The 72,089-nt window shown below is 40.8% G+C and overlaps 1 protein-coding gene across 1 annotated transcript; it reads left to right on the forward strand.

Annotated features, from left to right (window-relative positions):
* Positions 1-3,214: 3,214 nt before the first annotated feature.
* Positions 3,215-48,254, forward strand: LOC307143779 (alpha-tectorin-like; the record flags this gene model as incomplete). The annotated part of the gene is made up of 32 exons (XM_079845540.1): positions 3,215-3,233; positions 20,773-21,186; positions 25,991-26,380; positions 26,460-26,531; positions 26,780-27,172; positions 27,299-27,700; positions 29,055-29,435; positions 29,511-29,609; positions 30,790-30,932; positions 31,121-31,399; positions 31,521-31,616; positions 31,700-31,873; positions 32,006-32,245; positions 32,338-32,484; positions 32,577-33,156; positions 33,284-33,838; positions 37,815-37,828; positions 38,522-39,086; positions 39,196-39,794; positions 39,927-40,491; positions 40,668-40,873; positions 41,000-41,209; positions 42,404-42,592; positions 42,682-42,971; positions 44,109-44,380; positions 44,564-44,683; positions 44,790-44,974; positions 46,131-46,288; positions 46,687-46,932; positions 47,175-47,337; positions 47,580-47,682; positions 47,803-48,254. Coding segments are annotated over 32 exons (8,379 nt in total), but the record flags the coding sequence as incomplete, so codon positions are not given.
* Between the last annotated feature and the right edge of the window lie 23,835 nt (positions 48,255-72,089).

The following is a 72,089-nucleotide window of genomic DNA, read 5'->3' on the forward strand; positions in this document are numbered from 1 at the left end:
GAGATTGTGGCGCTGAGAGGAAGTCCAGGATGGACAAGATCGTGGCGCTGAGAGGAAGTCCAGGATGATCGGACGCTTGGCAGCACAGGGACGCTGAGGACAGCCCAGACCTCCAGTGGAGAGCGATGATGAAGGTGGTGATGAGTGGTGAGCAGATCCGACGTACAACACGAAGACCAGGGAACACAGAAGGCGGCAGGAGAAGAAGAGGAGGGCAGGCAGGAACACACGGGGAGACATCCAACAACGCTCTGACAAATGACATGGCAAACAGAGAGACAATAAATAGGGTGCGCTGATCAGTCGCAGCTGGAGCGCTGATCACAGCCGCAGGTGATCCCGATCACCAGCAGCACCCAATCACTCACACACACAAACATACACACACATACATACACACACCCACGCATACGAGAGAGAGATAGTGAATTCATGAACCGTGACAGTGGGACACCTGTCTATATTGGCTCACTCTGATTAGATGAAAGTACGTCTTGGTGAGCTACCACCAATCAGGCCACAAGCTACTGGTAGCTCGCGAGCGACGTGTTGGAGACCCCTGCTCTATTGGGTTAAGATCTGGTGACTCTGGGGGCCATTTTAGTGCAGTGCACTCATTGTCATGTTCAAGAAACCAATTTGAAATGATTCGAGCTTTGTGACATGGAGCATTATCCTGCTGGAAGTAGCCATCAGAGGATGGGTACATGGTGCTCATAAAGGGATGGACATGGTCAGAAACAATGCTCAGGTAGGCCGTAGCATTTAAACGATGCCCAATTGGCACTAAGGGGCCTAAAGTGTGCCAAGAAAACAGCCCCCACACCATTACACCACCACCACCAGCCTGCACAGTGGTAACAAGGCATAATGGATCCATGTTCTCATTCTGTTTACGCCAAATTCTGACTCTACCGTCTGAATGTTTCAACAGAAATCGGGACTCATCAGACCAGGCAACATTTTTCCAGTCTTCAGCTGTCCAATTTTGGTGAGCTTGTGCAAATTGTAGCCTCTTTTTCCTATTTGTAGTGGAGATGAGTGGTACCCGGTGGGGTCTTCTGCTGTTGTAGGCCTTCCGCCTCAAGGTTGTGCGTGTTGTGGCTTCACAAATGCTTTGCTGCATACCTCGGTTGTAACGAGTGGTTATTTCAGTCAAAGTTGCTCTTCTATCAGCTTGAATCAGTCGGCCCATTCTTCTCTGACCTCTAGCATCAACCAGGCATTTTCGCCCACAGGACTGCCACATCCTGGATGTTTTTCCTTTTTCACACCATTCTTTGTAAACCCTGGAATGGTCGTGCGTGGAAAGAGTGCCTGAGCAGATTGTGAAATACTCAGACCGGCCCGTCTGGCACCAACCATGCCACGCTCAAAATTACTTAAATCACCTTTCTTTCCCATTCTGACATTCAGTTTGGAGTTCAGGAGATTGTCTTGACCAGGACCACACCCCTAAATGCATTGAAGCAACTGCCATGTGATTGGTTGATTAGATAATTGCATTAATGAGAAATTCAACAGGTGTTCCTAATAATCCTTTAGGTGAGTGTATATACATTAACAGAGGAGACATTACTGTCAGGACACATTAAAGTGCGTCACAGGCTTTTTTGAATAATGATGAGCTTCTTGTACAATGTGCAGATGAGGAGTTTAGAACAACTCTAATGAGTGTAATTGTTGGTCTTCCGGTTTACCGGTGAATATAGTGTTCACCCCCTCAAAATCTTTAGAGTTGCACATCTTTTGAAAGGTGTTGTCAATGCAAACAATATATAAAACATATGACACATGCAACGTGTTCTACACTGTAAACCCTAATGCTCAAAATAATGAATTTGTTTGAGTAAACTTAAATTAAACAAATTAGTTCAATCAAATTAACTTTAATGAGTATTTAGAACTTTCTTTTTCTTTTGAGTTCAAAAAACTAACCCATTTTAAGTAATGTGAATTGTTTTGTGAACTTGTCTCTTTTAATTTAGACCAACTTAAATTTAACTGAAACTGGGCTGGAATTTATATTTCCCAGTATGCTTTGCCATGACACTCAAAAGGGAGGGTAAATGTAGAATGTATGAGTACAAAATAAAATCTGCCAGTTTTGCTTACTCAAACTTTTAATTTCTTAACTTTATTCGGTGTTTACACTGTAGGGAAGGGACAACATTTCTCTGTTTAGACTAATTTGATGTATTCTCTGCGGTCTTTGTAAATCAAGTCATTCTTCAAGTCTGTCATTGTTGGTACCCAAATATTAGACACACAATTCCTAATGCTGATCTGCAAACTGGCATGCCCTTTCCCAGACATTTTCAAAAGACATTACAGTTTACTTTAGGGTTTAGGTTTGAGGTGTTATAGTTGCTTTTTAAATGTATTTCTGCATTCCTGTTATGATCCTGCTAGTTTACACACACACACACACGGTCTTATTTGAACACTGCCTGCATTCCTCCAGATGTCTTTTAATATTTTATTAAAAATAAAATTTAAATATTTAATTCCCATCGTGATATTACTTTACATGAATCTTTACAGATTGACACTCACTGGGTTTTAAGGTACTATTTTTGTACATTTACTAAAGTACTGAACAAATCAAACTGAACCACCGTCATTCCATTCAAGCACAGAGTTAAAGAATGTCTTTCTGAATGCAGGTGCACACAAGGAAACGATCGATTTCAAATAAAGATTGTCTCATTGTCTCATTGTCACATAAAAAAATAAAAAATAAACTGGTTTAAGCTATTGTTGAGAAATTACTTGTATTTCCAGTAACGATCCACCCAGAGTTATTAATAAAGGCATTGATAAGATTGTGAGCGCTGCAGTTCAGCATCACTGTATTGAGAATCTGAGTTTGCTCTGCAGCAGCATCTGACCTCAGGTAAAGGCACTTCTGTTTTATCCCATTGGGCTCTAATGGCTGTTTCTTATATTATGTAACATGTTATTTATGTATCTTTGAATGTCATAGATGTTTATGTGCACAATAAAGACAGAATAAAATATATAATAAAAAAAATGCTTTGTAAGTGTGTGTTCTATATGTGTGTGTGCAGGTGCTGTTTCGTCACAATGAGGTTTCTGATCTCACTGTGTGTGTCACTGCTGCTCATTAATGGTGAGTGTTTTATAATCTGTCATGTAAAATGACCAAATATTTTCCCAATAATAAGTAATAATGCCTTAATTGTGTGAAATAATCAATGGACAAACAACAGGTACAATCATTCTTTCACTTGATCTAATCTTCAATTCATCCATTCATTTCTATTAAATTTGAAATACAAGTAGTAGAAATAATTTATATGGTGAAATAATCCTATTTTCCTATTGATATAAAACCTCATATTTTAGCACTTACACAGTGATATTCACAGCGGACTAAAAAAACATATTAACCAGTCTTGGCAGTTTCTTTTGAGACACCGGAGATTATTGCTAAATGAGGATAAGGTGAACTTTATTTATGTTTTAATTTAAAAGCACACTGCAGTTCTATTGTAACAAACAAAAGTTGAGACAAAAACCCAAGCCAGGCACAATATGTATGGAACTTTTAACATGTATGAATGGCAAATAAATAAATAAGGTATTTCTGACTTTATATCTCACAATTGTGACTTTGTTTGATGTTTTATCTCACCTAATGTGCAGGTACATATATTTGCATGTGTCATCTGTTTATGTAAGAGTTGTTTTTATGTAACAGTCTATTCATTTTTATTTACTTTTTTCAGTTCAAAGTACTACCATGGAAACTACGACCTCGGACATTATGACAGGTAATATAATGTGCTATATTAGTCTGGAATATTATGTATTTATGTAGGAGGCTTACAATTTCAATTAAAACCTATGATCAATAGGAAATTAAATATAAAATATAAAATGTCATGTGTTACGGTTGCCCTTTTTTTGCATTTGTAACATATTCCAATATTACATAAAAATAAAAAATAATAAAAAATAATAAAAATAATAATAATAATAATAATAATAATAATATATATATATATGATTTGCTCTTTTTAAGTGAATGTTCTAAAGGTACAGTAGTTTACAGCAAAGGCAAAAAAAAGAACGAAAAAAGCACGTAGTGAGACATGTAGTTTAAATATTACTTATTTAACTATACATGTGTGTGAGTATTTGTGTGTTCAAACTGTGCTCATATGTTTGTACATAAGTATGTTTACAGAGGAGACATTACTGTCAGGACACATTAAAGTGAGTCACAGGCTTTTTTGAATAATAATGAGCTTCTTGTGCAATGTGCAGGTGAGGAGTTTAGAACAACTCGAAGGAGTGTAATTGTTGCTCTTCCAGTTTACCGGTGAATATAGTGTTCACTTCCTCAAAATCTTTAGAGTTGCACGTCTTATGAAAGGTGTTGTCAATGCAAACAATATATAAAACGTATAGGCTTATGTGTATTTGACATATGCAGCATGTTCTCGCTTTAGGGAAGGACCAACATTTCTCTGTTTAGCCTAATTTTATGTATCCTCTGCTGTCTATTTAAATCAAGTTGCATGACTAGCATCTGCTGTAGTTTCTCTCTCTTGTTTTCCCTTCATATATTCAATATTTGGCTAATGCTAATCTATGAAGTAAGGAACAATCTGGGCTGTGTTTCCCAAAAGCACCGTTAGTGAATTATGGTGGCTAGTTCAGTTGTTGCAACAGTTCAACGATTCTGTGTTTCCTGAAATTCCTGAAACAGTTCCAACGGACATTTACAAACAGCATCACAAAGTTGCTCTCGACCTGTGATTCGAAGTGTAGTGTCTTCTTAGTATGACTTAAAGAGTCATGTGAGAATGTGAGTTGGTGGTCCAGTGGGTTAAACCATGGAACTGATAAGCAGAAGGTTGCTGGTTCAATCCCAGCGGTCACCACCAGTGTGTCCTTGAGCAAGGCACTTTACTCCATGTTGCTCCAGGGGGATTGTCTTTGTAATAAGGGCACTGTAAGTCGCTTTGGATAAAAGCCTCTGCCAAATGCATAAATATATATATAAAGAGATCAATACTGAGCAAAATAAGCGAGCTAACATACAGTACAATCTGTATCTTTCCTTATATGTACACAAATTTAATTTAACTACCTTTAGATTGTAAATAGAATAAAAGCACAATTTCTGAAGAGTCATCATGTGTGTAAGTGCTCTAGTAACACGGGGAACCCAGAGTATGATGTAAGAGAGAACCCACGATTGAGTCAACCATCTGGAAATAAAGCAAAACAAAAGGGAACAAAGTAGCTAAGTATTTCTCAGATACTGTGTTGATACTATTCACAAGTTATGTCATTGTCCTGGAAATACACCTCTGGCTGAGAATTACTGAATAAAGCAGGTATCCACCTTTTTCCTAAACCCAATTGACGCTTTGGACGAATTATGGGAGTAACTTCTTGAAGTACAAGACATTCTCAAGAACGACGAATCCACAAGTCACCATGGACACGGACGCAAAGAAAAAGCACACCATACTACTTCCTTCTTTTGTTTAATGGTGATTTGATAATGACATAACCTACTTTGTGCACATTGCCACTATTTGGTGGTTCAGTCAGGTCCACTTAAGTCAAAAACAACATAGACAAACTTTTAGTCAATTTTTTATTGCCATATTTTGCTAAATTTACATTTGGCGATATGGCTCTCTTGTAAATACCCCATCCTTTTCATGAGCTCCATGAAAAGCCAAGACAGGAAACAGTAGCTTCTGGGGGCAACCTCCCAATTTTTATAACTGGGAGGGCAGCGTAAATCCCCCATTTAGAACAAAGCATGCATCAATGACAACAGAATGACATTAAGTTAAACACAGTTTAAGGAGGAGCTGGGTTGCAAAGCAGCGTGCAGTGGAAGCAGCAAGCAGGCAGACTGAACTGAAGCTACACTTTATTTTTAATGAAGTTCCAGCTCACGTGGGTAAGACATTGCGTGTTTGTTCACTTCATTTCACCGTGGAATCGTTTGTAAACAAGACATAGGTAGAGACTGGATTTTCAGACCTATTGAGATTAAAACACAATGCTGTGCCTTCTATATTGGATCCGACAGGAACGGTGCAACACACTTCTGTGAGTAAAACATGTTTTTTTTTTCATGTGATAGTATTGCATTGTTACAGATCGTTTGATATCTGTTGATTATGTGCTGCGATTCGACTCGGATATGTATGGGCCAGGGCTATTTATTTCTTGAGGTGCGTTGATCAGTCTCTCCCATTGAAATTTGAAGGAAAAATACAATCGAGTTTTGATGTGTGTGTGTGTGTGTGTGTGTGTGTGTTTACAGTATCTGACTACAGTGAAGCTTGGCTTGAGTATGTCTGTGTGCGTGGGCATGGTTGCGATCGGGCGGGTAATACAAAAATAAAACTCCAATGAATTGCGGGTGGATGAGAGATCAATCATTGTTGTTGTTTTAATAAAGACATTTTGCGAGCCCTGTTGGCGTTTTCCCACACGCTTTCCCTACTCGCATGGGGAGCCGACGCTCATTATAAAATGCAACGCTTATCCAATCATGGCTGTGGGTGTTTACGTCTAAGTCTTCAGTGCAACACACCCATAAAAACCGGTCGTTTCTGGAGAGAGACTAAAACTAAGGTAGAAAATAGCCTATTACTTATTCATTACGATGTTTTTGAATGTAAAAACCACGCAAACGTCATAAGTTTACCTCAGACAACAGTATAAAAATAAAAAAAAAAACAGTTCATGACCCCTTTAAGACAATGTTTCCAATATCAACTTTAGCTTAAAGAATCAATAGCTCCTATAGCTTTAAAAACAAGTGCATTTCCAATACAAACTATAGCTTTAAGAACAAGAACAATATATATAAGCCTAGCATTTTACTGAAAATGACTAGAAGCTTAAGCAGATAGCATTGTCAATTATATTGCCAATGACCTGATAGCTTAAAGGGTTAGTTCACCCAAAAATGAAAATTCTGTCATTAATTACTTACCCTCATGTCGTTCGACACCCGTAAGACCTCCGTTCATCTTCGGAACAGAAATTAAGATATTTTAGTTGAAATCTGATGGCTCTGAAAGGCCTCCATTGGCACAATGGCACTTTACACTCTCAAGACCCTTAAAAGGTACTAAAGACGTTGTTACAAAGTCCATCTCACTACAGTGGTTCTAAAATAACTTTATGAATCGGCGAGAATAGTTTTTGTGTGCAAAAAAACCCTAAATAACGACTTACATAGTGATGACGATTTCAAAACAAGGCATCATGAAGCTTCGAAGCGTTATGAATCAGCGAGTCGAATCAGCAGTTTGGATCACCAAATTTCAGCAGTTTGGCGGTTTGACACGCAATCTGAATCATGATCACATACGTGCTCTTTTTGGTGTATAAAAACGATATTTTACTCTAAATTTATTTTTTTAAATACTAACATATTCATCATACTTTACTGTACATACTAATATTTTTTTTAGCTCAATTGACCTTATGTAAAAGTTTTTCACAGATATGCCTGGGGCATTTGGCACATGGCTATCGCTATCAGCCATCTTGGATTAATGATGTCATCAAGCAATGAATATTTGGGATACAAGACAGTAGCCACTGTTAAAATATTGCTTTCAATCTACTGACACTGCCCTCAAGTGGTTTGGAGAGAATTACCAAGCTAAATTAACCCTAAATGGAGTTAAATTAACTGTCCCCAAATGTGGACACCATGCATGAAAGGGTCTCGTGTATAGTTACTTCATGATGAATTGATACAGCAGACCGCACAAAATACATAGTGATGGCATAGGAAAACCACTCATCCTGATTGCAAAGCAGCAAGCAGGCAGACTGAACTGAAGCTATATGCTTAAGTAAGGCGCCCTGTTTGAGAGTTGCCAATTGAGTGCATAGGAATCGGATCAGCTTATATAGGCGGGGTTGGAATTTTCCAATCAGCTGATAGCAGAGTTTGACTACATGGACTGCCTGAACTAACGCAGAATGCTTGATGCTATTTTCTACCCTGGTTTTGAGCCTCAAACGCTCGGTTATTATGGGTGTGCCGCGTTGAAGACTTGGAAGTAAACGGCCACTGCTATGTTTGGATAACAGTTTTGCATTTTATTATGAGCTTCGGCTCCAACAGTACATGTGGGAATTGTTTTGAAAACGACAACCAGTATGATTCGCCCACAGGGCTCGCAAAATGTCTTTCAAACAAACACACTTATTTACCTCTCATCCACCCGCATCCATCCATCCATCCATCCATCTTCTTCCGCTTTATCCAGGGCCGGGTCGCGGGGGCAGCAGTCTAAGCAGAGATGCCCAGACTTCCCTCTCCCTAGACACTTCCTCTAGCTCTTCCGGGGATTCACCGAGGCGTTCCCAGGCCAGCCGGAAGACATAGTCCCTCCAGCGTGTCCAAGGTCTTCCCCGGGGCCTCCTCCCGGTTGGACATGCCCGAAACACCTTCCCGGGAAGGCGTTCAGGAGGCATCCGGAACAGATGCCCAAGCCACCTCAGCTGACCCCTCTCGATGTGGAGGAGCAGCGGCTCTACTCCGAGTTCCTCCCGAGTGACTGAGCTCCTCACCCTATCTCTAAGGGAGCGCCCAGCCACCCTGCGGAGAAAACTCATTTCGGCCGCCTGCATCCGTGATCTTGTCCTTTCGGTCATGACCCAAAGCTCATGACCATAGGTGAGAGTAGGAACGGATATTGACCGGTAAATCGAGAGCTTCGCCTTACGGCTTAGCTCTTTCTTCACCACAACAGACCGGTACATTGACCGCATTACTGCAGAAGCTGCACCGATCTGTCTGTCAATCTCCCGTTCCATCCTCCCCTCACTCGTGAACAAGACCCCTAGATACTTGAACTCCTCCACTTGAGGCAGGAACTCTCCACCAACCTGAAGAGGGCAAACCACCCTTTTCCGACTGAGCACCATGGCCTCGGATTTGGAGGTGCTGATCCTCATCCCAGCCGCTTCACACTCGGCTGCAAACCGTCCCAGTGCATGCTGAAGGTCCTGGTTAGAAGGGGCCAACACGACAACGTCATCCGCAAAGAGCAGAGAAGAAACCGTGTGGTCCCCAAACCTGACACCCTCCGGCCCCTGGCTGCGCCTAGAAATTCTGTCCATAAAAATTATGAACAGAACCGGCGACAAAGGGAAGCCCTGCCGGAGTCCAACATGCACCGGGAACAAGTCTGACTTACTGCCGGCAATGCGGACCAAACTCCTGCTTTGGTCGTACAGGGACCGGACAGCCCTTAGCAAAGGACCCCGGACCCCATACTCCCCGAGCACCCTCCACAGGATGCCGCGAGGGACACAGTCGAATGCCTTCTCCAAATCCACAAAACACATGTGGACGGGTTGGGCAAACTCCCATGAACCCTCCAGCACCCTGTAGAGGGTATAGAGCTGGTCCAGTGTTCCACGACCGGGACGAAAACCAGACTGTTCCTCCTGAATCCGAGGTTCTACTATCGGCCGTATTCTCCTCTCCAGTACCCTGGCATAGACTTTCCCGGGGAGGCTGAGAAGTGTGATCCCCCTGTAGTTGGAACACACCCTCCGGTCCCCCTTCTTAAAAAGAGGGACCACCACCCCGGTTTGCCATCCCAGAGGCACTGTCCCCGACCGCCACGCGATGCTGCAGAGGCGTGTCAGCCAAGACAGCCCCACAACATCCAGAGACTTGAGGTACTCAGGGCAGATCTCATCCACCCCCGGTGCCTTGCCACCGAGGAGTTTCTTGACCACCTCGGTGACTTCAGCTTGGGTGATGGACGAGTCCTCCTCTGAGCCCCCAGCCTCTGCTTCCTCAATGGAAGGCGTGATGGCGGGATTGAGGAGATCCTCGAAGTATTCCTTCCACCGTCCGACGACATCCCCAGTTGAGGTCAACAGCCGCCCATCGCCACTGTAAACAGCGTTGGTAGGGCACTGCTTCCCCCTCCTGAGGCGCCGGACGGTTTGCCAGAATCTCTTCGAGGCCAGCCGTTAGTCCTTTTCCATGGCCTCACCGAACTCCTCCCAGGCCCGAGTTTTTGCCTCCACAACCACCCGGGCTACAGTCCGCTTAGCCTGCCGGTACATGTCAGCTGCCTCAGGAGTCCCACAAGCCAACCAGGCCCGATAAGACTCCTTCTTCAGCTTGACGGCATCCCTTACTTCCGGTGTCCACCACCGGGTTCGGGGGTTGCCGCCTCGACATGCACCGGAGACCTTACGGCCACAGCTCCGAGCGGCCGCAGCGACAATGGAGGTGGAGAACATGGTCCATTCGGACTCAATATATCCAGCCTCCCTCGGGATCCGGTCGAATTTCTGCCGGAGGTAGGAGTTGAAGATCTCTCTGACAGGAGACTCGGCCAAACGTTCCCAGCAGACCCTCACAGTACGTTTGGGTCTGCCGGGTCTGTCCAGCTTCCTCCCCCGCCATCGGATCCAACTCACCACCAGGTGGTGATCAGTTGACAGCTCCGCCCCTCTCTTCACCCGAGTGTCCAAGACATACGGCCGCAGGTCAGATGAAACGACCACAAAGTCGATCATTGACCTACGACCTAGAGTGTCCTGGTGCCATGTGCACTGATGGACACTCTTATGCCTGAACATGGTGTTCGTTATGGACAAACCGTAACTAGCACAGAAGTCCAATAACTGAACACCACTCGGGTTCAGATCAGGGGGGCCGTTCCTCCCAATCACGCCCCTCCAGGTGTCACTGTCATTGCCCACGTGGGCGTTGAAGTCCCCCAGTAGAACGACGGAGTCCCCAGTCGGAGCACTTTCCAGCACCCCTCCCAGGGACACCAAGAAGGCCGGGTACTCTGCACTGCCGTTCGGCCCGTAGGCACAAACAACAGTGAGAGACCTATCCCTGAGCCGAAGCCGCAGGGAAACGACCCTCTCGTTCACCGGGGTGAACTCCAACACATGGCGGCAGAGCTGGGGGGCTATAAGCAAGCCCACACCAGCCTGCCGCCTCTCACCATGGGCAACTCCGGAGTGGTGAAGAGTCCATCCTCTCTCGAGGAGTGTAGTTCCAGAGCCCAAGCCGTGCGTAGAGGTGATTCCGACTATCTCTAGTCGGAACCTCTCAACCTCACGCACAATCTCAAGCTCCTTCCCCGCCAGTGAGGTGACATTCCATGTCCCAAGAGCCAGTTTCCGAGTCCAGGGATCGGGTTGTCTAGGCTCCTGCCTTCGACTGCTGCGCGATCTTCTCTGCACCGGCCCCTTACGGTCCCTCCTGTGGGTGGTGGGCCCACGGGAAGGTGTCCCCACGTCGCTCCTTTGGGCTGAGCCCGGCCGGACCCCGTGGGGGAAGGCCCGGCCACCAGGCGCTCGCATACGAGCCCCAACCCCAGGCCTGGCTCCAGGGTGGGGCCCCGGCTGCGCTATACCGGGCGACGTCACGGTTTTTTGAATTAATTGCAATTAATTGTCCACCCGCAATTAATTGGAATGTTATTTTTTATTACTTGGCCCGCCCGATCGTTGGGTATAACCGCAAAACGTTTCATATGTACTTTAGTATAGCTAAATGCATTTGTAATACACTATACATTGGTATACTTAAAGTTTGTTAAATTGGAACAACTAATTTTGTACTAAATTAATTTTAGTTGTTCAAAAGCAGTGCTAAAGTTCAACTAAATTTGTATTAAATATACTTGTTTGTGCTAAAGTGGAACTATTTAAAGTACACTGAAGTGCAATTTAAGTATACTCTTGTATTTATGTTTTAAAATGCAGAATTCACTCAGCATAAACTTCAAATGTAGTTTGGTGACATTACAATTGCAATTAAATTACACTGTTAGCATGTTGAACATACATTAATATTATACTGACAACAAACTTTTAGTGATTTTATAACACACTGCAATGGCATTCAAAGTAAACTTGAAGTGTGCTAAATGCATTATTATAGTGTGCTTCAAATAGGCTACAATAAAGTAATCTTTATAAATAACAGCACAGCTTAAGAATATGCCTTTTGCTGATGTTTTATAGACACCCCCAGTATACCAGTACCTTGCTTATCTGGTTAACATCAGTGAGACAATGGCAACAGATACAGTAGATTATGATCTGCAATCATATCTTTAACAATAAGCGCTTTTGGGGGAAGGGATTGAATATTCAGCAGTCCAAGCTTTATCATTTGTTCATCTGTATTATATCTGTTTTTTATTTGTTGAACATCAATTAAATTTTTACCTTTAAATGGGTTCAAGAGCTGTTTGTATTTAATGAATCGGGGAACAGACACAGTCTCTATGTGGTAATATCTAGGTGAGAGTCTCTAAGTTTTGGGATTTATCTGACTCCAGTGACGTGAGATGGCTAGCAGATGGTCGGTTAAGGCAGTCTGTCTACTTCCTGACCTGTGCCAAATTACTAGAGAGAAGAGCGGCGCTATCACAGGAGGGATGAATACCATCTCTTTTTAACAAGTCAGGTCTGCCCGAAAAGGTTTTCCAATTGTCAACGAATCCTATGTGGTTCTGCGGACACCACTTAGACAACCAGCCATTAAGTGATGATAATCTGCTAAGTATCTCATCACTCCGCTTCACAAGGAGAGGACCACAGCAAATTACAGCATCGGACATCATACTTGCAAGTTCACACACCTCTTTAATGTTAATTTTGGTGATCTCCAACTGGCGAAGTCAAACATCATTAGTGAATAACAATCTTAGAGAATTTACAATTAGCATTAGCCAGCACTTTTAAATTTGCTTTGATGTCAGGCGCTCTGGCTCCCGATAAACATGTTACTATGGTGGCTGGTGTCTCTCTTCCCTCTGGAGTCTGAGCTCTTTTGGGGCCCTTTAGAAGTTTTGACATGCTCTTACATTTGTGTTTTTTTCAGTTGCTTATAAACACATTAATGGCAAAAGTGTAATTACACTGTATTCAGCACAAACTGGGCTACCAGAATATGTGAGCAACATGTATATACATGCTTGTATTTTTGAGAGAAAAATGTTTATGCACGGATTTTGAAAAAAAAAAAAAAAAAAAAAAGGTTTTAAAATTAAGGCCTCCAAACACACAATAGATATCTGTTCCCAAGACTTCTGACTCCTGTCTGTATTTGTATAGAGTTTTTTCTTTAAACTGATGTGAGAATCATTGAGCCTGCTCATTCACATAAAACAATACACTGATTTAAAATTTGAAAGACAGTTTCTCTTCACAAAGCCAATATGCAAGGAGGCGTGATATCTAATGAATACTGATGAGATAGCACCTGAGATAACAAAAGACTCGCATTAATGAGCCGCATAATGAATGAGCTTCAGGTAGGCCTATGTGACAGAGAGCAACAGAGCAAAGGAAATATAAATTTTTTGTAGTTTATTTTATTTGGAATGTAATCAACAAAGGCCTATTATATTTTAAATGATCAGAAGATTTGACTACACTGCAAAAAATGCTCTTCCTATTTGGTATTTTTTCTTGTTTCCAGTCCAAATATTTAAAATTCTTAAATCAAGATTAATTTACTAGATAAGTACAAATTTCTGGGGGAAAATCAAAATGAAGTGAGTTTTTGACATTGCGGTGAAAATTTGGTAAAACAGATTTCAGGTTGGAGTGGTTGAAATCTCCAGCAACCACTCCTTCAGGATGTGCTGTTTGTTGATAGCTTCGTGAAGTTCCTTCATAGCTAGCTTAGCATTAGCATCCGGCGGAATTTACACGGCAGTCACAACAATGGCTGAGAATTCTCTCTGTAAATAAAAGGGTCTACACTTAATCATCAAATACTCTAAATGAACAGAGCAATGACTTTCAGTAACAGAAGAGTCCGTGCACCATGAGTTGTTAACATAAATGCACAGACCTCCACCTCTGCGCTTACCAGAGTCCTCTGCCGTTCTGTCCACCTGAAAAACACTGCGACCCCCGAGCTCAACGGTGCTGCTGGGAATGTTGTTGTTGAGCCATGTTTCGGTAAAAATCATGACATTACAATCCTTAATCCGTTTGTGTGATGATATCCGGAGCAGCAGCTCATCCATTTTATTTGCAAGAGACCGTACATTAGCAAGGAAGATGCTAGGAATCGATGGTTGATGCGGGTTTAGCCTTAGCTTAGCCCTGATGCCACCTTGCTTCCCCCTCCTTTGTTTACGGTCTCGCCGCCGGCGCTGTGGTCTCGCTGTCGGCCGAGCTGGATCAGCGGTCAGCGGTGTTCGGGCGATTTCCAGAGGGAGTTCAAAGTCCGTTGAAAGCCCTTAACTGTGAGTGTAGCCGATATCTAGTAATGCTTGTCGGCTGTATGAGATGTGTGCAAGCCTGTTCTGAGTGAATAAACTTTTCTGTTGATGGAGAAATTGCTACTAAATTGCTACTAAATAGAAAAATCTGGAGAGACGCTGGGCCTCGCGTTGTGCACGCGCCGCCATCTTGATTAGCCATGGCCTCACTAGGCCTCCCTTGAGGGCGAGTTCCTCAGTTAGGATGCTCGTGTAGCTAGCATAGCTTGCTATCAGGTAGTAGGCCTCTCCAGGCCTCCCTAAAGGCTGACTATCAGGTAGTAAGCCTCACTAGGCCTCCCTGAGGGTGAGTTCCCGAGTCAAGATGCTCGGTAGCTAGCATAGCTTGCTATCAGGTAGTAGGCCTCTCCAGGCCTCCCTAAAGGCTGACTATCAGGTAGTAAGCCTCACTAGGCCTCCCTGAGGGTGAGTTCCCGAGTCAAGATGCTCGGTAGCTAGCATAGCTTGCTATCAGGTAGTAGGCCTCTCCAGGCCTCCCTAAAGGCTGACTATCAGGTAGTAGGCCTCACTAGGCCTCCCTGAGGGTGAGTTCCTGAGTCAAGATACTCGGTAGATAGCATAGCTTGCTATCAGGTAGTAGGCCTCTCCAGGCCTCCCTAAAAGCTTGCTATCAGGTAGTAGGCCTCACAAGGCCTCCCTGAGGGTGAGTTCCCGAGTCAGGATGCTCGGGTAGCTAGCATAGCTCGCTATCAGGTAGTAGGCCTCTCCAGGCCTCCCTAAAGGCTTGCTATCAGGTAGTAGGCCTCACAAGGCCTCCTGAGGGTGAGTTCCCGAGTCAGGATGCTCGGGTAGCTAGCATAGCTCGCTATCAGGCAGTATGCCTCTCCAGGCCTCCCTAAAGGCTTGCTATTAGGTAGTAGGCCTTCACTAGGCCTCCCTGAGAAAACGAGTTTCCGTTTTCCAGCTACTTTGACAGTTGGCTTCGGCTGCTATCAGGTAGTAGGCCTCACCAGGCCTCCCTTTAGGCGAGTTTCTGAGTTTGGATTCTCGGGCATTTGGCATATACTGCGATCATATAATGAGCCTCACTAGGCCTCCCTAAGGGGTTTGGTTCTCAGTTCGGGAACTGTTAACTGGCATGACGCTGACAGCTAGTGGGGACCTGCTATCAGTGATCTGGCCCTTAGCCGGCAGCATCTGAGTACGGTCTTACCCTAGCACGACAGATGTTTCCTTTTAAAGCTCCCCTCTCTTTGAGGGTCATCTGTGAGCCCGAAGCTGCCTGGGCCTGATCAGATGGTCGTAGGCCCCTAGGGTGGCCTCCCAATTAGATCAGCTTATAGGCCAGTTTGGCCTCCTGTTTCTATTTGATAATAGCTCAGTAGATCCTAGGATCGAGCAGATTAACTCCCCTTGCTGGCAAGGGTGGAAAGCGCTAAGGGTGAGTACCGCTCTCCAGGATGCCTGTCTCTGAGATCCGGTCTGAGGAGGACACTGCCAGTTCGCAGTACCTTGGGTTGGATGCCTCTCCAGGAGGCGAGTGTCCAGAGGCTCTGTTCTCGAACAGAAAAGGATGGCCCGGCCGAAGTGCCCTTCAGAAACGGCATCAAGCTAGGCCTCCTTGGTGGCGTTAGTGGCTGGCTGGGGCGACCTAGGGCCCCCTAGCCACATTCCCTTAAAGGAGCCCTCTTCTTTTGAATGGGTTGGATGCAGGCCTTGGATGCGGCCTGGGTAGGACCGTCCCAAAAGGGAACGTCTCCGGTTACGTATGTAACCTAGGTTCCCTGAGTACAGGGAACAAGATGCTGCGTCGCTTTGCCATGCCTCAGAGCTTGCCTGCCAAACAGTCCCTTCAGACGAAGAAGCGGTGTCATGTTTGCAAGGCGCCCTTATATACTTCCTGGTCGCATCTTGATGACATCATAGGCTGTCGCCGGTCAATAGGATTGCCATGATTCGATAGTAGTTCAGACACCTGTCACGCTGGAGGTGTTCCCCGTAGCGTCAGCTGACACAGCGTCTTGTTCCCTGTTCTCAGGGAATCTAGGTTACATACGTCACCGGAGACGTTATCTTGGGCACTTCAAAATACCGTGAATAATTATTTCTTATGAATTATTCAGATTTTTAGAATGCATATTAAGAATAATTTACCCATCAACCGTTTAAAATGAACAATATGTCAAAGAGGAACGCGCACGGATGTAAACAAACCCGTGCATGAGCCGAGCACATGGCGGAATGAGTGAAGGAGACGCACTGAAGTGCACTTCACTCTCTGTCAGCAGAGGGCGCTGATGGGACAGCAGAAATGCAGCCCTTTCCCCGGCTCATCACACAACCCAATACTTAATACTTAAAGACTTAAGGCTATTCATTTTCAAACTTAAACATTTTATATTTTAATCTGAACTAAATGACATGCCCCAGATATTGTTTGAATATGTTCTGATTGTTGTTCAGTCACACACTTGCTCTATTATTTAACATTAGTTCATTCATTAACAAACTGACAATGAAAAATACTTTAAGCATTTATTAATCTTAGTTAAATGTACTTTTCAGCAAAATAATAACAAATTATTAAAATCAAAAGTTGTAACTATTATTTAATGGACCTGAGCTAACATAAACAGCTGCTTTTTTTTAACCAACATTATCAAAGAATAATAACTGTTAAAATGTAGCTATTCGCTCTTTGTTAATGTAATTGCATTAACTAGTGAGACCTTATTGTAAAGTGTTATCTGTTGTTCTTTATAATTCTTTAGCACAATCTGTTTTAAATATTTGTTTACTTTATAAATTTTTGTGTATTGCTTTATTGTATTTAAATGTTTGGTTCTTTTTGTTATAAGAAAGTTTTTAAACCTCTTATAGTATGACAACCCTTTTTTGCAACGCATTTCAATACCGTGATAATACCGTATACCGTGATAAAAGCTTCAGGAATTAACTGCAACATGAAAATTTGATACTGGCACATGTCTACATCCAAAGCAGTGTCTAAAGCCCTTGCATTCTTACTATCCTCAATAAAAGTTTGGATGCGTGTCTCTAATTCTGAAATCTTCTCTGTCTGCCTGACTATCTCCCTGCATTTATCACATGTGAAGCCCTCTTTGCCAACAAAGAAGTTAATGCTAAACATGTAAAAGGCAGTGCAAGTGACAATAGGAGATGACATGACTTACCGTGTTTGTTGACTACTCAAACTTACCTGAATTGTTTGATGGGCTCGTAAAAGATGTGCGAGAGAAAACAGGAGACCCAGATGCACGGATCGCAAGCTAACAGGTTAGCGAAATGCTAACATGTTGTGATCATTTTGATTAAAAGCTAGCGTTGTAAGATTTTAACGTGATAGGCAATATTAGACAAAATATGGTGATGAGTTATATCTAGCTGTATAATCAACAAGGAATTATGTAAACATAGAGATTAAAAAGCAAGCTACATGGAGCTTACAGACACTCAGGCACAGGCAGGCAGGAGCAATCGATCAGCAATCGATTAGGCTGAAGCAATCGATCCAAACACCTAGCAATCCTAAGGGAAACTGACACACCTGCAGTAGACTAAGGAAAACGGAAAAAAAAAAAACCTACAAAACTACAACCTGCTTACAGGAACAGGACACAGAAGGAACACAGAAACTTGGTGCAGATAATCTTGAACATAAAAGTCCCACAGGGCCCAATGCCCAAAAGCAGGTCTGACAGAAGCCTAGGGCAATTGCATCTACTATCCATCTGGATAGCCTTAGCCTCATGACCGGATTCCCTTTGGTGTGGCCACCAAAGCACACAAAAAGCTGCTCTGTAGTGAAAATATTTTCACAGTATTGAAAATACTGGACTTTCACTTTCACTATAATGTCTAATGCCTAGTTCAGACTGCACGATTTTCAAACTCGTAGGATCACTGCTCTTTTCACACTGCATGACTATCTGGGCCAGCATTCAGTCACTGCTGTGTTCACACTGCACGATGGATCGGTGGCAGGGGGTTTCACACTGCATGACTGTACAAAAGGAATATTAGCCAACAGCTCTGTCCCGTCTGCAAATTACATTTCACAACAAAGCACATACGAGAAGTGAGAAGGAAACAACGCAAGATCACACGTGCGTCAGACTGGAGTTCTCGCGCGAGACTGGAATTGTCATTAAAAATATAGACTGCAGTGCAGAAACTTGCGGTCCAAATTGTCTGTGCGCTGATTTGCAGCAAAAGGGAGAAAAATAAAAAAGATTATGGTGGATGAAATGGTTGGGGAGACACAGGGAGCAAGGATTGTGTTCTCTAAAGAGAGTTTGAGGTAAATAAATAATATTGCAATGTGCTACTGTTGTGGCTGATCAAGCAAATGTTTGTGCTTTGTTTCTGTTTGATATAACTGTACATATATCTATTAAAAAATTAATATTATGGTCTATAACTCTATAACCTCCCGCTGTCCTGGATCTTGCTCTCTCATTGGCTGTCGATCATCGCCGTTGTATTTTTCAGTCAGAACACATTTCACACAGCAGGAGTTTGAATCGCCTACAGGTCCAGATATTTAGCGTGCCAAATATCTCACGGGCGTTGGCGACTCATCTGCGATTCTCTCTGATTGCGTCTTTGATCATTCACACTGCGTGATTGTCCCTCACGTGCACAAGCACCGATTTGCCTATGATTTCAGGCATTTGTCTGCGATTTCGCAAAACCTGTCGGCGAGTCAAAATCGGGGCCAAAATCGGGCAGTGTGAACTAGGCTTAAGTCAATACTCGTTCAAAACAATCACTTTAGCAAAGCTTGAACTATTATCTGTTTATTTCGATGAATAAAATAATACATTTTTTATCAATAAATATGCTGTCATTAAAATATGTTAATATAAAAATATATCTGAAAATATAGAAACAAAATCATTTTAAAAAGTTAAGATTCTGAAAGCATTGCAGGAGATCCCATAATAATTCAATATAGATTTACAGTAGTAACAATAAATTATATTTTATTATATGATATGATTAATATCACATTTTTAAATATGATGGTTTCATTATAAATATGGTGATTATCTCTAAGGTGTACACTCAACTTAATATATGATACTCTGAATCTAACCATGTCATGTCAACAAATGGAAAAGTCAGCGGCTGTTTATCATCATGTTAAATATGGTGCCTTTTGCCCCTACAGCAGGGGTGCCTTTTACCCCAAATACCATACTTGTACATATTCTTCCGTTATTGAAAAATTGTTGCTTTAATTACCTTGAACAAAACTGACAAACATTAAACATTAAGTACTTGGTTTCAAAATATATATTCAAGATTTTTTTTTAGCGATTCTTATTTGCTACCTAAATCTACAAAATCTACAGTTTTTAGAAACATCAAATATTAGATCAAATGAGTGCAGAATCAACTTTGCGCTGCTGCCTGTAATCGCGTCAAAGATCAGACAAATTTACACGTGCATCTTGAAAAGCAGATATTTTGGAAAATGCTGAGGCAAGTTTTTGTGCCATCTAGTGGTTTAGAGGAAAATGAAAATCAAAGGAGCCTTTTACCCCGTGGAACCTTTAGCCCTAAAGAATCTAAAGCAAAACAACAGAAAACAAAATTGTCACAATTTCTTTGGATACTGTGTTGATACTAGTTGCAAGTTGTGTTGTTTGTTATGGAAACACCCCTGGTTGAGAACTACAGAAGAACACAAGTTTATATGCAGGAAGATAATGAGATGGTTATAATGAACAGGTGAAATGGGCGGAGTAACAGGTGTGATGATCCATGATTGACAGCAGTTCAGTGACATTTGACTTCACTTGCTGGTCAGAGCAGGAACAGCAGGACCTGGAAAAACAACAAGAGAGAAAGAGAGACTGAAAGAGAGATGATAGTATATGTAAAAAGGATATTATAATAGGAAATGTTATATATTACAAATATATTGGAAATGAAGAAAAAGTTTATTTTTGGACTTATCAAGGGAATGCACTAAAGAAGGTACAGAAGTTTATGGTCTAGATGGGAAAAAACATGAAATATATGATTTTACAAACCCTTATTTGTATGTTATATTTGTACTGTTATTTATTATTTTTGTTAATAAATTAAGTTTTATTATGAATTGTTCATACAGCACAACATCACACTATTTTATTATCTGAGAATGATCTTTGTTCCCTTTTTTGTTTTGTTTCAATGGGAAAATTCTAATTTATCATCAGTTCCAAAACAAAGAATAGCATTGTAATTTATTTTTGGTGAAAACAAATATAAATGCAGTTCCTATAAATCACTCAATTGAGATCTAGATGGTAACTCTTTTTAAATTAGTGAGAGAGGGGAATAAAGGATACACTTGTTGTAGGTTTAGTCAGTTTATGTAATCCATCCTCCTTTAACAATCCCAATATCTTCTCTTTCATACAGACACAGAAGTAAGATGTTTACCTGTACCTTGGTTTTACCACCTCAGTGAATGAGAATCTCTTTTTCTTTATTTTCTCAGCACCTACAACTTCCATCTCTGATCCATGCTATGATTACAACACTCTTGATGAATCCTGGAGAGACGTACGGCAAAGCCAATACAATGGATATGATGACACCCTTGTTGAATGGAGGGGCTGGTATCGGCTGTATTTGAATGGAGAAAGTGCCCAGATGTCTGAGTGGTGTGTGAGTAATGCTGGATGTGGTGGTCAAACTGGACTTTATCTTAACGGTTCTCATCCAACACTTGAGGATGGAGTGGTGACCCGTGAAGTCATGGGAACTAATTCATGGTATTGGTTGGATTATTCAAATCAGTGTGGCGCCTACAATTCCACGTCCATCCAAGTCAAAGCCTGTCCAGGAGATTATTACGTCTATGAATTTGTCAAACCCAACACATCAGCCCCCGGGCCCATGTACTGTGCAGGTACAATATTAACTCTTATCTTTAGGATTTTTGTCATGATTTTTTATTTTTATTTATTTCAATATCAAGAGCAAATGCTCTATCTACTTGATAATTTAACATAAATATTTTATTTTATTAAAATTAACATGTTTTAACTAGTTCAAATCAGTGTGCAGTCGATTATCCATTCTGTATAGACCCTTTTTCAGTTAGTAAACATTGTGACCTTTTTTGTGGGCGGAGCTTAGCTGGAGGCGGAACGATTCCCCTGATCACTTCACTAATGCTAGCCAGCAAGTTTTTTTTAAGGTGAGCTTGTTTATAAACAATGACTGGAGTAATTGTATCTGAATATGTAAGGTCACTCTCTGTCCGAGACCGTGACTGTTATTTTTAAAAGTTAACCTTAACGGACGGAACCAGATTGACCGACCCGTACACGCTCACTCAATGGATGGACGATCCGAAGTTCTGCCTACCCAGTGCCTGGCACACACACTCAGTCTGCTCGTTTTATTGCGTTTAACCACAGCTGTCTACGTTTTTTTGTCTGGCAGTAGTAGCAGGTATGCGGTAAAATTTCAATTTGGAGCCTGTACAGCTGTAATCCGTCGATTCTGGCACCCAAAAACACAACAAGATGACATTTTGAAATCCAACTCTGTGCTGGTTTGTATTGGCCTCCTCCAATTTTTCCTTTGTTTTGCCTCCAGCTAACACCGTGACGTAAAGTGACATTGATGCAAAAAGGGTCTATAGGCCACTGTATTGTCTCCCCATCACAGGTCAATAGAGTGCTAATCACTTAGATTTTGTGTTAATTGTTGTACAATTCCTCAAATCTCACTTAACGCTATTTGTTCAATAATTAAAAAGCACACTGTATGTGAAAACAGCGTAATATTACTCCACCGTTCTCTTGTGCCAAACTGCAGTCAAGGTTTTGCTCAGAATAAAACTTATTTGCATAGATCTTGGCATATGTAGCCCATATGTAGGAAATTAGTATATTTATAATATGCAGTTTGAGTATATGGAATGAAGCTCAGAATATGTGGAATCAAAATATTATTAACACCTAGGAAAATGCATGTACAGGGCTAAATACTTGTAGCCGTGTTCATATCAATCTATTAACAAGAACTGCAAGCAGTTTTATGGCTTCTTGTAATTTTTATACTGCTGTAACGTCACAAAGCATCCTAAACAACCCCACAACCTATAACATAGATTCATTATTCTCACCAGCAGGTCAAAGAAGTCAGGCGTTGCTTCAAGGTCTTCCGTGGTGTCTGTAGCCTTCTCAATCTCGAGTCCGGTTGCACTGGGCGGGTTGCTAATATATATATAAAAGAAGTTTCAGAATTTCAATTTCAGACAGCCTTTTACACAACAAGAAAGAATTTCAGACTAAAAATAACATAACAGCGTGTAGTCTTCACCCGAAGCGTGGCCCCGAAGAACAATGCACACAGCCTTTTATATTTGGATAATTCTTGGGGCGGCCCTTAAGGAGTCTTGACAGTTATTTTATATAGCAATCCCTTATATGGTAAGCTAAATAGCCTTGGACTTGAGCGCAAGTCTTTATATTTGTCCAAGGTTGTGACAAGTTTTACATCTGACACACATACATTGCAGACTAAGGTTTTCTAAGGGTGAGTGGGCCTCTGCTATAAAACCCACAACCTCTTTTCTTAACCCATTTGTGCCCACATTTTTCGGAATGGTTTCATGCATATAGTCATGTTAATAGTGTCCTATGTGAACATGTTCTGCATTTATTTTCCCCCGGTGTTAGGTTTTTTTTTTCTTGAAAATCTTATTTGAATGGGCAAATATGTTGTAAGCACCTCTTCAATGTCAAATTTGACTAGGAGGAGAACATTTGGCATCTTACTCAAAATAACTGTTTGCAACAGATAAATCTTTATTCAGATCCATTTTTATTCATAAACAAATGTATTATGTATAAAAGTCGAAGAACATTCGATGCAAAATCAAAATATGTTGTGATAATAAATGTATTATTTTGTTGAATATGAAAATACAACAAACAACAAATACATTTGTCTTAAAGTGATGGAACATAGTGCAGAAAAAAGTGCAGCCATTAAGTTGCACTAACAGAGCATTGTGTATTAAAAAGTTGTGTATTAAAAAGTTAAAAATTACTATAATGATGAAAAATTACAAAAATAAAAAAATAAATAGTCCCATAGTATGCAATGGCTGACTGCAGTAGGTGATTTCATATAATAATGTAAATGTATACTCATTACTTCTTTGAATTTCCACATTATAATGGAATCGTAAGCTACTAGTCATAAAAAGAATGAGGGTCCTTGACCGATTAGAATGAAATGCATCCATTCCAAACTGGATGAAGGGTCCTCAATATTTTGGCCCTTACAAGACAAAATATCATAAAATATGATCATTTCCCCTATCGAATTAAGGTCTACTGTACAGAAGAGATGTCAGTTAAAGGGTTAATGTTTTAGGTGGGATATTATGAAAGCAAAAAGCACTAAACAAGACCAAACATCTTAATTTATTAACCTGATAACACAGTATACCCCATTTCCCCATTATTTGTACTTACAAGTCATTTGCCCACCGGCAACTATAGTTGGACTTGGACTTTTGACTAAGTGTATATTGATCTCTTGTAAGAATTATTTTGTTTGGATGATTCTAGAGACCGTCACGATTATATATATATATATATATATATATATATATATATATATATATATATATATATATATATATATATATATATATATATATATATATATATATATATATATATACTTACAAAATGAAAATGACAACTATACACTGCAGCAACTATAGCTGCCGGTGGGCTTAAATATAGTTGACAGTTAGGTTGAACCCCTTTTTCTTATCTTCTTAAAACCTTTAAACAAGACAAGCCCCTCTTTTAATATAACATGTTAGTAAAATAAATAAACTTGTTAACAAAGTCTTGTTGAATACAATAAGTAATAAAAAAATGCAATATGGTGGACAGGCACATGTTTGGAAAATGACAAATGAGATATTGTTGGAATAGGCATAAACAACAGAACACAATGATATTAAAAATAATCTAATTTTTGAACTTTGTTTTCAAAAGTTATGTGTTTTTGCAAAAAAAAAAAAAAAAAACGTATATGTCTGGAACACTAGGTGGCACTGTTTTGAAACTTCTCAGGCACCTTCAGGACATGCTGACCCTCAGATCATGTGTCCGATGAAGCATACCAATTTTTGTTTTGATTGATCAAAGTTAGCCCGAGATACAGCCTTGGAACCAATTTTGGGTCGACCTCGTTAAGTTTGCGACATCATAACTTTCACCAATAAGACAAAAAATTCTGGAGTAGTGAAAAAAACTGAATACTGTATTATATACTGTGTGAATACTGTAAACCAACAGATACAATAGGGGCTACAGCCACTTTTGGGCTTGGCCCGTAATGAAGAAATTAATTCACTATTTCATCTCAGAGAACTGAATGTGGTGAACCTCACAGTTTCTGCTTATCATATATGATGGGATGTAAACTCCAAACTGTCTGTGTTGTTTGGAGTATGACCAGATGTTGCTAAAAAAGTTTTCTAGTTCAACAAAGCAGTGGAAAATTTCAGAGAAGTCATGGAATTCAGAAGGCTATTGCTCTGTTAATAAAGATATAACTATCTATACATAATTTATTACGTACTGTCAAATTTGCACTTTCATGTCATATATTCAAGTCTCATTCCATATACTCAAACTTCATATTACAAATACAATAATTTATAAACACAATAATATCAAAATCATATATATATATATATATATATATATATATATATATATATATATATATATATATATATATATATATATATATATATATATATATATATATATATATATATATGAATGATGTGTGTTACATGTTAGTGGACTGTGAGCGCACAGTGGCGGAGATTTCGTTACGCAGCAGAAGCGTCAGACTTATATTTTAAAATGTGCATTCAGCATCACCACTCCCTATTCACAGAGTACGCACGATCGTAAAATTAGTATTGAAAGTAAACGGGAGCGCGCATTCAAATGCGATTTCAATACGTTACCACTGTTTGAAAGCGGCTACCTGAGGCAGGCGAATATCTCCCAATATAATCTCATTGGAACCATCTCTTAGCTCTGTATCATCCTTGAAGAAAAAGGTGGTCTCTATTTGCACTTTGAATATTGAGTACTTGGATTTTGGTATTATGGTTATTGTTTGCACTTAATATCTATGATACATTTGTGGGAAGGACTTCAGTTAGGAGGTCAAAAGAAGCTCATGTGCAGTTCTGAGGTCTGAAGAGACAATCATACAGGACAGAAGCCAGTCAGTTTAGTTTTTGGCAAAACCTTTACAGTGCTTGTTGTCTTTTACTGCATATGATAATTCATACTAAGAAAGTAGAACTGAAATGACATTCTTTACAAAAACACTTCAAATTCACCTGGAAACAATTTTTCTAGTCATGTATTTCATCATTGAGGATTTCTTAAAAATACTATGTAAAAATCTTGTCTCGTCTCGTTCTCGTGAACCCAATCTCGTTTCTCATCTCGAGAGGTAAGTGTCTCGTCACACCCCTATATATACTGTATGTATATATATATATATATATATATATATATATATATATATATATATATATATATATATATATATATATATATATATATATATATATATATATATATATATATATATATATATATAAACATAATTTTTTTATAATACTTTTGCAAACTCCTTGACAGTTGTTTTCCAAAGCATCAGCAGTGATCCCTGCTACAACTATGAGTCTCTGGATCGTCCCTGGAGAGCCAACAATGAAAGTGGAGATAACATTTGTGATGAACGTTTCTCCTGGAGTGGCTGGTACCGGCTCTTCTACTATGGAATGGACATCCGGATGCCAGAGACTTGTGTTAGTTCATTCACCTGTAACACATACTATAGTCTGTGGCTCAGTGATCCTCACCCTCAGATAGAGGATGGAGTGGTGATCAGGGAGGTCTGTGGAAGGACTAGTTGGGGAGGCTGCTGTAATTACAAGACAAGACCTATCAGAGTGAAAGCATGCCCAGGCAATTACTATGTCTATGAACTTGTGAATCCACAATTTGGGTGTACTGGATACTGTACAGGTACTGTGGTTTTCTCATTTAAGTATTTCAAACCTTTTAAAATGATTTCTGTCATGACAAACATTTCCTTCTTTTTTAGATGTCAGCACTATTTCACAGGCAGTTTCCACTGTGAGTCCAGATATATTCACTGGATCCACCATCACCTTGAGTAAGTTGTAAATAATATATATATATATGTGTGTTAAAAAATTTTCTATTTTTATTAAAGATTTGTATTACGGTTTAAATTGCAATTTTTATGCATAAACATTTTCACTATTACACAGTCACATTGTATATGAATGGTTTAAGAATCTTTGATTATTACTGATTTTCATTGTTTCAGATTTGCACTTGTGAAGTTCTTCATTGAAATAGAACTGTTTTTGTTTTAATCTCATCATCTCTCACTAACAGATGATGACCCGTGCAATAACTACAACATACTCGACAACCACTGGAGAAGCACACTCAATTACTTTTCTGTGTATGGATACATATCAGATCACGATGACACTCATGTAGAATGGGATGGCTGGTATCGACTCTTCATTAATGAAATGAGTGCTCAGATGCCTGAGTGGTGTATGTTTTTCATGTCATGTGGAGGTTATAGTGCTCTGTGGCTTGGTGGCTCTCATCCTCGGCTAGAAGATGGAGTTGTTACTCGTGAAATTTACGGCTCCCTTAATGATCAGTGCAGTCACTACAGATCCGACCCAATCCAAGTCAAAGCTTGTCCTGGAAATTATTATGTCTACAAATTTACAAGACCGACTCTTTCAATCCCAGCTCCTGTATATTGTGCAGGTACAGTCATTCATCTTTATTTTTGACATGCTTGTCATAAATGGTATTGATTTATATTCGTGTTGTTAATTTTAATATATTTAGTCTGCAATTTATAATGCTTTATTTCTATTTTTTCCTTAATAGTATCTTTCACCACCCCAAGTGTTGACCCCTGCTACAGCTATACCAGTCTGGATGAGCCTTGGCGATCCACCAACCACTCTTACTATAGTAACAATTACTATTATGGCACGTGTGATTATAATGTGGAGTGGAATGGCTGGTACAGGCTGTTCTATAATGGTGAAAATGCTCAGATGTCAGAATCATGTGTAAATAGAGGCATGTGTGGCACTCACCATCCACTGTCGCTTAATGGCCCTCACCCACAGCTGGACGATGGAGTGGTCACCAGTCAGGTCTGTATCTCCTTAGGTGGTGACTGCTGTTATTACAAATCCCACCCTATAAGAGTCAAAGCCTGTCCAGGAAATTACTATGTTTATGAGTTTGTCAAGCCACCAGTTTGCGGAGCTTACTGTGCAGGTGAACATTTATTCATATGATCTTTTGCCATTTACTTTTCATTTAGTTTGAAGATGATTGCTGCTGATATAAAATGTTCCCAATGCCAGATGCCTCAAACCAGTCCATCTCATCAGCGTCTACAACAACAGAGACTCATCCAATCTCATCCATTGAATCCATTACTCCACCAATCACAAGCACTGGTAAATTATTGTCTGCTTCCTTCATAAACTCTCATGAGCATCTTTTTGTTCACAAGTTCACAAATGATCATCCAATTCAAACTCTCTATATTAAAATGTTAACATAGAATGCATTTTTAGACAAAGTGAAGAACTGTAACTTTCAAAAGTGAAAACTAAAACAGTGTTTCTAAAACTCATTCATTAACATTTTGCAGCAGCTCATAATGTAAAAACTTCACTTAATGTTGTATTACACTCATGTTCTCCTCCAACTTTAAAATCGTCCGACATCATTGTTTTACCTTTATTTTTGTAAAGGGCTTTTGATTTAGTCTTTGCACATTTTTTTTAATACTGGGTCAGTACTTACCACCTACATCATGCGTGACCTTTCCGACGTGATGATGTCATGCGCCGTGAAGAATCACAACACAGAAGTCGAGCATATGTACATATGTATATATATATATATATGTTTTTTTTTTTTAAATGGCCAATGATTTGTCTAGATAAGACGCTTTTCCTCGGCTGGGATCGTGCAGAGCCTCTGAAGCCCTTCCATATTGTCCTTTATCCTAGTTTTAAACTGTGATATTGTCGGTAGATACTAAAATTTTTAGCTGTTTCTGCAATTTATACCAGAAAAAAGGAGCAAAAAATTTAAAGGCACTTTCACCGAAAACAATTCGCATTTGTATCATACATGATGTGCCCATATGATCTAAGATTACATTTCCTGGTAGTGACTTTTGAAGTCAGAAGAGAACATAAGTGTGGCTAGGTGGACGAGCGAGAGACGCGGGAGGAGCAAGCGAGACCGGTGTGTGATTGAGAATGAGGCATGAGAATGAGAATGAGGTCACCTATGAGGCACACCGGTCTCGAGTCCTCTCATGAGGAAGCTCGGAGGCATACAAGGACAAGCGACACCAGTGAAGGACAAGAGAGGACCAGGCCAGGACTTTACGTTGTGTTTTGTTTGATGTTTAATTGTGTGTGTGCGTGGCAGTCGTCCACGAGGGGCTGCCTGCATTTACTTTAATTTTGTTTATTCATTTATTAAAGTTGTTAAATGTTCGCCGGCCTCCTTCTTCCCATAATAAAGAACAGTATTACACTATCTATCTGTCTGTCTATCATTCATTCATTCATTCATTCATTCAGTTCTAATTTTTCCATGACAACAGCTCCCCCTGTGGACCCCTGCTACAACTACAATGTCCTGAATGATTCATGGAGAGCCACCAACAATCAACATTCCTCTCAAATAATGTGTGACGCTTGGGTCAGCTGGAACGGCTGGTACCGTCTCTTCATTCAGGGTCAGAGCGTTCAGATGCCAGACACATGTGTTGATCAGTATAGTTGTGGCACTGATGCCCCACTGTGGCTGAACGGAGGACATCCAACAGTTGAGGATGGAGTGGTCACTCGAGACGTCTGCGGTCACTGGTTTAATAACTGCTGCTTTTTCCGATCCAATCCCATTAAAGTCAAAGCCTGTCCAGGAGATTATTATGTCTATGAGTTTGTGAGACCAACTACCTGCAGTTTGGTATACTGTGCAGGTAAATATACTTACATGTGCACATTGTTTATGTAAGAGATAATTGTTTTTATGTAATATTTATAATTTATTTCAGATTCAAGCAGCATGAACACTAGCACTACTACTGTCACACCAGAGACAACCATAACTGAAACTACAACAACAGAAACTACAACCATGTATACTACGACTGGTAAAATACAGTATTGATTAAAGTATTGACTTCAGTGCTGGGAAGATGAATGTGTATTTAAACTGGGTCATTTATGTTTTGTTATTTTTTATTTTTGAATTTGGTGCCTTCTAGACTGAGAAAAGATAATGTATTTGTGTCTCATGTGGATGAAAGACAACAACTCCCAGAATGAACTTGCTTCACTGCCCTACGAGGCCACTCCCTACACTGCCCGCGCTGTCGTTTTGATCTTCATAATAATACAATCATTTTGTTCAGTTAGAGAATAAACACTAAAATTAAAAACTGAACGTATCTTTTCAATAAAACGTGAGTGAGCCGAACGAAAGTCATGGGACAAACGCTGCAGGAGTCAGATTTCATTCATCACAACAGCAAAGAGCTGAGCATAGCTGAGGTAAGCGCGGCAGTCATTCTCAGCGCGTGTTCAGTCTGGCGAGTTATCAGATCGCATATGGAGGTTTAACTTTCAAAAGAATTAATCTAAAAGTTTTCAGATCGCATATGGAAGCTAAACTTTCATAGGAATGCATTGAAAAGTTGAAACACTCATTGCTCCGCACCGCTCCGTTATTAATGCCCGATCCGAGTGGCCATGCGCATTTACATTCTGTGAGTGAGATCTCTCCCCTGTGGGCGGGTTGATTACATGCGGAACTAACTCCTTCTACTGGCTGCAGTTTTTAGCCTCTGGCCAAAAAATCCTCAGATGACGCAAAATGACGATATTTGCATTATCGGAGAATTTTTTCCAGAAATAAAATGCATAACTATCTCGTCTCAGGGGCATATGAGGGGGGAAAGTACCATAATTTTAATATGCTACCGGGTTTCTTCTGATACAAAGCTTAATGCTAAATCACTGAAGTAGCCCTTTAATGTATAATGAGCAAATCACATCCATGTCATGTGTTTGTGATGCATGTAAATAATTTAAAATAAGTTGTAAAGGCATATAGGCTATTATATTAAGAGTTATATTAAGTTGATTCAGCCATAGGCACAAGGTCAAAGGTGATCACAGCCATGCTGATATATGGCCACAGTGCTGTATCATATGCATTTCATTATGCAGAGAATACAAATATTATGATGGGGACACTAAGGTAAATTAAATTGTCTATGACATTATTAATACAATTTCAATACTGTTTTTTTTTTTTTTTTTTTTTCTCAGACATTGGCATAAATATTACAAGGCGATTTTATCCATTTGGAACTGGAGACTCAGTGAATGGACGCAGTGATGATGGGAGTTCATCTGTTATATACCTCCAGCAGCCATTCATATTTTTTGGGCAAACATACAACCAAATTTATGTAAGTGAATCTGATATGAGAGGATCTTAGATTAGGAGTGTCTAAATCCTTTGTCTATAAACATTGTACTCTTGGAGAAAAAGTTCATGGGAAAGTGACAGTTCACTGCAGTTTAAATTGCTGTTATAAACAGTATCTCATATTTTATAAGAATCCTGCACATGATAATCAAATGTCTTTTATTTCAGGTTAACAACAATGGACACTTGACTTTTGATGGGGCATGGCACAGCTACAGTCCAAACCAGTTCCCAGCTTATGGAGGGAAAGACCTCATTGCTCCTTTCTGGACAGATATTGACAACAGCTGGAATGGTGTTATCTCATATCAACAGTACACCTCTGGTAATGTCCTTACACAGGCGACCCAAGACATAAACCAATACTTCCCTGACTCGAGTTTCTCTGCTTCATGGGTCTTTGTTGCAACATGGGATAGAGTTGCATACTTTTCCAATTCAGGAACAGTAAGTAGCACAGTTTGGTACCATGGAGACTTCCATGTGCCCATTTGAAAAATAGAAACGAGTTTACTACATTTTCTTGCTTCGCTTTACAAAGAAATTTTTTTTTTAAATCTTTTTTCAGGAAACATCTTTCCAAGTGGTTTTGATTTCAAATGGCCATCTCTCGTTTGTTGTAATGAACTATGGTGCAATCGCTTCAACGCAACGATATGTACAGGTATGCACAAGATGACATTGTTATGATGTATTGAATTGTTTATGACTAACTAACAGACATTTGGATGTCTTCCTTATCATTAGGCTGGTTATGACACCATTGACTCAAGTCACCATTTCTCAATTACTGGATCACTCCAGAATGGCATCACAAGCTTACCAAACAGCAGTAATGTCAATGTGCCAGGCAGATGGGCCTTCAGAACAGATCATGGAACACGGGGTTGTCAATTGAATGGTAACACTGTTTTCCTGACTGTATGCAGTATTTGCTATTTGCTGGAAGACTATGAATGACCTATTCAAATGTGATTATACCATGTAGAAATTACACAAATGATTTTTTATATGTATATTCATAAACTCTTTGTTATAGGTTTTCCAGTGCAGCTGGGAGATTCCTTCTGGAATGATGACACCTGTCAGCAGAGATGCACCTGTACCAGAAGAGGCATCCAGTGCAGCTTTGAGCCCTGCACTTATTCCCAAGCTTGTCGTCCAGCAGCTTTCCAATACTCTTGTCAGAACATTCAGAGACAAACATGCACCATCTCCGGTGATCCTCACTACTACACCTTTGACAATCAGATATTTCACTTTCAAGGAACCTGCACGTATGTTCTGTCTGAGGTTAGTAATGATAGTAATGTTGCTAACTTTCTATTTATTGTAGAAGAGATTGTACAGTCTTTTACTGATTCTGAATTTGTATCATTGTTTAGGCTTGTGGAAATGGTTTACCATACTATCGCATTGAGGGCAAAAATGAGCATCGGGGGAGTACACATGTGTCATGGACTCGGATGGTCAGAGTATTTGTCTATAATGAAGAAATTGAATTGGTCAAAGATCACAATTATGAGGCAAAGGTAATTATCACTGTATTGCTGTGATGTTGATTTCAGTTCAGCCATCCATCCATATTACATCCATCCATATTATATTTTTTTACATTGCCAAGGTTAACGGGACCTTTATAGCAACACCATTCACCCTCAACAATGGATCCATCCAAGTCTATCAGTCAGGTTTTTCCTTGGCCATCAGCACAGATTTTGGTCTCCTAGTGACCTATGATGCATACAGCTATGTCACCATCTCTGTACCTTATGACTACCAGAATGCCACATGTGGTCTGTGTGGGAACTATAACCTACACCCAGAAGATGACTTCCGTTCAGTCTCCGGGGAGATCTTGAGCTCGGATGTTGACTTTGCCAACTCTTGGAAGGTAGAGGGGGACACAGATCCTGAATGCCATGATGTCAGATGCACAGGTCTCGCTTGTGCAGTTTGTACCAGCAGTGAAATGAGCCTTTACAGTGACACAAACCACTGTGGAATCCTAGGAGATGTTTCAGGGCCTTTTGCATCTTGCCACTCTGTTTTTTCACCACAGACCTACATAGAAAACTGTGTCTATGATCTTTGCTTAGGAGGAGGGTACCAGCCTATTCTGTGCCAGGCTCTCAGTGTGTATTCTGCTCAATGCCAACAACAGGGTGTACAACTAAGACAGTGGAGACAACCAGAATTTTGTGGTAAGTGCCTTGTTATTTTTTTTTTATTACAAGTAAGTTTGGCATTTCAGTATATAACTGAAATATTTGTGCAAGGTGAGAGATGCAGAGTTTGATGCATTTTCTAATTTCTGCCCTCCATTTCCAGAAATCATATGCCCTGAGAGTCACAGTCATTTTGAGTCTCATGGTACAAGCTGTCCTGCAACTTGCAGCAACCCATCTGCCCCAATAAATTGTCCATTGCCCAATCAGGAGAGCTGTATGTGTAATGATGGGTACGTCCTCAGTGCTGGACAATGTGTGCCTCAAGTGAACTGTGGCTGCACATTTGAGGGCTTCTATTACTCTGAGGGACAATCAGTTGTTTTGGATGAGGACTGTGGGAGACAATGTGTTTGCAGTAGCAGGTCAATGATCTGTTATCATCACCAGTGTGGTCCAGCAGAGGTGTGTGGACTCCATAATGGTGTGAGGGGCTGCAGACCCATCAGTTATGCTACATGTTCAGTTGAAGGCCTGGGTTTCTACCATACATTTGATGGACAAATTTTCAGATACCCAGGAGCTTGTGGACTTACCCTTGCAAGAGTAATGGGGCAATCCCAACTGCCATACTTTGTTTTGACAGTGGAGAAAGTACCCAGAGGCCTTCAAGACTTTTCCAGGTTCCTAAATTTTGAGGCAGGAGGAACTCATAAGGGTTTGTGAACTGTTCTTAGTCTGGCCCGTCACCAAGGACCTGTTTGCCTTGGGAGACCCTACCAGGGGCATATAGCCCCAGACAACATAGCTCCCAGGATCATTCGGGTACTCAAACCTCTCCACCACGATAAGGTGACAGTTCAAGGAGAGGCAAACCCTTATGACCACAATTACACCAAGGACAGTGACGTCGCCCGGCATGGCGCAGCCGGGGCCCCACCCTGGAGCCAGGCCCGGGGTTGGGGCTCGTATGCGAGCGCCTGGTGGCCGGGCCTCCCCCCATGGGGTCCGGCCGGGCTCAGCCCGAATGAGTCACGTGGGGCCGCCCTCCTGTGGGCTCACCACCTGCAGGAGGGAGCGTAAGGGGCCGGTGCTTTGTGAATCGGGCAGCAGTCGAGGGCGAGGCCCCCGACGACCCGATCTCTGGACACGGAATCTGGCTTTAGGGACGTGGAATGTCACCTCGTTGGCGGGGAAGGAGCCTGAGCTTGTGCGGGAGGTCGAGAGGTACCGACTAGAGATAGTCGGGCTCACCTCCACGCACAGCTTGGGCTCTGGAACCACACTTCTCGAGAGAGGCTGGACTCTCTACCACTCTGGAGTTGCCCATGGTGAGAGGCGGAGGGCTGGAGTGGGTTTGCTTATAGCCCCCCAGCTCAGCCGCCATGTGTTGGAGTTCACCCCGGTGAACGAGAGGGTCGCTTCCCTGCGCCTTCAAGTCGGGGATAGGTCTCTCACTGTCGTTTGTGCCTACGGCCCAAATGGCAGTGCGGAGTACCCGGCCCTCTTGGAGTCTCTGGGAGGGGTGCTGGAAAGTGCTCCGACTGGAGACTCCGTCGTTCTACTGGGGGACTTCAACGCCCACGTGGGCAGTGACAGTGACACCTGGAGGGGCGTGATTGGGAGGAACGGCCCCCCTGATCTGAACCCGAGCGGTGTTCTGTTATTGGATTTCTGTGCTAGCCACGGTTTGTCCATAACGAACACCATGTTCAAGCATAAGGGTGTCCATCAGTGCACGTGGCACCAGGACACCCTAGGCCGGAGGTCGATGATCGACTTTGTGGTCGTGTCATCAGACCTTCGGCCATATGTCTTGGACACTCGGGTGAAGAGAGGGGCGGAGCTGTCAACTGATCACCACCTGGTGGTGAGTTGGATCCGATGGCGGCGGAGGAGGCTGGACAGACCCGGCAGACCCAAACGTACTGTGAGGGTCTGTTGGGAACGTTTGGCCGAGCCCCCTGTCAGAGAGATCTTCAACTCCCACCTCCGGCAGAACTTCGACCGGATCCCGAGGGAGTCTGGAGATATTGAGTCCGAGTGGACCATGTTCTCCACCTCCATTGTCGCTGCGGCCGCTCAGAGCTGTGGCCGTAAGGTCTCCGGTGCCTGTCGAGGCGGCAATCCCCGAACCCGGTGGTGGACACCGGAAGTAAGGGATGCCGTCAAGCTGAAGAAGGAGTCCTATCGGGCCTGGATGGCTTGTGGGACTCCGGAGGCAGCTGACCGGTACCGGCAGGCCAAGCGGACTGCAGCCCGGGTAGTCGTGGAGGCAAAAAATCGGGCCTGGGAGGAGTTTGGTGAGGCCATGGAGAAAGACTATCGGTCGGCCTCGAAGAGATTCTGGCAAACCGTTCGACGCCTCAGGAGGGGGAAGCAGTGCCCTACCAACACTGTTTACAGTGGAGATGGGCACCTGTTGACCTCAACTGGGGATATCGTCGGGCGGTGGAAGGAATACTTCGAGGATCTCCTCAATCCCACCGACATGTCTTCCGTTGAGGAAGCAGTGGCTGGGGACTCAGAGGTGGACTCGTCCATCACCCGGGCTGAAGTCATCGAGGTGGTTAAAAAGCTCCTCGGTGGCAAGGCACCGGGGTTGGATGAGATCCGCCCTGAGTACCTCAAGTCTCTGGATGTTGTGGGGCTGTCTTGGCTGACACGCCTCTGCAGCATCGCATGGCGGTCGGGGACAGTACCTCTGGACTGGCAGACCGGGGTGGTGGTCCCTCTTTTCAAGAAGGGGGACCGGAGAGTGTGTTCCAACTATAGGGGGATCACACTTCTCAGCCTCCCCGGGAAAGTCTATGCCAGGGTACTGGAGAGGAGAATTCGGCCGATAGTGGAACCTCTGATTCAGGAGGAACAGTGTGGTTTTCGTCCCGGTCGTGGAACACTGGACCAGCTCTATACCCTTTCCAGGGTGCTGGGGGGTTCATGGGAGTTTGCCCAACCAGTCCACATGTGTTTTGTGGATTTGGAGAAGGCATTCGACTGTGTTCCTCGTGGCATCCTGTGGAGGGTGCTCTGGGAGTATGGGGTCGGCGGCCCCCTGCTTAGGGCTGTTCAGTCCCTGTACAACCAGAGCAGGAGCTTGGTCCGCATTGCCGGCAGTAAGTCAGACTTGTTCCCGGTGCATGTTGGACTCCGGCAGGGCTGCCCTTTGTCACCGGTTCTGTTCATAATTTTTATGGACAGAATTTCTAGGCGCAGCCTTGGGCCGGAGAGTGTCCGGTTTGGGAACCACACGATTTCGTCACTGCTTTTTGCAGATGATGTTGTCGTGTTGGCTTCCTCTAACCAGGACCTTCAGCATGCACTGGGACGGTTTGCGGCCGAGTGTGAAGCGGCTGGGATGAGAATCAGCACCTCCAAATCCGAGGCCATGGTTCTCAGTCGGAAAAGGGTGGCTTGCCAGCTTCAGGTGGGTGGAGAGTTCCTGCCTCAAGTGGAGGAGTTTAAGTATCTTGGGGTCTTGTTCACGAGTGAGGGGAGGATGGAACGGGAGATTGACAGACGGATCGGTGCAGCTTCTGCAGTAATGCGGTCGATGTACCGGTCTGTCGTGGTGAAGAAGGAGCTGAGCTGCAAGGCAAAGCTCTCGATTTACCGGTCAATCTACGTTCCTACCCTCACCTATGGTCATGAGCTGTGGGTCATGACCGAAAGGACAAGATCCCGGATACAGGCGGCCGAAATGAGCTTTCTCCGCAGGGTGGCTGGGCGCTCCCTTAGAGATAGGGTGAGGAGCTCAGTCACTCGGGAGGAACTCGGAGTAGAGCCGCTGCTCCTACACATCGAGAGGGACCAGCTGAGGTGGCTCGGGCATCTATTTCGGATGCCTCCTGGACGCCTTCCCAGGGAGGTGTTCCAGGCACGTCCCACCGGGAGGAGGCCCCGGGGAAGACCTAGGACACGCTGGAGGGACTATGTCTCCCGGCTGGCCTGGGAACGCCTCGGGGTTCCCCCGGAAGAGCTAGAGGAAGTGGCTAGGGAGAGGGAAGTCTGGGCGTCTCTGCTTAGACTGTTGCCCCCGCGACCCGGCCCCGGATAAGCGGAAGATGATGGATGGATGGATGGAGGAACTCATGTTTCCATTGAATTGGGAGAAGGTAGCAATGTACAGGTTAGCTAAATCATCTTAGCTTTTCATTTATTTGTAGCAGTTTAACTATATAATTTCAAACTCATATGCTATAAAAGTATTATTGTTGTATTAAAAACAATTTAACTATATTATTTCAAACTCATATGCTATATTAATTGGTAACACTACAATAAGTTTAAATTTTTAACATTAGTTAATTAAATAGTTAACATGAACTAACAATGAAAAATACTTCGAAATCATTTATGAATGTAGTTAGTTTAAGGATTAGTTCACTTCAAAATGAACATTTCCTGATAATTTACTCAACTGCATCTCATCAAAGATGTTCATGTCTTTTTTTCTTCCTTCAGTCGAAAAAAAAAAGTTTTTTGAGGAAAACATTCAAAAGTTTTGCTCCAATGCTTTGAAGGCCTTCAGAGGGCTCTGCACGATCCCAGCCGAGAAATAGGGTCTTATCTAATGAAACCATTGGTCATTTATATATATATATATATATATATATATATATATACACTTTTTAACCACAAATGCTGGACTTGTTCTGCATTTGCACAACGTATGACATCATCACATCGGAAAGGTCAGGCATGTCACGTATGTGGAAGTAAAATAAGGTAAATAAAGGTAAAACAACAATGTCTGACAATTTTAAAGTTGGAGGAGAACATGAGATTTTTTCGGCACTGGGTCGGTACTTCCACCTACGTCACTGACGTGACCTTTCCAACGTGATGACGTCATATTTCGTGAAGAAGCACAACCTGAAGTCAATCGATCGACCGATCGCTTCGCTATATAAGACACTATTTCTCGGCTGGGCTCATGAAGAGCCGCTGAATCCCTTCCTTTGAATCTGTATTGATTTGGACCTTCAACCGTTGGTTGCCTTTAAGTCCATTACGTGGAGAAAATTCCTGGAATGTTTTCCTCAAAAAACTTAATTTCTTTTCAGCTGAAGAAAGAAAGACATGGACATCTTGGATAAGATGGGGGTGAGTAAATTATCAGGAAATTTTCATTTTGAAGTAAACCAATCCTTTCATTTCAGCATTTACTAATATTGTTCAAATCTAAAGTTTTATCTGCTAATATTATTTAATGAACCTGAGCTAACAAACTAAAAACTAACAGTTGTATTTTATTAACTAAGCTTAATAAAGATGAATAAAAACTGTAACAAATATATTGCTCATAGTAGTTAATGTTATTTAATGTATTAACAAACATTAAATAATGGAACTTTATTTTCAAGTGTTACCAATCAATTAACTTTTATATTCTCCTCAGGTGGATGGACAGATGGTTGGCCTACCCATCAGTGTTGGTTCCAGTCAGATCCGCATCTATCACAGTAGTGTGAGGGGTTTTGTTTTAGAGACAAACTTTGGAGTGATTGTTAGAGCTGACTGGCCACACATTGTCCGAATCACAGCTCCAACCACATACAATGGTACTCTTGGAGGTCTGTGTGGGAACTTGAATGGAGACATTAATGATGAATTCTACAGCCCAGATGGTGTCCTGCTGGATGACTCCCAGCTATTTGCAGATAGCTGGCGTGACGGATCTCTGTCAGCCCACTGTGAGGACCCAGCTGACATTTGGGAACCAGGACTTTATCAGAACAGGAGCGAGTTCAGAGAGATCTGCAGCATCATGGCAGTTAATGATGGACCATTTGCTGAGTGCAGCAGAACACTAGACCCTTGGCAGCGGATTGAAGATTGCATTCAGATGCTAGAGCAGACAGAGGGTGCAAGGGAGGCTCTATGTGAAGCCCTGCGAGGGAACACACTGCACTGCCAACAGAATGGCATTGCAGTTGGAGAGTGGAGGAATATTACCCATTGTGGTTAGTATCTTGTGATGTGATAAGATTTTTAGAAATAAAAGTATATAGCTTCTTCAAAATGCTGATAATTCATTATCTTTTCCATCCCATTTTGTCTTAATTATCCCAGATCCCAACTGTCCAGCAAATACCCATTTTGAGCTGTGTGGCACATCCTGTCCTGCATCCTGCCCTAGTCTCTCATTCCCCTTCCAGTGCGCTCTGCCATGCCAGGGGGGATGCCAGTGCAATGATGGACTAGTGCTGGATGGAGATCACTGTGTTCCCCCCACTGGCTGCGGCTGCCACTATCATGGCCGTTATCGGCAGCCTGGAGAGCAGTTCTGGCATGGTGAAGAGTGCCAGTTCCTGTGTGTCTGTAATGGAATCACTGGTAACGTCCGTTGCACGCCATTATCTTGCAGTGAACAAGAAATCTGCCGTGTGGTGGAGGGGGAGTATGGCTGCCATCCTCGTCCACATGGTAACTGTTATGCTTCTGGAGATCCCCACTATATCTCCTTTGATAGAACCTACTTTGACTTTCAAGGCACATGCCGATATGTGCTGGCCACAGTATGTAATGATACTCGTGGACTTCCACACTTCAATGTGGAAGCAAGAAATGAAGCATGGAATGGATGGCCTGTGTCAATAACTGTTGAAGTATTTGTCAATGTCTCTGGGCACCTTGTGCACATGTCACAGGGCATGAACAGTTACTCTGCTGTTAAGGTATGCAAGTCCTAATCACTTTAATTTGCCATTGGCATTGAGTATGTATGATATAAAAACATTGTTGTAATTAATAATAAGAATGTTTTTATAAACTCCTATAAGCTCCTCTTTTTCTTCAATTAGGTTGATGACGAGACCAGAAACCTCCCTGTCTATCTTGACTCTGGTCGGGTTTCTGTCTACTCCACAGGACAGTTTGTCTATGTCTCGACTGACTTTGGTTTCAGTGTCAGTTATGGTGGCTCCTGGCAGGTAAACATTGTTGTGCCAGCCAACTACAGTGGAGTTACGTGTGGCATCTGTGGCAACTTTAACGGCCATACAGAGGATGACTTCCTCACTCCTTCAGGTGCTCTGGCTCCTTCAATAGATCAGTTTGGTGCAGAATGGATGGTTGAGGAGGACTTGCCATGCAGTAATGACCATGGGGATGGTTCTGGCCATTGCCAAGATGAGAGCACAACTCTGATCTCACAAGCCTTGTGTGGGATCATCAGAGATAATCAGGGTCCCTTTAGCTTCTGCCATGGTTCTGTAGATCCACAGGCCTATTTTGATAACTGTGTGTTTGATGTGTGCATTTCTGGGAACCATAATGATGTCTTGTGTCGCTCTGTCCAATCCTATGTGAGTGCTTGTCAATCTGTCAATGCCATGGTCTACCCCTGGAGAGAACGTGCATCCTGTGGTAAGTGACTCGGGTTGTGGCTGAGATATTAAAAAGACCAGTGCAATTACTACATTTTGATTTATTTTCCTTATTCAAGGTGTTTTCATTTAATCTCAAATATTTAATATTGTACATATTATTAATACAATTTATGTTTCATATACACTAAATGCATTTTGTTGTTGCATTTCCAGTAATGAACTGCTCATCAAACATCCCAAACAGTCATTATGAGGTGTGTGGCACAGCCTGTGGTCACACGTGCGCCAGCAGCATCGATGCTAGTTGTGAACACACATGCTCAGAAGGTTGTTTCTGTGATGCGGGATTTGTGAGGAGTGGAGGACTCTGTGTACATGTGGAACAATGTGGCTGCTTGTATGATGGATTCTACTATCATGTGAGGATTAAAACATTAACTTCTAAAAACTACATGGTGATACCATGATTTTTTTAATGTAAAAATAATCACTGATGTTATGTTATGGAAATGTAAAGTTTGTTGTGATTTTTTTTTTTTTTGTAGATTGGTGAACAGTTCTGGGATTCAACATGTTCCCAACGCTGTCAGTGTTTTGCTCCGAATGATCTGCGCTGCACTGCATCGTCCTGCCCAGCAGCCATGGAGTGTGCGGTCAGAAATGGACGTCGTGACTGCTACAGTCCAATGTCCACGTGCACAGTCTGGGGCGACCCCCACTACATCACCTTTGATGGGGCTGTGGCACACTTTCAGGTATGAACTGGTAAATGTTATGTGTAGATAAACATGCACAAATCAGAATTAATCATTTTAATAATCCAGAGGAATATACAGGAGAAAACCAACAAGGCAAGTATGCAAAAATATTAATAAGAATGAACAAATAACTGAGAGGAACTAAGGGCTAATGCTGGCCCCAGACTTTTTAAGCCCGATTTTGGGCCCAATTTGCATCCCCCAATGTTTGTTGCATCCAAATTTTTGTTCAAAAAATTGTGTGGTGTCATTATGATTATTTTACTGATCGAGTCAGAACCTCCCCAATCCCAAATTGTAAAAGTAAAAAAATGTTTGACATTTACAACTCTTGATCAGGCGCCCTCCGACAATGGCCAATGGGAGTGAGCAGACTTTACCAACCAGATGTGGCGTGCTTTTATAGCTGAAACATGTCAGCCACAAACTCGTCACGAAAACTCGCACAGCAAAGTATAAACTGCTTTTAAAACGTCTTCTCAGCCAAGATTTAACTCATATTCTTTTTCTCCTTTTTTTAACCGACTTCCGTTTTCAATTTACGAAGAAAGTATAGCGCCTCTCGCAGTTTAAAACACTTACACTACATCCAACGACATCCAACGTCATCGCCACACAAGTTACGCTTTTCCGTGAGTTGTATATGGAAGGCGGTTCACCTGAAGCTTGATATTTTACTTTATAACTTGTTAAATATGGATATTTTTCTTACACAAACCCATCGATTCACTTCAGAAGGCCTTTATTAACCCCCAGACCCATGTAATACTTTTATAATGGATGAACACACTTTTTTGGGCTTCAGATTTTGGGCTGCCATTTACTGCCGTTATAATTCTTGGAAGAGCCAGGACATATTTTAATATGATTCTGATTGTATTCATCTGAAAAAAAAGAGTCGTAATACAGTCATATACATCTAGGATGGCTTGAGGGTGAGTAAATCGTGCAGTAATTTAAATTTTTGGGTGAACTATCCCTTTAACTGTTTTGTGTCCCATTAATGGGGAACAACTGAGTTAACAGTCAAGTTTTTTTCAAAGGAGCATTATTGGAGTTTGACTGCAAACGTATTTCATAAATATAGGAAGATTATTTGATTTATAAATGTATGCAATGTATTGGAAGATATTTTTGTTAAGGAAGTCAAAGTAATAATGAAGACTATGTGTACTGTGTCAATCCTACCAGGGAACGTGTTCGTATGAGATTGCCCAGACCTGCGGTAATGTTACAAACGGTGATCTGGAGTTCCGTGTGGTGGCCACCAACAGGCACCGGGGGAACATGGTGGTGTCATTTGTGTCTGCAGTCGATGTTTGGTTGTCTCAGCATGGACAACTTACAAACATCACTATTGGACAGAACAGGAAAGTTAAAGTAAGTTACACTTTAAATAACGTCAGTAAAAATAATCTTCTATTACTTTCTTTCTTTTCTTATGTTGAAATTTTCTAATTCCCCTCCAGATTAATGGAAATTCTATCGACACACCAGCTTATCAAATCAATGATCTTGTAGAGGTACATGAGGAGCAGGGATTTGTAATTCTGAATGCATTCAATGAATTAATTGTCCATTTTGATGGACATAGCAGCCTTCTAGTCAGAGTGAGCGAGAGATTCTATGGATCTCTGTGTGGAATGTGTGGAAATTTCAATGGTAATCCTGCGGATGACAAAGCTCTACCCAGTGGAGAACTCTCATCTGATGACATTTCCTTTGGCCGCAGCTGGAAATCAGACACAAGCATTCCAGGGTAAGAACCACAAGACTTTAGGACAGTCATTTTTACCTGTTGAATTGTGATCAAACAATGTGTCTCGGGTTTGTTTTGATAGAGGGAAAAAGGTTATTTGTGGAGTTCTTGCAGCTCAAACAGTAGGGCATGACACTATCAAAGGCAAGGCCATTGGTTTGATAGCGTTGCACACACTATTGTGCTCTCAGGCTACATTAATCCGAATACAGAGTTTTCATTTCAAAACGCTAGCGTTTTCCAAAAGTTTCTCATCCCCACTGAAACATCACAAAACGCCAAATTCACCTTACTGCACATACTTAAAACATCATAAAGGCTCACTGAGATGGTACAGACATCATAAAGTTGTCACGGAATTCTTCTGGCAGGATCATTTTATTTAGCAAAATATCTCCCCATTCACTGATCGCACTCATTCACCATTATGTTTGGTCTAAAATGCAAATGCGCTAATGTTTTGACACAGGACAGCAAATGCAAGTGCATTTTCTGTCATCCTTGCAGGACTGTGATAGAAGTGTAAAAACAAGTAACATTTTATCAACTGTGTGAAAGTAAATAGCACACAACTGGCACAATAGCAGTATAAACATACATTTATTTTGGTTTAATATGCGTCACATGACTAAACATGCGTCATCGTGTTCAAATGCCTCTGCCTTCACAGTCCACACTACACCAAGGAAACTGCTTTTTCAAATTTATCCAGTTTGGAGAGTGTTTTCAAAAATGCCATCTCAGTGTGGATGGAAAGCCAAAATGGAGAGAAAAAGATGCGGTTTCAATGAAAACGTATTAGTGTGGACAAGGCCTCAGTGCTGCTTAGGGTTGCATTAATTAAGGACTTTTAAAGGATATGTATTTGCTGTATCAGCTGTGCTGAATGACTCTGTTGATGACTCTGCTCTAGCTTAATGGGAGCAACCAAAAGGAAGAGAGAGATTGTCTTTCAAATGTTAATATCTTGCTAATGTTCAATTTGTTTAATGTTCAACTTATTTACTTTTGTTTACTTTAGTATTTAGTATCGCCACTAAATGTCCAATGTTAAACAAAGTGTAGAAGCACTGCTTTAACCAAATGATGAAATAGTATAAGCATATAACTGACCTGAAGTTTCCTTGTATTCTTCAGCTGTGGTGCCAGAGACCTGACCGGTAATGCTGATGAGTGTCCATCGAGGCAGAGGTATTCTGATCTCTGTAGTATTATCACCAACACCACTGGCCCCTTCCAGAACTGCCATCTTCATGTTGACCCTGCACCTTACTACTACTCTTGTGTGTATGATCTGTGTCTCTACACACGTGCAAATGGCATGCTATGTTCAGCTGTTGAGGCCTATGAGACAGCTTGTGCCATCTTGGAGATACAGATCCCTGAATGGCGCTCAGGTCTGCAGTGTGGTAAGTCAAAATCATATTTTTAGCATAGAATATTTTATGATTTTGTCACTAGTGTTACCAAAATGTAGGTGGCTGAACTAACCTGAAAACTAACCTTTAGAGAAAGAGGCAATTAGGCAGCAATATCTATATTAAACCATGGGTAAACATGTCTTTGTGTTGTATCTGTGTTTTTCCTCTTAGATGCGAGAGATCGTTGTTCTGAGCTCGGCTGCTCTGAGGATGAATGGTGTGGGAAGAAAAATGGTGTTTATGGCTGTTTATGTAACGATGACCAACCCAGACCACAACCTGACTCTTTTGGTTGGTATTATTCAACCAACAAATATGAAATATCTTTTTTTTTTGGGGTTATTAATTGCTTTTTTATAATAATTCTGACAATCTTTTTTCTCTTTTTCCCTCTCAGATTTCTCAGAAACCTGTGAAAGCAGCTCTGGCTCCATGTCTGTGTCTCGCTGTCAGCTCTTTGAGGCTGGTTTTCCAGCTGATGTCTTACACCTCAATGATCCCAGCTGCAACGGAACGGTCCGGAATGGCAGAGTGGAATTCCATTATGATAATGTTGGACACATCTGTGGTACAAATCTTGCGGTAGGTTTACCTATGTATAATCAAATACATCATCCAAATATTTGTAGTTTCTGATCGAACCAACACAGTTTGATCTGACCACTTGGGGAATCTCTATCACCCCTTTTCTACCAGCTTGAACCGGGTGCTAGTTCAGAGCTAGTGCTATTGCCGGTTTAGAGTTGGTTCGACTGACTAGCCTTCTAAGAACCAGTTTGCGTTTTCACGGGTTAGAGAGCCACCACAGTCTCATCGTCTCATCTTTCCCAGCAATACTAGCACGACAGCGGCAAACACTTGATCAGGAAAGAGCTTTAGAAACCATGTTAATATTAGAAAAGCTTTCAAACGCTGGAGAGAGCTAAGCGGGAAGACCTGAATACAGCCACGGAGGTTGCTTTGATTCCGCTTCCTATGTGAGTAACACTGGTTTTGAGTGTCATTGTTTGTCTGGAGCTGCTGTGCTGTTTGTTGCGCTTCTGTTTCAATAAATAGACATCCACTCTTGCATTGCGTGTGTAATGGAGGCCAGCTAGTGAGAGCTGTGCAGGTTGATGACTGCTAGAGAATGCGGTGTTTACTGTTTAGCATCCTTGTTAGTGCACCGGCCTCGCATGGCATTGATCGGGGGTTCGAGACCGGCTCGGAGCAGGGCACTTAGGATTGGAGAGTGCGCTTTGGAGGGAGAGTGTGTTTGTTTGAGTTGATTTCAAATATCAGCAATGTTCAGAAAAGACTTAGACATATAGCTTACCCCACTTTTAAGAACCCCTTTTCTTGGTTCATAGCTAGTGCTTTGGGTGTTGAAAGACAAAGAACTGATTTGAAACTAGGCTCTGGCTCTAAACTAGCACTCAAACTGCCTTGGTGGAAAAGGGGTATATTAGATTTTGAGAAGTCTGTAGGCAGGTCTATAAGGGTACTGAATCACAAACAAGACTTCTCAAAGTCTCAGAGAGAATCTGAAGTGTGGGGAAGGGTGCACAACTTCATGCCACCAAAGAGACTGGAACTTTCACCCGCATTCTTCACTATTTATATGTCACCCACCATTATTTCACTTGACTGATGCAACTTTTTGGCACATACATAATCATTGATTTTTTATTTTATTTTATTTTAATACCTTGAATTCAATTTAGGCTAAATTACAAAATGTTATATTTGTTGTCCACAGGCTAACGGCACCCACTTCATCTATGATAACTTTATTCTGGGGGCACCGAGGTCAGAAGGTCTCATCAGCAGAAAGAAAATCCTGAAGCTTTCGTTCAGCTGTGTTTATCCTCAAATACAAACACTTTCCATGAATGTGGAGATCAACCCACTGGAGAGGTGCGAGTCAAGCAGCACTATTTTATTAAAGGAGTAGTTCACCAAAACACAGAATTTTTGTTCAATCCCTCATATCTTGATTTGTTCCAAAGAACACATCATTTTACTGGTCACGTCTTTCAATGAAGTAAATCCTTATGGGGACTTACAAGCTTCAAAAAGTACAAAAAGGTCCATATGACTCCTGCTGTATATTCCAAATCTTCTAAAATTATTATAGCTTTGTGTAAGGAGCTAAATTTGAAATAATGGGTGAACTAATCCTTTAAGCAGAAAAATACATGTATTTAAAAAAAGTAAATATATGGTAAAATTCTTTAAATCAATAATTTATATTTTACTCCTTTTACACAGGAAACAAACATGTTTTAACACAGATCTATCCATTATTTCATCAGCATTGTGCATAAGACTCTTCCCGCTGGTGAAGGCAGATATCGGGTCCGTATGATTCCATTTGAGGATGAGGAGTTTACCCGGCCCTTCACTGGTAGAGTGGATGCAGAGCTCGACCAGGAGATGCATGTGGAAGTTCGTGTTGAGGGGGTCGACAGCCGCCAGTTTGCCCTGGTGATGGACACGTGTTGGGCTACACCTGTGAATGATCCTAATTACAACCTCCGCTGGGATCTCATCCTTTCAGAGTAAAGCTGTGTTATTTTTATTCTTTTAAGCTTAGCCTTAACTCACTGTAACATTTTTACTGAATAAATAAAATTCTTATCACATTTAGGGTTGCGTTACATTCTTCGTCTTTCAGTATTTCAGAACTAAAGCACAAGATTCCATTTTTTTTGTACATGGAATACAAATGTGTGAAGATTAACAGATCACGTTTGTGTTGAATGTTTCAAATGAAAGAATTTGTCATTATTGATATTCTCAGGTGTCCCAATCCAAATGACGACACAGTGGAGCTGCTGCAGAACGGCGTCTCCACATCCAGCCGTTTCTCCTTCAGGATGTTTATCTTCACTGCAAACTCCACTAAGCTTTACCTGCACTGTGCTGTTCACCTTTGCCTTCTGTCAAGCAATCGCTGCCCAACTGTGAGTTCTGATTTCTTTTCTTCTTATTTTTTCATAGCTAATGAGTAAAATGTAATGGAATGTGCCCTGTCAGATTCTTCTGGTTCTTTCAGAAGACACTGGCACTGAGTCTTAATGACAAAATCTGTTTTTGGCATTATAGCGCCATCTAGAGTTAGGTAGTGTGTGCCTATGCAGTAAGATACTCTTGTAAACGGTGTAAAAATCTCATCACATTCTGGTAATCCTTTTTCAATCTTTAGGACTGTGACTCTGGACACCAGCGGAGAGAGGGCAGGTCTCTGGACTTCCATGACAGTGCTTCCATATCCATGGGTCCTCTGGTGTGGTCTGAACGGAGCTTAGGTAAACCTTAATGCTTAATTTTCTCTTTTTACTTATTTCACAATTATGTATGATTTAAGCCATATGTATTTGTTTTTCAACTTTACCATGCACTGAACCATGTCTTGTCCCCCTTCACAGACATACAGATCCCAGGAAAAGTGCAAGTGTCCAGGGCACCAGGCCTGTGTGGTTCCTGGATCATTCTGATGGTTTCACTCCTTAGTGCCTACACTATGTTGTATGTTTAAACATAGAATTACCTTTGAATTCTTTGATTATACATTTCAAAAAAGTGTTTGTCCGATCTGATTTGTACACTGTACATTGGATTAGGAACAACTGACACTGAACTTATAAATTGTTCTGCTTTGACTTGTATTTGTACCTAATAATAATGAACCGATGATAAGTTTCTGTCTAGAATGGTAAAATAATAATTAATTTGATTGCTGCTTTCTTTATTTTCAATATTACTTAAAATATTGAATATATATTTTAAATACTCAAAATGTTTACTGTGGAGAATGCTTTCAGCTAATAACTGTTTCTTATGAGGGAAAAAAGCTGCCTTCCTCAATAAAATGATTTTTAAAAATCATCCAAACTGATTGTTCCATCCTGACCAGTGGCGAAAACTAACGTGTACCCTGTGACACTGTCCAGTCCATGTGTAGTTTTATGATGGTATTAGGCCTCCTTATTTTTCTGAAGAGTGTACTGACCTTCTTTGACCCAAATTATCAAGGTTATCAATATTATCACGGTTTTGTTCAAATGAGATGAAAGTGTTCAAAAAGAACCGATGCACACACTTAAAACATTTAAAAAAGTTTTATATTTGAAAATCAACAAATAACTAAAGCAGCTCTATGCACTTTTTTAAGCTAGATTCTGTGGGATTTCCTTCCTTATAATGGCCGTCGTCAATAGCAATGGATAACGCATAAATAAAATATAATCTCTAATATAATCTCTGTAAATATATTCTCAAGCAATATTCTCATCAGTGTTCAGCTATGATGCATTTAAATCTAGCATATTTTGTGTAAGAGCCCAAACAGTATCCTAGTGAAATAATACATATCCATATTTTAATATGATTTGACCGTTTATTTTATTAAATATCAAAAGGAGTGCATCATACCTGACACCTAGATGAACATTTTACAGTCAGTTTTATGACTGTCATTCTCTTCAAATGCTATTGAAGTTTGAAACGTATAACGTTACCAATGTTGTATGTAATACATAGTAGGCCCAATCTTCATCCAATCATCCTACTGCCAATATGCTGCTTTTAGACAGGCCTCTAACCTGAAAACTGCCTGTACCTGCCAGGGGTATAACGTCTTCTGGATTCTTAGATTTTTGTTGATTGTGAAATTCATGAAGAATTGAGTGGGCTGTGTCTCGCAAAGTGACCACACATTGATTTTCCAGGCCAGTCATTATTACTCTATCTCCAAAGTGTTCCTTTATTTTAATTTTCATCCACTTTGCAGAATCTTGCAAGTCTTGCGAGTGTCTTGCAAGTACTCGGTCATCTTTACCATAAGGTCTTGAATAGTAATCTGTTCATCATCGTATTCTTGCAAAAAGTTTGCCACCTTTAGGCATGCTGTTGTTCTCTCATAATCTTCAGGTCTTCCGACTTTGAATCTTTTGGGTTTGTTGCCAGGGTTTGCAGAAAATTGACTCGGGAATATTCATATTTCGAAAGTTAGTGTTGCATATGTTGTGGTACATTGCATCGGCTGCATGAACATGAAGGTCATGGACAGATGATATTCTCCCCAAAACTGTTTCAGACCATTCATTGTTCCTTAAGTGTCAAACCTGCACAGCCATTTGCTGGAAGTCTCCTGTTCTTACTGGGTAGATATCAATTTTCTCTCTCTTCTTAATTTTCTTATCTGTTTCAGTTGGTTGTCCACAGAACAAGCAATGCTCTTGAAAATTGAACTTCTGTTCTGAGCGGAGATTATGTTTGATTAGTGGTTGTTGCAAAGATGGTATTACATTATCACGTACAATATCTTCTGCTTTACAATAGCTGCGGCAGCATTCGATGTGTACTCTGTCTCCAGGAATTGTCACTAAGCTACTTCCACGTTGAGCACTGGCACGGTTCACACCATTGCTGCCTTTTGCTCGTAGAACAACGGATATGTTTTCATCACTGAATGACTCATTACCTATTTTACACTTCTCCATTTCTCCCTGAAAAAGGTGTCAAAGTGTTGTCTAGCATTGAAATTAGGCCCAATAGAATTTGAAGTCTGATGTGTGGCCTGCCTGGTCTAAAATACTTGCTAACTACAAAAAGAGAAGCAAGTTTGGTGTCTGGCAAAATTATTTTAAAGAGCTGGAATGTCTGGAAAGTGTGTCTATCTGGTTTTTCATCTGTCTTCTGTGTGAGAGTTAATCATTTAGTTGGTAAGAATGACTTCTGCCTGTAATCTCATAATCTTACCAACAATACCAATCATTTGTAAATCTACCAGCCCAAAATTTTATCTCACCACGTTACTAATGACTAAGATGGCTATTCTGACTTTTTTCTGATGTTATCTGTGGGGGAATGTCATTAGGTAAGGCTTGTTTGCAAATAAAATAAAAAAAAATTAGAAAGAAACTGGAGGCAAGATTGGGCAATCAATTCCTAAGGTCAATATAAGTCTTTTGTGGCAAGTTGACTTCAAATGTATCGTGTTTATGCATAGGCTAACTCACTAAATGGACACGGAATGTGTTTGATATTTGGCCCCTGTTTTTTCTACTTGTGACTTAATGGCTTCTTGGCCATAAGTCAATTAGGCATAGTGTTGAGCTCATTTGCATATTTAAAATAGATTTTTCCAAGAAACTTGGAAAACAAAATGTTACTTTTCATGTATGTATACTTTCACTGTGTGAGGTTTGATTGTGATAGGAGTAAAGGAAAAAATAAGCCAATTAGGGTGTATTTTGGGCATATTCGATTAGTATATTGCTCAGTTGCATATTCAAATTCATTTTCAAAGAAACTTCTAATGCAAAATGTTTTACTTTTCATGTAGATTTTCATTGTGTAAAGTTTTATTGTGGTAGAAGCAAAGGAAAAAATTAAGCCTATGCGGGTATATTTTGGGTAGCCTTTATTCGATTAGTCTATAGCTCATTTGCATATTCAAATTCATTTTTAAAGAAACTTGTAATACAAAACATTTTACTTTTCATGGATACTTTCATTGTAGAAAGTCTTACTTTGATAGGAGTTAATGAAAAAAAATAGCCCCATTGGGGTCTATTGTTGTCTGGCCTTACTGGCACACATCTCGGATTGATGAGAATTTAACATGTTTCCTCAACTAGGATTTCTTAGGACTTTTAGTATGTTGTTCTGGACACCTCATAGAAATGATCTAAGCTGAAAAAAATATATATTTTACAATTAGATCTATTTTTGGCTCCAAAATGAGTTACTTTGCCTGGACTATTTTCGCTGCTGAAATAGAACAAAAACAGTCAACCACTGTATGATGAGTGAATCTCCTGCATTCATCCCACGTTTATCTGCTTTGAATGCAGATTTCAGTGTGTGAGAGCGCGCTCTGAACAAAACTCTGGCTAATCTGAACGCCTCTGATTATGAGACAGTGCATTCATAAACTCAATAGAAACACGTGTGATAATGTGCAACGCGATTATAACAGATTTTGAGAAGACTATAATAATTTCAACCACCAAAGTGGCTGTGTGTTAAGGCTAGCCGAAATAACGTTACACCCGCAAATGGCGGTTGTTAATGTCAAGCCCTGATTATTATCCCTTAAATGTCACCCTAGTCTTGACTGAATATGTTCATTCGCTTCACGTTATTATTTCCCAGACGTAGTTTTGGTATTGAGGTCAAAGTCCACTTGCCTTGCGTTCATAGTTTTGAAGTGTTTTCCCCCTATTACAGCGACTTTCTTCTGGCATGTTCTGCAGACAGGGTGACCATCTTCGATTAAGTTTCCCTCAGGACTTTTGTAAAAGCCCAAAAATTACCACACCTCAGATTTGTTTTTTTAGAAGTCTGAAAAATCACAGCGTTGCGCGCTGTCTGCATCTGACTGACGCTGACTGGACAAGATTAACCATAAGTTTTCAAAATTGTGATAATCACACACGGTTTTAATGATAATCAAATTTTAGACAATACTACTAACCGTCCCTTAATTTAATCGCTTATCGTGAAACCGGTAATCGTTTCATCCCTACACCCTACTCAGAATTCTCTAACCTCTATTGATATGGAGCACAGAAAATACAACACCACCACTAAAGGGATAGTTCACCCAAAAATGAAAATGATATACCATAATTTAATTACCCTCCAGCCATCCTAGTGTATATGATATTCTTCATTCAGACGAATACAATCAGAGTTATATATTTAAAAAATGTCCTGGCTAATCCAAGCATTATAATGGCAGTGAATGACAAAATTTGTAGACCAAAACAAGTGTAAATGAATGTGTTAATTACCACAACCATGCATTTCAACTTCCAGTTGTCCGCTTTAATTAATCATTAGCTAACTATTTGCAAAGGTATTATTATGTTATGACTTTACTTGTTGAGGCACATGACTGTTAATTAATTCAAAATTAATTCAAAACCCAGAAGAACAATAACATATTACTTAACAATTATTTGCACTGAAACTTATTTCTTTGAGACTGGGATGACTAAAAGTGACATGTTGTGTTTTTTTATTGGGACTTACATAGACATAATGATTTCTATACTACATACTACAAACTGTATAGGCTACTCTATTCCCTTACACACCCATAACAGAAAGCTTCCTGCATTTTTACATTTACAAAAGACATCACTTTGTATGATTTATAAGCTGTTTTCCTCATGTGGACCAAAAAATGTTTCCACAAGGACAGGGATTTCAGATATTGCAAACTTTGTAGGGTCCCATAATGTAGACATTAAGGAAGCTAAATTGCAAGCAGATTTTTTATATCTTGAACGGTTTGGCTGTGGCGAGGCAACACATTTATGGTGGAAAAAGGGAAACAGGAAGTGTGTTATAACTTCTGCTTACATTGACTGATTTTCAGTGTTGGGAGTACGTGCTACAAAAGTAATGCATTACAGTAACATATTACTTTTTGTTGTAACGCAGTAGTGTAAGGCATTACTAATCAATGTTCAGTAATATTTTACTCGGTACATGTTCAGTTATGCTTGCGTTACAACAAACTTTTAGCTCAAAATGTAATTGTTAAAATAAAATAAAAAATACAGCAAGACCGCGAAACAACGAATGAAAAATGCAAGTCAGTTATTACCTGTTCATGGTCAGTCAATAGTTTGTAAATAAAGACTGGTAACACTTTATAATAACTGCACGCTATGAAGCATTAGTTAAGCATTAGTAAATAGTTAACTCATCATTTATAAAGCATTAATAGACATTACTGCCTAGCAGTTGTAAGGATCGGTTTTGGTGCTAAGACAAAAGCTGAGATACACACCTCAGCAATTGAACAATAAAAGTCACTAATCTTGAGAGAAGATCTCACAGAAACTGTGACAACACCCTGACAAACATTTCTCCCCCCTCCCCATTTTGCCCTCTCCTTGTCCTTGTTTCAAGTCACCAAATGCAGATATACCAGTGATGATGTATCTTGTAAATCTATTGTTTTATCCCTTTCATGTTTGATGTCTTTTTAAAGGTCTCGGTGTGAATGGTAAAATGGTCTCAGTTTCACTGCAGTCACTAGTAGTATTAGAAAGATACTACTGAGAAAACTTATGAGAATTCAGTTCTCCTTTTGAGTAGTCTCTTCAAAGATATCTGATCCACTCCCCCAAAACCAGGTGGGGGTGTTGCAAATATTTACAACCCTTTTGTTCTAGTTGAAGTATTTAAGGCTGGATAATCTAACTCTCAGGGGGGAATATTCTGTAGTCAGAACCCCCCGTGTGGTGCAAACTGCATGTAGATGTGCCAGACATGATGACTCTTTTAAATTGTTTTCATATTGCTTTGCAATTGTGTTTTATGTTTTTATGCTGATCAGTTGTGTACCATGGATTCTTGTTTACTTATTTACAGTTCCTGTCTGGCCAAAATAAATGTTAATCTTGATTTATCTTGTATGATTCTGAAATCATTATTCTAGTATGGATCGATGTATACTCCTTTATTACCGCAAAATCTAGTGTTATGATAGATCACACCGATGACGCCACGACTGAAGCATGGGGCGCAGCGTGCGCAACATTCCGATTCCTGACTATCGCTGGATTGGCAAGTTGTAGTCCGTGAATATTACTAAAATTACACTTTTTGTTGAGTGAGCATGTGCAACCACTTAAAGGTAAAACTCTGCATCCTCTGACTAATTACAGAAGTAACCGTTTTGTGCCTGTGAGTGCGCGAACCGGACGCGTCTGTCTCTCTGCGATATTGGGTCTCTCGATGAACGAATATGAAAACTAGGAAGATACAAAGAAAATCAACAATCTAAATTAACCCTTTAAGGTACTACTCAACCATTTGGTAGACCACACTTTAAGTCACTATGTTTCATTGAAAAATGCATTAAGCTTAACTCAATCTGAATGAGCCATCTCTATCGTTTGGTGTAGTTGTGCAATGCAAAAAAAAATCAGTAGATGGCACTGTGTCTGTGAGCAGCATGCCTTTTCAGTGTGCCTTCAAACAGCACGTGACACAGCGAAAATTTACTCGTTCTTTGATGACGCATATCGGCGGAACTTTTAAAGGTAAGACTATTTTGTTGACATTTTATCATTTCAGAGGAGTTGTTAAACAGAATTATGTAACTTAATTAAACAAAAATAAGTTTTATAAGGGTCAAATAATTTTTTCAAAACATGCTCTACCAAACGGATGAGTTGTCATTTTATGGTAGAAAAGCTAGCTAATGTTGGTAAATTAGCTAATGTTGGTAAAATTAGTTTATGTTGGTAAAATTAGCTATTTACAATGAACAAAAGTGTTAGTGTTGTTAAAATTATTAATTTCATATTATTCAATTACAAATTTGATGAAAAATATTTGATCAATATCATTTTTTTCACAATTTCTGTAACTTACTGTATATGGTAAATATCAAGAATAAATTTGAAGAATTAATACCAATTCTGGTGTTACTATTAATTTCATAATTTAAAATTGACTATGTTTGTGTATTACTATATGACTAGCACTGTAAGAGTACATGGTTTGTAACACAAATTGTTTTCTTTATGTTTTAGACATGATAGATGGACGCCAAATCATTTTACGGTTCAAGACCACTTACTTTCTCTCTGACAGACTCACTCACTCACTCACTCACTCACTCACTCACTCACTCACTCACTCACTCACTCACTCACTCACTCACTCACTCACTCTCATACACACACACACACACACACACACACACACACACACACACACACACACACACACACACACACACACACACACATGTTGGTGCAACAGCATTATGAGGACTCTCCATAGGCGTAATGGTTTTTATACTGTATAAACTGTATATTCTATCCTCTTACACTGCCCCTGCCCCTAAACCTAACCCTCACAGGAGACATTCTGCATTTTTACATTTTTTATAAAACATTGTTTAATATGTTTTTAAAGCGATTTGATTTACGGGGACATTTGAAATGTCCTCATAAACCACCTTGATGTTGTAATACCAGTGTAATACCCATGTCATTATACAAATTTGTGTCCTCATAAATCACATAAACAAGCACACACACACACACACACACACACACACACACACACACACACACACACACACACTCACACACACACTCACACACACTCACACACACACACACACACATTCACTCACTCTCTCACACACATACACACACACTCACAGACACACACACACACACACACACACACACACACACACACACACACACACACACACACACACACACACACACACACACACACACACACACACACACACACTCTCACTCACTCACTCACTCACTCACACACACACTCACTCACTTTCCCACACACACACACACACACACACACACACACACACACACACACACACACACACACACACACACACACACACACACACACACACTCACTCTATGACAGACTCGCTCTCTCTCACACACACACACACACACACTTGATGTGTTTGGAGCCATCAATAGCAGCCATCAGATTTTTTATTGGTCAAGAAATTGCACTTAATATGACTTGTTCTGAGTGTTGTTCTTTTATTATGAACAGACGTCTCAACCGTTTGGTAGAGGACTGTATCTAAAATACTGTAGGGTCTAGTTAAAAAAAAAAATTTGATTGTTATTATTGTTATCATAATTGAATAAAAAATGCAAAGAAATAATTTTTCCTTTGCTTTTTTCATGGTGCGTACCTTATCGCAACTAATCGTAAAATCAGCTGATAAACTCTAAATGTAACACACTTTATGGAGTCACTTAGAATTGGAGTCAGATAAAATTATTAATGGAGTCAGATTTAAAATGAGATATCAATAAATTAAGAGAACTTCACCGAAATGCTGAAAAGGCTTACACGCAGAATTCCTTTTGACCAAGCCATTAGTTTTCGGTTTTTGGGCTAAATGGGTGGAAATTTACACAGTTTATAAATACAGCTATAAATGCTTTATTCTTGATTTATCAGCATGATGTATGATTCACTGGTACATTTTTATTCAGCAATGTTTACACTTTACAGAAATGTATTTTTATATCAGATTGCAGAGGCTTAGTTTCATTTTACTGTAGTTATGTTTTTTGGCGGTCTACAAGAATATTATTTTATATGACATTGAAGAGGTTTAATTTTAATTTTATATTAAGTTACTAGGTGTACAGTCTCCATTTTTGCATTTTGAAATCATTATTTATATGTGCTATATTCCTCCTGTGTTGTGTTTGTTTCCTTTTTTATGTTCAGAAGAGAACTGAGCCTTTAAATCTCCTTTGTAAAAACTTTACGAGGCATAAATAGTCCTCACTTTAGATGAGCTCACAAAAATAGTTAACTGACAACTACTAAATGTTTTATAAATGTTTTATCTACCTGAATTAATCATGAATTACAGTAGGAATACATGTTAATAAAGTATTTATTAACACACTGAGCAACTATTAATATATGTCTAAATAATAAGATGTATAAATGTACATTTAGATAGTTTATTAATCCTTTACTTACACTTTATAAATGATCTGATGAACCACTGGCAACTCCTAAATACAACCTGATCTCACAGAATTCCGTGAAATGAACACGGGCCCTTTAACTCAAAATCCTTGGCAGTTTCACGGAATCGCCAAAAATTCTGTGATGGGTCCACGGAAGTGATGCCTTTGTAAGTCAATGAGAGTAAACAGTAGACATGATTTTATGAATATTTATAGGCTACTTTTTTATTTTGGAGCAACTAACTCCACTCCTACCCTAAACCTACCCACTCTCAACAATATAAAACGCATAACAGGCAAATACAAGTACAGTCACAGGTATTTATTGCAAAAACTGACCAAAAACAGTATACAAGTATTAACTCATGTCTTCTGAAGTCACACAATGTCTTCATGTAAAGAACAAAAATGATCTTAATTTTTTAATCCCTAAAATGAGGATCCCGCCTCTCCATGAACACACTCATTCATATCTCATTCAAATAATAAACACGGCTCTTTAACATGACGCAATCTGTCACGAGACACACGAGAGCCAATGGCATTTTACAATCAAACCCGACGTAATAACGCAATTGGTGACGAGACATATGACAGCCAATGCTGTCAAAGCTGACGTAACGTTTCTTCCGGCGGTAAAATTTGAAATATGTTTATGATATTTGGCGGATGGACTCGACGCTGCTGATCACTTTTGGGGATTTTCTTCACACAAATTAATCGTTTGGGCTCAGAACACTTGGAATATTTGTGCTTTTTGAATAAATTGTGCCTGCAGTCGTATCTGCCTGTAATAATCCTGTTTTTTATAATACACAAATGGGTAGGTTTAGGGAAGGGATTGGGTTACGTGTTCAAAACGTGTCTGAATACTGTAAATTAAAAAAAAGAAATAATTGTAAATAAAATTATGCTGGCTGATTAAATCGAGAATCACACTCCATGTCATAATGGAAAAATCATAGTTTCATGATGATAACCATGCCCAACGCGTCTGTATACTGTCATTGACTTACATAGGCATCACTTCCGTGGACCCATCAGGGAATTTTCGGCGATTCCGTGAAACTGCCACGGATTTTGAGTTAAATGGCCCGTGTTCATTTCATGTAATTCTGTGAGACCAGGTTGCCTAAATAACTGGTTTGTCCATCCATCCATCCATCTTCTTCCGCTTATCCGGGGCCGGGTCGCGGGGGCAGCAGTCTAAGCAGAGATGCCCAGACTTCCCTCTCCCTAGACACTTCCTCTAGCTCTTCCGGGGGGACACCGAGGCGTTCCAAGGTCAGCCGGGAGACATAGTCCCTCCAGCGTGTCCTCGGTCTTCCCCGGGGCCTCCTCCCGGTTGGACATGCCCGAAACACCTTCCCGGGAAGGCGTTCAGGAGGCATCCGGAACAGATGCCCGAGCCACCTCAGCTGTCCCCTCTCGATGTGGAGGAGCAGCGGCTCTACTCCGAGTTCCTCCCGAGTGACTGAGCTTCTCACCCTATCTCTAAGGGAGCGCCCAGCCACCCTGCGGAGAAAGCTCATTTCGGCCGTCTGTATCCGGGATCTTGTCCTTTCGTTCATGACCCAAAGCTCATGACCATAGGTGAGAGTAGGAACGTAGATTGACCGGTAAATCGAGAGCTTCGCCTTACGGCTTAGCTCTTTCTTCACCACGACAGACCGGTACATCGACCGCATTACTGCAGAAGCTGCACCGATCCGTCTGTCAATCTCCCGTTCCATCCTCCCCTCACTCGTGAACAAGACCCCTAGATACTTAAACTCCTCCACTTGGGGCAGGAACTCTCCACCAACCTGGAGTGGGCAAGCCACCCTTTTCCGACTGAGGACCATGGCCTCGGATTTGGAGGTGCTGATCCCCATCCCAGCCGCTTCACACTCGGCTGCAAACCGTCCCAGTGCATGCTGAAGGTCCTGGTTAGAAGGGGCCAACACGACAACGTCATCTGCAAAGAGCAGAGACGAAACCGTGTGGTCCCCAAACCTGACACCCTCCGGCCCTTGGCTGCGCCTAGAAATTCTGTCCATAAAAATTATGAACAGAACCGGCGACAAAGGGCAGCCCTGCCGGAGTCCAACATGCACCGGGAACAAGTCTGACTTACTGCCGGCAATGCGGACCAAACTCCTGCTTCGGTCATACAGGGACCGGACAGCCCTCAGCAAAGGACCCCGGACCCCATATTCCCCCAGCACCCTCCACAGGACGCCGCGAGGGACACAGTCGAATGCCTTCTCCAAATCCACAAAACAAATGTGGACTGGTTGGGCAAACTCCCATGAACCCTCCAGCACCCTGTAGAGGGTATAGAGCTGGTCCAGTGTTCCGCGACCAGGACGAAAACCACACTGTTCCTCCTGGATCCGAGGTTCCACTATCGGCCGGATTCTCCTCTCCAGTACCCTGGCATAGACTTTCCCGGGGAGGCTGAGAAGTGTGATCCCCCTATAGTTGGAACACACCCTCCGGTCCCCCTTCTTAAAAAGAGGGACCACCACCCCGGTCTGCCATCCCAGAGGCACTGTCCACGACCGCCACGCGATGCTGCAGAGGCGTGTCAGCCAAGACAGCCCCACAACATCCAGAGACTTGAGGTACTCAGGGCGGATCTCATCCACCCCCGGTGCCTTGCCACCGAGGAGTTTCTTGACCACCTCGGTGACTTCAGCCCGGGTGATGGACGAGTCCTCCTCTGAGCCCCCAGCCTCTGCTTCCTCAATGGAAGACGTGACGGCGGGATTGAGGAGATCCTCGAAGTATTCCTTCCACCGTCCGACAACATCCCCAGTCGAGGTCAACAGCCGCCCATCGCCACTGTAAACAGCGTTGGTAGGGCACTGCTTCCCCCTCCTGAGGCGCCGGACGGTTTGCCAGAATCTCTTCGAGGCCAGCCGATAGTCTTTTTCCATGGCCTCACTGAACTCCTCCCAGGCCTGAGTTTTTGCCTCCACGACCACCCGGGCTGCAGTCCGTTTAGCCTGTCGGTACCTGTCAGCTGCCTCAGGAGTCCCACAAGCCAGCCAGGCCCGATAGGACTCCTTCTTTGGCTTGACGGCATCCCTTACTTCCGGTGTCCACCACCGGGTTCGGGGATTGCCGCCTCGACAGGCACCGGAGACCTTGCGTCCACAGCTCCGAGCAGCCGCTTTGACAATGGAGGTGGAGAACATGGTCCACTCGGACTCAATATCTCCAGCCTCCCTCGGGATCCGATCGAAGCTCTGCCGGAGGCAGGAGTTGAAGATCTCTCTGACAGGAGACTCGGCCAAACGTTCCCAGCAGACCCTCACAGTACGTTTGGGTCTACCGAGTCTATCCAGCTTCCTCCCCCGCCATCGGATCCAACTCACCACCAGGTGGTGATCAGTTGACAGCTCCGCCCCTCTCTTCACCCGAGTGTCATAGACATACGGCCGCAGATCAGATGAAACGACCACAAAGTCGATCATTGACCTACGACCTAGGGTGTCCTGGTGCCATGTGCACTGATGGACACCCTTATGCTTGAACATGGTGTTCGTTAAGGACAAACTGTAACTAGCACAGAAGTCCAATAACTGAACACCACTCGGGTTCAGATCAGGGGGGCCGTTCCTCCCAATCACCCCCTTCCAGGTTTCACTGTCATTGCCCACGTGGGCGTTGAAGTCCCCCAGTAGAACGACGGAGTCCCCAGTCGGAGCACTCTCCAGCACCCCTCCCAGAGACTCCAAGAAGGTCGGGTACTCTGCACTGCCGTTCGGCCCGTAGGCACACACAACAGTGAGAGACCTATCCCCGAGCCGAAGCCGCAGGGAAACGACCCTCTCGTTCACCGGGGTATAACTGGTTTGTAAATAATGTAATACTTCATTTAGAAATGATAAATTGATCATTTATATTTATAAATATGAAAATACAATTATTAAACACATTACAGATATGCTTATAAATCAAGAATAAAGCATTTATAACTGCCTATTAATGTATGTTAATGCTTTATAAATGATGAATTAAATGTTTACTAATGCTTAACTAATGCTGCATAGCGTGCATTTATTATAAAGTGTCACCAAATACGGTAGTCATGACAATGCTTATGCCTCAAATTGCATGAAACTCAACACACACATAGGCAAAGCCTTAGAAAATATAAGGGTTTCACTAACTTTATTAATTATTTTATTTTTTTACTGAACTGTACCATAAATGTGTCCTATGGTGTGACATAGTCAAAACTAAGAAAGAAAAAACTCCTAATAATATACAAATATAACAAATATAGCATTAGAGAGATGTATCTGCATTGCTAGATACTTATTTTCAAATATTGAAAATAATATATGAAATATATGGGTTGTGAGCGCGTTGTTTGTGTTTGAGCTCCGTCAAATTGATTCATAATCCTTGATTTTCTTCTTAATACTCGCTTACAAACGAATACTTTCTATTATTTACAGCGTGTGAACATATCTCCGATACGATTCTCTATAAAAAACAATCGGATTGCTTTGATATCGCTACTTATATCCGAACTTCCGCTACTAGCCGTAGCCCGCTAGCCTTGCACGCGTGGTAACTTGTTTAACGTTACACCCGGTAAACACTGATAGCTACAATTCGCCATCGTAACACTTCTGCTACAATGGCGAATAACTCGGATGTGTGTCTAATGTTACCTTTGAGTGCAGGTGAGGACACGTTCGAGCTGCATTCGGTGCAGTTGGAGTTGGAGTCGTTGGAGAAGCAGATTCGCGGCCTTCTAGACAGACAAGCTGTGCTGAGAGAGCGGCGAACGGCGCTTGAAACATCACACGCCGATGCGCACAAGTCAGTGGATACTAACATTTTGGGCCCTATCTTGCACCCAGCGCAATTGACTTTGTACACCGACGCATGTGTCATTCCTATTTTGCACCCGCGCAAAGCGCGCTTTTCCCTCCACAGAAGCACGTCGCTAAACTAGTGAATGAACTTGCGCTACCTGGGCGGTTCAGCGCAAAAAAGGAGGCGTGTTCCGGCGCAAACAATCCCTGGTGCTATTTTGCTGTTCCATTAAACAATTGCGCCACTGACCAGAAAAAACCTAGTCTAAAGTCAGTGGCGCGTTGCGCGTTGTTCATTATGCTATTTTAAGGGCGCATGCTTGACCATAATGTATAGCGTGCACAACGCGCATACACTTTGCTCATGTAATCTACACAGATGCAACAGTTATTTTTGCAAATCATAAATTGTTACACAAAAAAATATTAACACATGAGATGACGGAAATCATTGTGGTGTGCCACGAAGATGTGAAAAAATAGGGATAAATCTAGCTTACAAATGATTCAGGCTAATTGTAATAATTAAGGATAAGACCTGTTTGCCCAATAGTGGCAAGACATATATGTATATAAGGACATCTGACAAATTGGTTTGTCCGTCAAGAACCAGGAAAAAAAATCGACTGAAAAACTGAAAAAACTGAAAGACTGAAAAAAAAAGACTGTGAAATCACCTTTACCATAATGTACAACATTACAACTTCACTTCTCTGTCTTTCACTGCTCTTACAAGCATAACAGTCTCCTCGGCTGTGAACCGCTCCTGGCGTGCGCCTGGTAAATACGCCATAATAATAGCAATCCATAATGGAACTTGCGCACCTGCTTTTAAAGGGAATGTTGGATGACGCTCGGATTGGTTTATTCACGTTACGCCCAAACCACACCTATTAATAATGAAGCTACTTCAGACCAACCCATTTTAGATTTGCGCCGGGCGCAAGAGCCATTTATCCCGCCGGGAAAATAGCAACAGCGCCGAGACCCGCCCACAAAGTTACTTGCGCTTCGCGCTTTGACAGTTGCGTTTCAGATCGTTAAAATAGGGCCCTTTGACTCCGACCTCGTCTACTCCGTGTGTTTCTCTGCACAGGACCCAAGCACCCAGGACGCGATCATCATCCCTGGTTTCGTTCACTCCGGCACCGACACAGCACCATGGACCCTGGGTGTTTCCACAGCGGAAGACGCGAGCCAGCACCGGAGCTAGGACCTCTCCGCCCCTCCCGGTCTTCGAGATATCCACCCAGAACCGCTTCTCCCCTCTTCGCGAGACGGAACGCGACGCTGTGGTCATCGGTACTTCCATCGTCCGGCATGTCCACGCTACCTCAGGTAAAGGCAAGGTTATCACTCACTGCTTTCCTGGTGCTCGTGTTCTCGATGTCGCTGCGCAGGTTCCCGAGATCCTGAACAATGACGAGCACAACGGAGCTGTCGTGCTGCACGCGGGAACGAACAACACCAGGCTGCGACAGACGGAGGTTCTGAAGAGGGACTACAGGAGCCTGATCGAGACGGTGCGCAGAACATCGCCTGAAGCAACAATCGTCGTTTCTGGACCGCTTCCCACGTACCGACTAGGACATGAAAAGTTCAGTAGATTATTTGCTCTAAATGAATGGTTAATGTCATGGTGTAATGAACAGAAGCTGCTCTTTGTAAATAATTGGAATCTGTTTTGGGAGCGACCTAGGCCCTTCCGTCCTGATGGCCTTCACCCCAGCAGAATCGGAGCGGCTCTTCTGTCGGACAACATCTCCAGAGCGCTGCACACCATCATATGACTAGTAAGTCAAAGTCCAAATCACAGTATTTGCTGTCCTAACTTAATTGACATAAGTACCAATGTAGAACATTATATAGAAACTGTGTCTATTCCTCGTTTAGTGAGATCAAACATTAAATCTACTGTAGGATCTAGGAAAAATCTAATTGTGATTAAACCAGAAAATCGCAATATTAGTGAACAAAAACAATTTCTAAAACTAGGTCTTCTAAACATTAGATCGCTCACACCTAAGGCGGTTATTGTAAATGAAATGGTCACAGATAATAGTTTCGATGTACTTTGCCTTACTGAAACCTGGCTTAAACCAAATGATTATTTCGGTCTTAATGAGTCCACTCCACCAGGATACTGTTATAAGCATGAGCCCCGTCTGATTGGTCGTGGCGGGGGTGTTGCAACAATCTATAGAGATATTCTAAATGTTACCCAGAAAACAGGTCAAAGGTTTAATTCATTTGAAGTACTAGTGCTAAATGTTACGCTCTTAGATGTAAGAAAGAAATCCGTATTATCTCTAGCCCCGGCTACTGTATATAGACCTCCAGGGCCCTATGCTGATTTCCTAAAAGAGTTTGCAGACTTTCTCTCAGATCTATTGGTCAACGTCGATAAAGCATTAATTGTTGGAGATTTTAACATACACGTAGATAACACAAATGATGCGTTACAGGCTGCGTTTACAGATCTATTAAATTCCTTTGGGGTCAAGCAAAACGTCACTGGTCCCACTCATCGTCTTAATCACACACTAGATTTAATTATATCACATGGAACGAACCCAACCGATATAGATATTATACCGCAAAGTGATGATGTCACTGACCATTACAACGTAACTTGCATACTGCGTACTGCTGAAATCTGTCATGTTGCGCCACGTTATCGACCAGGCAGAACAATCCTTCCAACCACTATAGATAGATTCTCAAATAGCTTACCTGATCTATCTCAGCTGCTAAGTGAACCCAAACAAACAGATGAACTAGAGGAAATGACTAGCAGTATGAGCACCATTTTCTCTAGTACATTAGAAATTGTAGCACCAATTAGATTAAAAAAGGTTAGAGAGAAAGCTAAAGCACCATGGTACAACAGTGCTACACATGTTATCAAGAGAGAAACTCGTAACTTAGAGCGTAAATGGAAACAAACTAATTTTAGAGGTCTTTAGAATCGCGTTGAAAGATAGTATGTCACGTTATAAAAAGGCCCTAAAAGCAGCCAGGGCTGAGCATCTCCGCAAACTAATAGAAAATAACCAAAATAATCCAAGGTTTTTATTTAACACTGTGGCTACACTAACAAATAAACAAGCATCGCCTGAACAAAATATTCCGTTACAGTTTAGTAGTAATGATTTTATGAACTTCTTCGCTGACAAAATAGAAAGCATCAGAAACAAAATGGTAAATGTACAATCATTAATAATGTCTTATGATTCAACCGCAATTATCGCCCCTCAAGAACTACTACACCGCTTTACAACTATAGGACAGGAAGAGCTAAATAAACTTATCATTGCATCTAAACCAACAACAACTTTATTAGATCCAATACCCACTAAACTAGTGAAAGAGTTGTTACCTGTAGTGGAAGAGCCTCTTCTCAATATTATTAACTCGTCTTTATCTTTAGGTCATGTTCCAAGAATATTCAAGTTGGCAGTCATAAAACCTCTCATTAAGAAGCCACAATTAGATCATAATAACCTAGCAAATTACAGACCAATTTCAAATCTTCCATTCATGTCTAAAATACTAGAAAAAGTTGTGTCCGCTCAATTGTGCTCTTTCTTGCAAGAAAATGATATCTATGAAAAATTTCAATCAGGATTCAGGCCGCATCACAGCACAGAAACCGCGCTCGTTAAAATCACAAATGATTTACTTCTAGCTTCTGACCAAGGCTGTATCTCAATACTAGTTCTACTCGATCTTAGTGCTGCGTTCGATACTATAGATCATAAAATACTATTAGATCGACTTCAAAATTGCACTGGTGTTCAGGGACAGGCATTAAACTGGTTTAGATCGTATTTATCAGGCCGCTACCATTTTGTCTGTCTAAATGGGGAAAAATCAAAGATAACATCAGTAGACTATGGGGTGCCGCAAGGATCCGTGCTAGGCCCTCTGCTATTCTCTATATATATGCTGCCACTTGGTAATATTATAAGAAAACATGGAATTAATTTCCACTGTTATGCTGATGACACTCAATTATATATTTCATCAAGACCAGATTACTTATTGGTCCTAAAAAACTGCCCACAAAACCTCTCACAATACAACTTTAACTTGGAAGGATATCTTGTCACTTTATCCACTACAGTAAAAGACCTGGGTGTTATATAAGACCGCAACTTGTCTTTCGAAAATCATATTTCATATGTTACAAGAACGGCATTTTTCCACCTTAGAAACATTGCTAAGCTACGTAACATGCAATCTATCTCTGATGCAGAAAAGTTAGTTCATGCATTCATGACCTCGAGACTAGATTACTGTAATGCTTTATTAGCTGGTTGTCCTGCATCATCAATAAACAAGCTACAGTTAGTCCAAAACGCAGCTGCTAGAGTTCTTACTAGGTCAAGAAAATATGATCATATAACACAAATTTTATCATCTCTACACTGGTTACCTATTAAGTTCCATATCAATTACAAAGTATTGCTACTGACCTATAAAGCCCTAAATGGTTTAGCTCCAGTGTATTTAACGGATCTTTTATCGCCCTACAATCCATCGCGCTCTTTAAGATCACTAAACTCGAGGCTTCTGGTCATTCCTAGGATATCTAAGTCCACTAAAGGAGGGAGGGCATTTTCACATTTAGCTCCTAAACTCTGGAATAGTCTTCCTGATATTGTTCGAGGTTCAGACTCGCTGTCCCAGTTTAAAACTAGATTAAAGACGCATCTCTTTAGCCAAGCATTCACATTATAAATACGTTTTATGCTACAGTTAAATCGCACCAACAGCATTAATATTCTGAACAGCAGCTATGCTAATAATTTCCCATCTGCTTTTCTGTTGTTATCTCGGGACACTAGTCCCGAGGTAACTAGTTCGTCAGCTCCAGTTTGTATCCAGCCTCTCATGGAGACTTCAGATGCCCCAACACCTGTGATGAGACGACTCGACACCTGTGAAGAGACGACTCAACGCCAGCGTTGTTATGGCCTAAAATAATACATGATTGATTAACTTATCCTAACATTTTTCTTTAACATTCTCTTTCTAACATTTTTCAATGTACATTTATGAAATGCTCTTTCTGTGAAGCTGCTTTGAAACAATGTGTATTGTGAAAAGCGCTATACAAATAAATTTGAATTCAATTGAATTCAATTGAATATACTGCTACTATTTATTTAATTTGAAATTATGAATAACATTATTTTTACCATGACTTGTTAGACATTTCCATTAAATACGAGACAAACATCGTGCCTCCTTCATTAGAGTTCCTCATCCTCACAGTTTGACTGTCAGCATATTCTTTAAGGCAGGGGTCCTCGAGGGCCACTGTCCTGCAGAGTTTAGCTCCAACCTTGTTCAAACTCACCTGCCTGTAGCTTTCTAGTAATCCCTACGAGTTTAATTAACTGCAGGTGTGCTTGATTAGGTTTGAAGCTAAAACAGGACCAGGTTTGAGGTGTTTTCTTTTGAGGAGGTTAAAAAGATTTGTAGTGTTGTCATCTGACGTGCAAATCTCATCATTGCAACATTTGCAAGTAACTGTTGCTTGCGCCGTGTCTGTTGTGGAAGATCCAAATCCTTTCCATATTAGCGATGTTGATTTTTTTTGTGTGTGTGTCACTGTGTTGCTAAAGCTCACCAGGAATGTATACGATCCTGTTAACACGCCGACATCTAGCGTGCCCCACCAGCCAATTTTTCATGTACTTGCATTGCATGTTGGGACGTAGGTGAAAGCCATAGAATAGCAATTGATAGAACGTCCTCTATAGCACGATACAACAATATTTCTCAAAACATGGATCTTGGAGACATTTTAAGCATTCATGATCAAATGTCGTCATATCGCACACCCAGAGTTCCAAAAGATCTGGTGGATGAATAAGCTGTCTGAATGATTCACAATCATGAACTGATTTGGATCTAACCCTTTAACTGATTTTTCTAAACTGATAGAAAAGAATGACAATTTAAAAACTTGATTAATTCACAAATTGTACATTGCTAGCTGTTAATAGAATCGCAAAAAAATCGCAGTACTACCATTAAGCTATATTTTGCAATGCTACTGCCCAACACTTCATGTCACAATGATCCAGCAGTATCTATATTGAACTTGACCGCAAATCATGGGTAAAAAGTATTTGTTGCTGCACATTTCATATGAAAATTAAATTACTAATTTAATTCACTAGAAAAAAATAGTTTATTACCTTGAGGAATACAGAGCAATAATCATTCAGGGGCCAGAATGTTAAGCTCTGGCTCTGTTAAAGCACAAGGTTCCATTTTGAACATGCAATTCAAATGTGTGATGGTTTACAGGAGATCACGTTTGTGTTGAATGTTTCAAATGAAAGAATTTGTCATTATTGATATTCTCAGGTGTCCCAATCCAAATGACGACACAGTGGAGCTGCTGCAGAACGGCGTCTCCACATCCAGCCGTTTCTCCTTCAGGATGTTTATCTTCACTGCAAACTCCACTAAGCTTTACCTGCACTGTGCTGTTCACCTTTGCCTTCTGTCAAGCAATCGATGCCCAACAGTCAGTTTACAAAATCTCTCATTATTTATAAATTGGTTATGTTACATATTCAAGATGCTTTAGTACTTTAGTTGGGAAAAAAATGGTCAATGTATGTGTTAAATATCAGTCTAATTTATCAATTATATTAGCCAGTGTCCCTTTCTGTGTGTTTTTCTGTCTGTGTATATGGAGTATCTATAGTAAAATATGATGGGTAAATGTAAAGGTTTACGAATCTGCAGTGTATAAACCCTTGTTGATCAAACACTAATATAACATACCTGCAAACTCACAAGTGGTGAAAAAGGTGACATGTTTCCGAATTAAATACTTGTAGGGGGATCTGGGGCATTGCCCACAGTAGAACGTTTTTGTGGTTTTAACATGTAAACGAAGCATTCTGGTGCACTTTGACAAGAACGTAAAGGGAAAAGACAACATTTGCATTAAAACAAACAAACAAACAAAAAAAACGTTTACACTATTAAATTTTACGCTGGGCATTTAAACTAATTTCACAATTTGATTTGATATTGATTAACATGGGGCCTATCAGGTACAGTACATATCAAATTGTATGTACTGTACAATGTGTGGATTTTTGGTGGTGTAATTCTCATCAGTGTTATATTAGCGTTTACATGCTTAAATCTGCATATTTGTGATATTTACCCCAGGGAGTTATTTACTTTATAAACGCCATTTTTTTAACCTTATTAAATGTATGCATCATCTTTCATGTCAAATTCTTACATTTGATCAATAAATTCAGTTATAAAAATAAGACTCTATAGGGCTGTTTCCAATCAAATTAAATAATTTACACTGAAAAATGACACCGACAATGAATTATGTTATGATATTGATGTTTTAAACGTTTGAATATATACAAATAAGAAAACATGCAATTATATTTTAAACTTGAAACTAAACCGCCAATAGGTGGCAGCAAGTGACCGTCTGAGAGAGTCATTGAGTCATTCATTCAAATGATTCATTCAAACCCTGAATCATTCAGTAACAAAACACCGCGCTGTGTGTTGCTTTCCTTTGGAACCATTTTCCTCAGTGAAATAGAACAAAAAAGTCAATGTTGCAAAACAGCTCCGTAAGGCCCTGATCACACAGAACGCGTTTTTGCAGCGAGAGGCGCCTCTTTGAATAGATTTCTGTTGGCAGAGAGCGTTATTCAAATAAATGACATATTTTGATTTAAAACGGCGCATTTCGCCGAACAGCGACTAGTTTGCAGGTATGATATAAGTAAAATTGGTATGTTTTAAGATTTAGGGCCAGATTTAGTAAATAGGACTAAATAGTGTGTGACAAATTGAAGAACACAGACGCAGCCAGATCATTTTCATAATGATCAACACAATCCATTAAGAGCAAATCTGTGTAGGGCCGCAAACAAGCAGAGCCGTTGATAATCGGGTGTGTGTGGTCTAACAACACTGGTGCAAAATGGGTTAAGAAGACATTTTTTGGAGCTGTAAATAATGACAAAAATACCAGTTAAGTGATTGACGCAAACCTCAGTAAATCACATTACATGCTTCATCTCATCAATTTTGCATCTAAATGACAAAATCCTACAAATGCATATGCAATTAAAGCTGCAAGCAGCCTCACGGGGCCAAGCCGTTTCAATGGTTCCATGGGTTCAAAAACTTTAAAAGTAACTTTAAAAACCAAAGTATTCTTACTAAGTATTCTGACTTTTTTAATGTAAGACACAAAGTTGGTCAGATTAATATTCATTACCATCACTACAAGCACTGCATGAAAACACTGAAATCCGGCACTATCCGGGCATGGTATACTCCTGTGTAATTTGATGTTTACCGGATGTATGTGGGAAAAAGCGGATCAGAGTAACACGGAACAGTATATTTCCAGAAAAACCCAGAAACCTCACGTATGCGGACGTATACAGGAATCCGTGAAATTTCACGGACATATACAGCTGAAACACTGCTGGGTGTGCTAGGACTGAAGACTGTTAGGTGTGAAGAAGACCTTTCATATGTTAATGACTGACACTAGTGCTGGCTGTTCTCAGAAGGAGGGGGGCAGGGGAGGACTTCAGGATTGAGAATTATCTCTGGGCTACTGTAGGCTACAGCAAACAAGCTTTTTGCACAGAAAAAAGAATTCTTAAGGCCCTGAAACACTAAACTGAACTAGCAATGACTAAAGCCGACTGTGGGGTTGGTTCACGTTGCCTGGGTCTGGGCCAAACCATCAGAATGGTGTGTCAGGGCCTTAAAACCACTGCATGAAAAGAGTCTCTTAATCAAATATTTTTTATAAAAACAGTACAAAATAAAAACCCTGTCTGAACATATACGTTCACAAAAAAATCTGAATATGTAATGAAATAAACAAAGAAATGTAATGGAATTAACAAAGGATAATTAACCAAACATTTTAGACTATCCCCAAACAATTTTTGCAAAGTTTTACAAATTGTAGGCAATAATAGAATTAAATAAAGAGGAGATGAAATGTGGAAAATGAAAAAGTTTGTTTTAAAAACACCAAAAACTGATATGCTCAAAATAAAAATATGGAATAAAAAAGAGCAGGGATTCACTTGCTCAAGAAACACAGAAACACAAGCAGATCTTTCAGCTCTGCAACTGTTAACAAAAAGTGTCACTCCAAGATTCTTAACTTTAACACGCTGCAAAAAAGTTGGGTTTTGAGGTTTGAAATCCACCACTCACAATAGATGTAGGTGCAACCAATAAGGTTACCAATAAAAATAAGGCAACCAATAAAAATAATCCTAATTTTACAGAAAAAAACTTCAGTTTATTTACAGTATTTTCTTGTAATTTTGAATTATGTTTAAAACGATGTAAAATTACAAACAATATCTAAATAAACAACTTGACTGTTATTTTAAGGATTATATAATTAATGACAAACTACAGTAATTCTCATTTTTTTATACAGGAACATAACTGTATTATTTTTCTGTTTTCATAAATAACAAATTCATGCAAAATTACAAACAATATCTGTAAATTAACAACTGTAACACAATATTTAGCTCATTATATTAAAGATTTATGTTTATGTCCATACTAACAATTTAACATTATTCTTTGTCATTTTGAAGTAAATCTTATTAGTTTTATATTTACACTGTAAAAATAAAAACCTAAAAAAACAGCAGCTACAGCTGCAAAACAAAAACCGTAAAATTAAAGTCAAATATCTTAAGTCAAATAAAGTTAAAAAACTTCACAGAAATTTACATTAAACGTTTTAGAGAAAACACTATTAGTTTACAGATTTTTCCTTATTTAAATTAAGATATTTTAATTTAATTTTCTGTTTTACAGTGAAGGTGTATTTTTACATTCAATTCTGGATACAAATATAACAAAATATATAGCAAACTAAATATCAAACAATAATTGTTTTTAAAGAGTACAAATCTGCACTGCTCTCCAGGTTGAAACTTCTGCCCATACCACAAAACACCATTTGACCAATTAATTAAATATAACAGCAAATAAAAATAAATATACACATTTTCTAACTGTTGTTTAAAACAAGTTTTTTCTATATTTGCAAGGCTATTTGCTGTCTTTCCGTGTTCTTTTGAGCGTGATTGGTCAATCTGAACGTCATCCAGAAATCTGGCCAATGACAGTGCGCGCCTTCAGTTTGAATTATACACCCGTTGCCGTTGGAGTTGATCGTGGCTCGCGGGGACGCGACGCGATCGCGGCTTCTAATCTTCACATCGGTCTATTAATGGCATTGCATGGACCATTTAAACCTGTTAAAATCTTATTTTGGACGAATTTTGATGGTGGGATGTC

Source organism: Gobio gobio, assembly GCF_949357685.1.
Source record: "Gobio gobio genome assembly, chromosome: 20".
In the NCBI taxonomy this organism is placed as follows: domain Eukaryota; kingdom Metazoa; phylum Chordata; class Actinopteri; order Cypriniformes; family Gobionidae; genus Gobio; species Gobio gobio.